General features: G+C 36.6%; 1 long non-coding RNA gene across 3 annotated transcripts; it reads left to right on the top strand.

The window, feature by feature from the left end:
- The first annotated feature begins 24733 nt into the window (after nt 1–24733).
- On the top strand, nt 24734–59544 carry LOC123550098 (uncharacterized). 3 transcript variants are annotated; one of them, XR_008369297.1, is made up of 10 exons: nt 24734–24860; nt 25154–25275; nt 31541–31673; nt 34451–34554; nt 36294–36476; nt 41791–41969; nt 44941–45096; nt 47704–49329; nt 55010–58177; nt 58432–59544. It is a non-coding gene; the product is annotated as an uncharacterized LOC123550098 (long non-coding RNA). The 3 variants fall into 3 exon arrangements; XR_008369299.1 differs by lacking the exon at nt 47704–49329; XR_008369298.1 differs by lacking the exon at nt 25154–25275 and having other exon boundaries at nt 24769–24860.
- The last annotated feature ends 9131 nt before the right edge of the window (nt 59545–68675 follow it).

Below are 68675 nucleotides of genomic sequence, written 5' to 3'. Positions count from 1 at the left end.
CAAATCCATTTAGTAATAACTATAATATAGTGAAAATGCATCAAAATTACCTTAATTCAAAGTAAAAGGGGACACAATTCATTAACAAGAGCTGTTGGAGGACAGCAATGCTCCACTATTCAACAGCCTTGTCAATTGAATGAATACAAAAGTCAACAAGAGCTATCTATAACACAGCGCGCTTGACTTTTCTCAGTGCTTGACTCTGAATTAGAGCTTTGCCAGTAAAAACAAGAGCTGTCACTAATGGTGACAAATGCCTCCGCAGCGCCTTGACCTTTGACCTGGTGACCATAAAGTCAGTAGGGGCCGTGTACTCAATACATACTATCAGCATGTGAAGTTTGAAGGTCCTGGGTGCAGTGGTTCATGAGTAAAGTGCCTTCATGCAAAAAGTTAACGTTGTGACGAATGAAGGAACGAACTAACGGACGGACAGTTGAAAACTAATATGCCTCCCTTCGGGGGCATAAAAATCCTAGTCAACAAGAGCTGTCCATAAGACATCGCGCTCGACTTTTCTCAGTGCTTGACTCTAAATTAGAGCTTTGCCAGTAAAAAAAAAATATCCAAGTTAAAAAGGGACATAACTCTGTCAAAATTCAAATCAGAGTTACGGGATTTGTGTGTCCTGGTGTAGACTTTAATAGTAAATTAATATTCTGAGTTTCAAGTAAAAAGCTTTAATAGTAACAGAGATATTTGACTTTATCAAAGATTTTAACAATAAAATATAAGTTAAAAAGGGAAATAATTCTGTAAAAATCAAAAACAGAGTTATGGGGATTGTTTCTCCTGATGTAGACTTTGATGGTAAATAAGTATTTTAAGTTTCAAGTCAATAGCTTTGACAGTAACAGAGATATTTGACTTTATCACAAACTTTAACCAAAATATTAAGTTAAAAAGGGGCATAATTCTGTCAAAATTCAAATCAGAGTTATAGGGATTGTTTCTCCTGGTGTAGATTTTGGTAGTAAATAACTATTTTGAGTTTCAAGTCAAAAGCTTTAATAGTAACAGAGATATTTGACTTTATAAAAAACTTTAACCAAAAATTCTAAGTTAAAAAGGGGCATAATTCTGTCAAAATTCAAATCAGAGTTATGGGGATTGTTTTTCCTGGTGTAGACTTTAATAGTAAATAACTGTTTTAAGTTTCAAGTCAATAGCTTTGATAGTAACAGAGATATTTGACTTTATCAAAAACTTTAACCAACGGCGACCAGACGTTGGGGCGAGTACAATAGCTCTACTTTTTCCTCGAAAAGTCGAGCTAAAAAGGGACATAATTCTGTCAAAATTCAAATCAAAGTAATGGGGACTGGTGTAGACTTTGATAGTAAATAATATTTTAAGTTTCAAGTCAAAAGCTTTAATAGTAACAGAGATATTTGACTTTAGCAAAAATTTAAACAAGAATTCTAAGTTAAAAAGGGGCATACTTCTGTCAAAATTCTATCAGAGTTATGGGGATTGTTTCTCCTGGTGTAGACTTTGATGGTTAATAAGTATTCTAAGTTTCAAGTCAATACCAAGCTTTGATAGTAACAGATATTTGACTTTATCAAAAACTTTAACCAACGGCAATGGTGATGCCAACGCCGACACAGACGCCAGGGCAAGTGCAATAGGTCTATTTTTTTCTTCGACAAAAAGTTGAGCTTAAAAAGGGGCATATTGTTGTAAAAATGCAAAACAGGGTTATGTAACCTGCACAGTACTTATCAGCTCATGACAGCAGACAAGTGTGTAAAGTTATATTCCATTTCCTTTAGTGGGTACTAAGATACCGTCTTACATCTAAAAATCTAACTAAACAAGAGGGCCAGATGGCCCTAGCTAAGGTCTTGTGTTACACACCATAACAGTATAAACATGTTTTACCTAGTGATTACACGGAGACAAATATTTTGACCAATTTTCGGCAAGATTGGACCAAAAAAATGTGGCCTCTTAGAGTATAAACAAGCATTTTCTTTGATTTGACCTACACACCTATGTGACTTAGATAAGATCTTGCCAAAGACTTCATGATAACAAATACTCTGACCAAAATTTATGAAGACAAAATAAACAAGAGATATTACTTATGGTGACAAATGACCCCGCAGCGCCTTGACCTTTGACCTGGTGACCCCAAAGTCAATAGGGGTCGTGTACTCAATAAGTACTATCAGCATGTGAAATTTGAAGGTCCTGGGTACAGTGGTTCACGAGTAAAGTGCCTTTATGCAAAAAGTTAATGTTGTGACGAACTAACGGACGGACAGTTGAATACTAATATGCCTCCCTTCGGGGATAAAAATGTGCCCCCTAGGCCACAGAGCCCATGATGGGATCTGGCCAGTTTTCATAAGGAACTGAGATATCATGCCAATACGTTTTGTACAAGTTTGATCAAAATTGCTTACAAAATATGGTCTCTATCATGTTCACAAGATATTGTGAATAGACGGATGGATGACGGGCGATCACAAAAGTTCACCCTGTATGTGACAGGTGAGCTAAAAAACAGCACAATTTTGTAAAAATGCAAAGTAGAGTTATTGAACCTTTGCACTGCATGTCATATCATGGCAGTGAACAAGCAAATTCGATGAATTGGTATCCCCTGCCGAAAGGGTTTGTGATGAGGAATGGCAAAAATATATCCGTCAAAAAGTTAAGGAAATTACCAAGAAGCAAATAATTTCATTAGTCAAAATCAACTCAACAGAAAATGAATGCTATTTTTTGGTTGGGGTGGGGAGTAGGGTACAAAATATCACATGTTGATTATAAATAATGAAGGAAAATTAAAAATGAAAAAAAAAATTGGGTAGTGGGGTTGGGGGGTGGGGGTGATGCATGATTGGGGTGCTGGGCATGACTGGGTGGAGGATTAAGGTGGGGGAATGGTGAAACTTTGCATGTTAATAAATATTCATGGAAGGTTTGAAAAAGAATACTAAAAAAGAATATTATTTTTGTTTTTTGCAGGGGGGGGGAGGGGGAGGGGGAGGGGGAGGGGGTGTGACCAAGGCAAGGTGGTTACCAGGTGTGGGTACATAACTTCATATGTTTCTAATAAATGTTCATAGAAAAGAATGTAAATAGTTTAATGAAATTCTACCAACTGGTTGGTTTGTTATGTACAAATCTGCAGATTTTTAAACATATAAAGGGCAATAACTCTAAGGAAAACTGACCAATTAAAAAAAATGGCAGGCATCATCAAAGTATGTTGGTTCACATTTATTTCAAGTTTCATGAAATTCTACCATCTTGTTACTGAGAAATGGTTGCAGACGTGGATTTTCCATTAAATCAAGGGCAATAACTCTAAGAGAAATTGACCAACTGAAAAAATCATTTCAGTATGTTGGTGCATGTTTATTTCAAGTTTTATGAAATTCTACGCAATAGTTACTGAGAAATGGCTGCGGATGGACATTTTGGGGCATGTTTCATTAAATCCAGGGCAATAACTCTTAAGAAAAGTTGACCAATAAAAAAAACTTGACGGGCGTCATTGCAGTATGCTGGTTCATGTTTATTTCAAGTTTCATAAAATTCTACCTGCTAGTTACTGAGAAATGGCTGCAGACGGACGGACAATGCCATTTCAATACCCCCCTCCCGATTTCATCGGCAGGGGATAACAAGTGTGTGAAGTTTCAATCCATTCCCATTAGTGGATACTGAGATACCAGCTAACATACAAAAACTCAACCAAAAAGTACCAAGTGGAAAAGGGGGCATAATTTTGAAAACAAACAAAGTAGAGTTACCGGACCTGCTTAGTGCATGTCAGATCATGACAGTGAACAAGTGTGTGATGTTTCAATCCATTCCCATTAGTGAGTACTGAGATATCAGCTTACATACAATACCTTAACAAAACATTTCTAAGTCGAAAAAGGGGCATAATTTTGTAAAAAAGCAAAATAGCATTATGGAACCTGTGCAGTGTAAGTCAGTTTATCACAGTAAATACGTGTGAAGTTTCAATCCATTCCCAGAAGCGGTTACTGAGATACCAGCTTACATACAAAAACTTGACCAAATTGGGATGCGGACGCCGCACACCGGTGAGTCCAATAGCTCTACTATTCTTTGAATAGTTGAGCTAAAAATTGGTGCAGGAGTTATGCACTTTGTGTCATATGATGTGGGTGATAAGGTGGAACAACTGTTTTAAGATTGAATCAAATCAATTTAATAATAACTGAGCTAGAGTGAAAGTGCATCTAAACTTTAATCTGAAACTCTAAGTCAAAAGGGGGAATAATTCATGAAAAATTGGTGCAGAAGTTATGGCCCTTGTGCCATATGATGTGGGTGATGATGTTGAACAAATGTTTCAAGTTTGAATCAAATACATTGAATGATTCAGTAATAAAGATAGAGTGAAAGTGCACCAAAACTTTCACCTGAAATTCTATGAAGAAAGGGGCATAATTCATGAAAAATTTGTACCAAAGTTAAGAACCTTGAGTCATATGATGTGGGTGATGATGTGGAAGAAACATTTCAAGTCTGAATCAAATCTATTCAGTCATAACTGAGATAGAGTGAAAGTGCACCAAAACTTTTAACCCAAAATTTCATTTAAAAAGGGGGCATAATTCATGAAAAACTGGTGCCAGAGTTTTGTACCTTGTGTCATATGACGTGGATGATGATGTGGAACAACTATTTTAAATTTGAATCAAATCTGTAGAGTGACAACTCGGAGAGAGTGAAAGTGCACCAAAACTTTAACCTGAAATTCTAAGTAAAAAGGGGGAATAAATCATTAAATATTGGTGTGAGTGTTATGGCCCTTATGCCAGATGATGTGGGTGAGGGTAAGGAATAACTATTTTAAATTTAAAGCAAATCCATCCAGTAATTAGAGAGATAAGGTGAAAAAAATAGAAAGTGTAAAAAACTTTAACCAAGGTGGAAAGATGCCGACGCCAACACCGGGTGAGTAGGATAGCTCTCCTTATACTCCGTATAGTTGAGCTATAAAATAAGGATTCTCCGTCCGCCATTCTCCAACCAGCCTGAAACTGCTGCTTGATTACCTATTTAGTACTATTGTACAAATACAGGAGCTGTCATTTTTGTAGATTCTTAGCTCATTTTTTAAATATCAAATAGCAGAAAAACAAATATATCTAGGAAATTTGTGCATTTTGATTGTTTAAACTTAGCATCATTTTAGACTGAAAAAAAAATTTGTAAAGACATTCATTCGACTTTTTTACAAACCATCTCTAGAAAAACACAGATTATGTCCAAACTTATCTACATGTACTCACTTGAACAATGAAAATGTCTTGGCTTTCACTGAGGTAATTGTTCTGGTTCCCATTCTGACAGCTGTTACAAAGTTCACCACTGTGAGAGTCAACCGGAATGATGGCACACATCAGAACAAACTTGGGTTACGAAGAAGGTGTAGATCACCAGTCATAGACTCATCAGCCTAAAACAAATTGTTTATTGTTCTTGACATGTATTGCTTAGATATAGTACTAGCGATTAATCAATGACACAAATAAGCCTACCTTGCATTTATGTATACACCTATAGAGGAAGAATGAAAAACCTTTACAGTTAAAAAGTTAGTGTTTAGTCATTTCATTCTATTGTCCATTTTCACAGTAAATACTTTTTTTCTTGTTTTTTTTCTTGGTTTTTTCTTGTTTTTTTTCTTGGTTTTATATACAATGTGCGATATGGTACAAATAACGTTATATATGTATCTAAATTTCAGCTTAAAAAGAGAATCTGAATTTATTTTATTACACTCAAAACATTTTCTTATGTCATACAATATGCATGTATTTGACAACTATTTTGCATTGACATATTATGTGCTTCCAGTATTAAGCAAGTTATAATTGGGAATTAAATGCAGCACCAAGCAATCTGACTAAAGTGCATCTCCTATTACGCTACGCATAGGATCTGAGAACGACCTATTGATAGCCTCGTTCTGACGACCCTTTCGCTAGCCAATCAGAGCTTAACTTACATTTTGCAAATCTACATTTAGCCTTGATTTTTGATATTTACAATGTGACATAATTGACATAATGTGTCAGATAGCCGGTTAGCTCAATCAGTAGGCCACTTGCTCTGTAAGAGAGGGGTCCCGGGTTCGAGCCCTAGAATGACTGCACATTTTTCTTACTCTTTGACATACTAACAAGTCGTCCGATTGGTTCAAATAAAAATAGCAATACTGGAAATCCAAAATATACAGAAGACGTATGTGAATGGGTCCTTCTCAGATCTTCGTTTTGAAGATCAAGTACTAAAGTCAGATTGCAGCACCAAGTACATGGAACTTAAGGATAACATGGTGTAATAGCCATATTTCATATCTTGTAACTGGATGGTAATATTTAAATGAAATTTGGTCACTTTAAAGACATTCAAAATTAAAAACGTTTCACCAAAAGGTTTTGAATTTTATCATTTTTTGGGGAGATAATCGATATTAAAGTTAACATTGATGTCTATGGGAAATAAATAATTTCTTTGATTATGAGAATCTGAGTTTCAGTTTCGAGAAAATTTTGCGGTAGAAAGCTGCAATATATGATTCTGATACATATATCAAAAAGAAATCTAAAATTCCCCGTAGGGAAAAGGAGAAAATTATTTTTTTCTAGTTTTCAGGGAAGAGAAGTCATGAAAAACCAAAATTTTCTGGGGGTAACCCAAAGGAAATTTTTGAGAACTTCTGTCACTATATAACTTGTCAATATGCACCTTATTTCTATCGGTTTACATTTTTAAAGCTTACATTATCAAGTTGCATGTACGCTTTTGGTGAAATTAAGGCCTATTATGGGTAGTCATCCTTAAGAAAATCTTAAACAAGAGCACATGTACGCAAGACAGCCAATGCTCCACTATTCGATTGTAGTCCCAGAAGCAGGAATATTACCCTTAAAAGTTGAGATATCTGGACTTTTAAACCAATATCTGAATTATAGTTTTGGAGATGGTAAGTTGCATTTAAAACTTTAAATAGGATTTTATAACCACAAAAGTGGGCATAATTTGGCCAAAATGCAAGTCAAACTTACAGGACTTGATGCTATCACCTAGTTTTATAACCTAAAGACACATGTGAAATTTCAATTCAATGTCTGCATCAGTTTTGGAGACAGTTAAATTTGCAGGACTTTCTATGTCCAAAAGTGGACAAAATTTGCCCAAAATACAAACAATTCAGAGGTATGTGACTTGACCCAGTATGGTTGGAAATTGACCTAGAAAAAGTAAAAAAAAAAGTTTCAAAGCTTTATATGCTATTATTGTTAATAGCTAGATATACTTGCACGCAAAACTTTAACCAGGAGTTTTAAAGGGGGCATAATTTGGTCAAAATGCAGGTCAGAGTTATGGGACTTGATGCTATCACCTAGTTTTATAACCCATAAGACACATGTGAGGTTTCCATTAGTTTTGGAGATAGTAACTTGCATGTAGAACTTTTACCAGGATTTTTCAAGTCCAAAAGGGAACATAATTTGGCCAAATAACATGTCAGTTTTATGAGACCAGGACCTTATATACGGAGGTTGGTAATTGACATAGAAAAGAAAAAATAAGTAAAAAAAAGTACAAAACTATGCCTTTAAATGATAGCCATATGTACTTGCATGCAGTTAACCAAGGTAAGACACTGATGCCAATACCAGGGTGAGTAGAATAACTAAGACTCTTCTTTGAACAGTTAAGCTAACAAGAGCTTCCAAAAGCGTCAGCGCGCTCAACTTTTCTCAGTGCTTGACTCAAAATTAGAGCTTTGCCAGTAAAAACTTTAAACAAAATTCTAAGTTAAAAAGTGGCATAACTCTGACAACTTTCAAACAAAGTTATGGGGATTGTTTCTCCAAGTGTACACTGTTGATAGTTAATAACTATTTTAAGTTTCAAGTCAATAGCTTTAACAAAAAATATCTAAGTCAAAAAGGGGCATAACTCCATCAAAATTCAAATCAGAGTTATGGGGATTGTTTCACCTGGTGTAGACTTTGAATTAGTAGTTAACTTTTTCTTTTTTCTTTTTGGATTTAACATTGCAACATCGCACTGATTCATGATAGGTCATATGGCGACTTTCCAGCTTTAATGGTAGGAAGACCCAAGGTGCCCCTCCGTGCATTATTTCATCACGAGCGGGCACTTGAGTTACTAAGAACCACCGACCTTCAGTAAGCCAGCTCGAACCCACATCAATGTGGGGCAAGTAATTTGAAGTCAGCGACCTTAACCACTCGGCCACGGAGGCCTCTAGTTAACTATTTCAAATCAATAGCTTTGATAGTAACAGAGATATTTGACTTTATCAAAAACTTTTAACAGAAAATTCTAAGTTAAAAAGGGGCATAACCACGTCAAAATTCATATCAGAGTTGTGGCGAATGTTTCTCCTGGTGTACACTTTGATAGTAGGTAACTATTCTAAGTTTCAAGTCAATAGCTTTGATAACAGATATTTGAACTTATCAAAAACTTTAACCGAAAATTCTAAGTTAAAAGGGGCATAACTCTGTCAAAATTCAAATCAGAGTTATGGGGATTGTTTCTCCTGGTGCAGACTTTGATAGTAAATAACTATTTCAAGTTTCAAGTCAATAACTCTGATAGTAACAGAGATATTGTCTTAATCAAAAACTTTAATAAAAAATTCTAAGTTAAAAAGGGGAATAACTCGTCAAAATTCAAATCAGAGTTTTGGGTATTGTTTCTCCTGGTGCAGATTTTGATAGTAAATTTCAAGTCAATATCTTTGACAGTAACAGAGATATCTGACTTTATCAAAAACTTTAACCAATGGCGACGCCCATGCCAACACCGGGGTGAGTGCAATAGCTCTACTTTTTCTTTGAAAAGTCAAGCTAGAAATTCTCTACACTGTAAAAGTTACAGCCCTGACAATATCTTACATTACTTTTGAATCCTAAATGTAACCTTGACTTTCAGTAAGTATTTATGCAAAATAATGCATGTCAATATTCCTTTTGGTCCCCAAAATATGACCATATCCTTCGAATTAGGAGCCTGGAGCTTGTGCTCTCTGCCAAATTAAATAGCTTTTATAAAATAATTAGGATAGCTTTGGTCGTTTTTTCCATTATTAGTATTAGTTTAAAATCCACATCTAAACAAATTTCCCAATATTTTTTATATTACTATAAAACTAATAATGGAAAAAATGACCAAAGCTATCCTGTACACCCTAAATCAGGTGCATATGTAAACAATGGCATGGAGAGTAAAAACATATGAATTTCTATTAAAAGCTGAATGTTTTGAAAAGTATAGCGGTTTTCTGTCCGATATACAGAAAAAAAACTATTAAGTTTCATTTCTTTGAACTGGAATACAGGAAAAATTAGTTAGCTATCCGCTATACGAAGCACTGTACTGAGACACTAGTCAAATGTTTTACCACTTGCTAACTGAAGAGTTACACAGGATGCACACATATGCTAGCATATAAATATTAGGTGCAGCTAGTTCGGTTCAGGAGTACCAAATGCACAGAAAATAAGCAGAATAAGGAAAATGGACTAGTATCTGCAAGCTGGAGGGCAATATTGTCCTTGGCCATACAAAAAAACACACACACACAAAAGTGCTCCAAATGAGCTGACAGTCAGTTACAAAATTCAGGCCTGTATTTCTCAAAATCTGAGATTTATACAAATCAAACACTGTAAATAATCATGATTACAGGCAACCTTCACCTCACGAAACTGGTTCAAGCCTAACACATCATCAGAAAAAAATCTTCCCGCCATTGGCGCCAAATCACTCTCGAGAAAATCTAGAAAAGTGATGCATATTAAAAAAAACACACAATCTGAATATCAAATAAAAGTCTAACAAGTGAAACTGTAATTAAACATTTCTTTTTTAATATATTTACCTTTCTTTACTGCCTTGTGTCCCTCGCTGCTTCGCTTTGCGTCCTTCCTCGTGCTTTACTGCCTACTGAATGAACACGAGTTCACTCCCAACATATGTCACGTGATTCGCACTTTGGTTAGCTTTAGAATAAACTACACTTTCACTAGCCGTTACCTGCTACACTAGGATAACAATTCGACCGAACGTGCGGTGTTATACAGTGATACGTGCATGTCATATGGAATACGATTTATTTTCTTGAACGCTGTTAATTTTTTTCTGCACCACAACTCAGATTTTTGCTATGACTAGTTTTGAAAGAGTATTACTACATTACCCGATATGGAATTCCATGGCTAAAAATCAAACTTCACTAGGTTAGTCCTTGGCCCTCTTTCTTAAAGAAATTGAACAAAAATTCTCAACTGGTATTAAGAAGCGCGACATAGCTTACAACTGGATTTTAAATTCTTATATGTACGGACTTCACCCAGTTACTGACCATTTTTCGACCGCGGGTCTTGGCATAAACTACATTATTGCAGTCGCGAAGAGCTACAACAAACAGAACTTTTCTGCTCGTCAAAAGAACGCTCTCATATACATATTGGTGAAATGATGGAACTCATGCGGCAGATATAATGATGGAACAAACGATTATGATTAAGAAACAAACGGGACATGAATTATTGAACAAACTGGTTATGATGAAGGAACAGGTGTGGAAGACGTATTGTTCTGTTCTGATATCATTTATCAACATAATAGAACTCACGACCCCACGGTCCATTTTATTAGCTGGGTCGTGAGTTCGATTCATGGGTGAGGAGTTTGTACACTGTGATGATTTGATAAAAGACAATTGTTTCTAAAACCATTCGTCCTCTACGTCTGACTCATGTAGAAAAGTTGACAGTTACTTGTGGAGAACAGGTTGATACTGGTATAGAATCCAGGAACACTGATGGGATACGTTCGATCAAAAGATATACATGTATAATGATAAAAAAGACAGGTGTAACGAAAGAAACAGACGGGTTTCATATATTATATATTTTATTACACCAGATTTATACGGCTTCCTTTTCATGCATGATAAACAAAGACAGCTACTCGGGTGCCGAATTCATGCTCTACTAGTACAAACACAGAACGATCTGACCAGAGGGGCAGAATGAGACAAAGCCCACAGAATCGAAAGAGAGAGACAATTCCTTTTAGATACAGGCCTGTCCGACTGGTTCTTTAACGTGCCCGGTGTGAAGCACTAATACACGCAACGTCGTCCTTCCTGGAAGAACCAGTACTGGCCACTTAGTTAGGTGGGAGACACAGAAGAGCATCTCGGAAATTTCCCGTTTCTGTACCGGGATTCGAACCCCGGACCTTTCGAATCCCGGACCGCTGAATTGACAGTCAAGCGTGTTACCATTTCACCATCGGGCGATAATGACTGAACAGACGGGAGAGAGATAGGGTAATTTGGATTTCTAATTTTGTATTTACATTGAGTGTAGACACACGGATCATACTGTAACTCACGTAGCAGATAATAGTATGTGGGTGATTTTAAGGTGATAATCTACACATGTAGATCAGGTGTGTTGAACGCAATAGCCGCTAATCCTTCTATTGTAGAAGCACACCACGGAGTGAATTGTTTGGAATACCTTTAAAAAGAACTACATGTAGATCTATATTCTTGTCAATCACATAATAAAATTACAATAAAGTCATTTTTTTTTTACCACAGTGATCTTTTCTAAGTACATTGAAGACCATTTATTAGGAAATAGACTCCGGAACTCCCTACCAACTTATGTTAAATCTAGCCCCAGTCTCAGTATCTTTAGAGAGAGGCTGGCGGTGGTCAGATGTAATTCTATTGCCTCTGTCCATTTTAACTGTAGCATACTGTCTTTTTTAGCTTTAATTCTTTTAACATTGTAACATATCATTTCTTTAACAACTGTTTCTCTGACAACGCCGCCCAGTGATAGTCGGAAATCAACGGTTGGGTGAAAGATGTAGATGTAGATGTAGATGAATAGTGGAATAGATATTTCATTTTTACAAGAATACGGTAACTCACTAATTTGGTGTAAGATTCTTACGTATATGCATGGTTCGTTGTATTTCATAGTTTCCAAATAATGAAATTCGATTTTACAGAAAGTTCACACAGTGAAACTTCGATTTCCATGAGTTCTTAAAGAATGTACAATTTTCGCATTAAAAGACATGTACAAATTTCAAATTTAAGTGTCAGGTAATGTATTATCCTGTGCGGATCATCAAAAGTCCTTCACAAAGGAAAAACATGGGGGCCCATGGCCGAGTGGTTAAGGTCACTGACTTCGAGTCACTTTCCACTCACAAATGTGGGTTTGAGCCTCACTAAGGATGTTGAATTCTCCACGTGAGGATGCCATCCAGCTGGCTTACGGAACCAATGTGCCCGCCCGTGATGAAATAATGCACGGAGGGGCACCTGGAGTCTTCCTCCACCATCAAAGCTGGAAAGTCGCCTTATGAATACACGACGTTAAACCCAATGAAACAAAACAAGCAAAGGAAAAACATGGTGCGGCTTCCTGTGTCAAGGGGAATTTGTCCGGATCCCGCCAAGACAACGTGACCACTGGAGTCTGTCAATCTTTGATTATTTTTTTCAGACAATGTAAGCATTTACAACTTATTATTTACTTTTTTAAGAAACACAAATACGAAGAAAAATGAAACATGTGAATCTGGTCATTTAATTATATATGATGGAAAATACATCTGAATATGAAAAATACAGTGAACAATTAAACAGTATTCTAACAATATAAATGACCGAAAGTGAGAAGAAAACGCGCACCTCATTTTTAGCATCAAAAGTATCATCATATTGCAATATTTAATAAAATTTTATTAAATTGCTTGCGATAACAATTACCTTAAAACATTAAATCATTTAGTCGAATAAAACATTTAAGTAACTAAGATCACAATGGCCATAGCTTTCGCAGAAGCGGTGGTTCCAAAAACGTGGATTAACTTTTGGCCAAGTGAGTGTATTTCCGCGGTCATCGGTTAGTTTTCTGAAGGGTTTATCTTATTTTTGTCACTTTTGGCTGGAAACAACAAGTGACTCACTGAGACAGGAGCCCACTTATGTACTCTTCCAGCCACAAACACTTGTTTAGTGCTATTCCTTGCCAATAATGTAAACACTTCTGTACAATTTGATGAGGGACTTCTGATTTTAGAATTTTGATAAAAATGGTAACATTTTTGTGTAAAAAGGCCCCTGATTACGTTTGCATCATAGCGTAAGTGTGATTACGTTTGCATCATAGCGTAAGTGTGATTACGTTTGCACATAATTATACAAAATAAAAGGGAGAAAATGATGAAATGATGGCTTAAGAATCAAATATTGAACATGGATTTTTTTGCACTTAGATCTAACATTCTGTTTTTAGCATTTTTATTATTAAGTAAAATGTGTGCATGCCCTTCTTATTGTACCAATTAAGTGTACATGGAAGGATATCTTCTACTTACATTGTTAACTGAGTTTGACAAGGCCTCCTTTTTCGGAAACCATGCTGCAATTCATAGAACATATCGTTCCTTGTGAAGTGTTTTATTATGCTAGAGGATACAATGTGTTCCAGGGTTTGACACAAGATACTGGTAAGAGAGATCGGGCGATAATTGGCTGGGTCTGACCTAGAGCCTTTCTTAAAGATGGAAGCAATATTTGCCATTTTCCATATATCTGGCAGAGTACTGGACTGCAGGGATTTTTGGGAGAGTTTTGTAAGGATGGGGGAGATCTCTCGGCTAATATTCTTAAATACGACCGGTCTCATTTGGTCGCGCCCTGCAGCTTTATAGGGATTAAGGTTGTTGAGAAGTTCGTCGATACCTTGTGTTGAAATTTCAATATCAGGCCCAGCATAGGTTTGTGTGGGCTGTAGGCCCAGCATAAGTTTGTGTGGGCTGTAGGCCCAGCATAGGTTTGTGTGGGCTGTAGGCCCAGCATGCATAGGTTTCTGTGGGCTATGTATCAATAAGACCCTAGAAGCTAGTCTGCCTTTACAAAAATACCCCCTATATATATAAAATAATATTATGGTTAAAAGTTGTCAATCAAAAGCATATTATATGCCCTGATGTAAAACTATTTCTATCTATTATCGGTTATTGGCAGAGTATGGCGTTTTGACAGCGCACAGTTACTGCCCTTTAACCAAATGCGCCATTTGCACAGAAGGTCGCAATTCGTCGTATGAGCAGTCAAACAACACATAACTTATAAGCACATGACTTTAAAGTTATTAAAGGACTTTAAATGATGTCTGCGACATTCTGCTAATTTAGTGTCAGGATATACAGTACTGTGCTGGTTTGGACCAGTAGCCGGACAGATTTTCATACAGTACAGTCAACTCGCCAGTAGAGAATCACCAGGCTGGTAACACTGCCCGATCGGGCTTACGACATAAAAAGTAATATTTCTTGACAAATAATGAAGATATTTCTTTCAAACTTGGTCCATTTATTAAGCATTACATATAATGCTTATCAAGATAGAAATAACTTTGTTGCCTTCAGTTTAGTTAGAATTACTTCCCTTTTTCAGATTTTTATGATGCATAATTTTTGAAGTCCAAAAAAATTATGTTTCAATGCAATGTTTAAAACAGAAAAGGTTCAATGGCTTTCTATTGCTCCAAACTTGTGCGCCAATACCTTTATTCTATATATTTAGGGTAAATACTTTGTTTCTAGTGCAGATGTTTGAGCACTTTTTTTAGAACTAACATTTCTCTATAATGTTGTAAGTGAAAGCAGAGTAAAATGTATACATTCATGTACTAGCGCAATAATCTAGAGCATTAGAAAGCCATTTAACCCTTTTTTTGTTTTAAACTTAGCATTAAAACATTTTTTTTGGACTTCAAAGATTATGCGTCATAAAAATCTGAAAAGGGGAAATAATTCTACCAAAACTGAAGGCAACCAAGTCATTTTTATTCTAATTTGTATCACTCGTTGTGCTTAATAAATGGACCAAGTTTGAAAGAAATATCTTCATTATTTTTCAAGAAATATTAGTTTTTATGTCATAAGCCCGATCGGGCAATGTTACCAGCCTGATCACTGCCAATAGCGGGTCACTTGAAAATAAAATGTGAATCTCTCTTATACATATTAGAGTATACAATGTTTAAGTATCCAGTAATATAAACTTATCACTTAGCAATTATTACACAAAAGAAGATGGATCTAATCTAATGAGTTTGAGTTCCATGAATAGATAACTCTTGCAACCAGTTTCCCGACTTGGATTTTAGGATTTACAGTCAACTCATCCCCTAGTCAACTCGTCCCCGATTTGGTCATTTCGTCCCCCTCGGCGATTTCAAATTGGTCATTTCGTCCTCCCTTTTCGGCCCCCTTTTTAAAACGTATTTTTGAAAAAAAAATCAAAGTATGATAAATTAAATTGTTTTTTCTTTCAAATAAGTATATTTTATGCTAAAAATATATAAGTTTTCGTTCGTTTTAAGAACTTTTTGCTTTAAAAATGATCGATTTAACAAGGAGGATTTTCTGGGTTTTTTTTTCTTTGTTTTTGTAAGTCTGCTATGTTGGACAACATGATTACTGTTTAAATGTCCGTATTTGATGCTGCTTATTTTCAAACTCTTGAATAAGATTAAACTTTTTATTAAACTTTTTTATAACAAATAATTTCCTCACTTCAATCAACTATTAACACATTTAATTCAACTAGGGGGAAATTTTGATACATTTCATTCGGTCAATCAACAACTTCTCATGCAATTAAATACCATTAACACCTTCCAATCAGCCCAATCAACGCCTTTTAATGTGATTAATAACCTTTAACACCTTTCGTATGCAGGGACATGCTCATTCTACTTTTTTTAGAAACCACTGTCTCCCTACTTTTGAAGTATTTTTCTTATTATTTTAATGACAAAAATGAATATAAAGCATGTTGGTTATTTTTATAAAACATATGTGACAGATATTAGTTGTTGATTTATTCTTTATTGAATTTCTAATTAAAACTTTCTTTTATTATGACCAGGGGTAAGGATTTATTGCTCTCTCTTTTAAAAAGTTAGATTTTCTATTATATTATATTTTTAATACTAAGGGCATTGTATTCATTTTTATTTTATTTTATTTCAGTTAAATGTCTTATATTTTCAGTATATATCTTTTATTATTTTATCAAACCTAATTATTTAAAGGTCCATTACTAAGGGAAAGTGAGTTGGCAATTTTTTTCATAGCCAGTGCATAGACTTCTGCAAGACACTTAATAATGAAGATTGGCAGGTCAAAATTTACAGAAGGTCTTTGGAACTCAAAGAAATGTATGTGTATTATGTTGAAATTTCAATGAATCGACAGAATGACCCCCCAGGTCTTTTTAACTTTCTTCATACTTCATAGAAAAATAATTGTACATATACTGCGATTTATTTCGAATTTCTACATACCAACTTTCATTTTCCAATAAAATGAAATAGTTTCTGTGCTTTTTAAAAGAAATTAAAATGTTCACTTTCCTTAGTATTGGACCTTTAAAGTTAACTATTTCCAATATAACTCCTTCAAAACTCACGATGATTTTAAATACAAGTTTTCAAAGTCAAAAATATCATAAAAACAAAAATGCCTAAAATATTAATGGGGACAAAATTACCAAAAGGGGGACGAATTGACCTAAAGGGGGACGAGTTGACCAAAATGGGGACGAGTTGACCAAATTTTATCACGATGGGGACGAAATGACCAATTTGGGGGGACGAAATGACCAAATCGGGGACGAGTTGACTGGGGGACGAGTTGACTAGGGGACGAGTTGACTTGATACCGATTTTAGCACTCTTGAATTCTTCGAAGTAGAATATTTTTGAGCATACCTTACAGTTTCTTAGATAAAACCACACAAATTCGGTACCATTTTGAAGAGTGAAACACACACTTTCATAGGAATAATATGATTATGAATTTTAGATTGACTTTGATTAAAAAAAGTGCCATCAAGCAGAGGCGGCCATTTAGCCAATAAAGGGTCACCCATATCAGGGATAATCAAAAGATTGTTTATTCTGCTTAAAAATACAAATCAATGGTTGATTTGATGTAATAATGGTTTGAACTGGCATATTTAGAAAAATGAATAAGGTTCTGTGCATCAATACTTTTTGTTTGTTTTAGATATAGTTGGTGCTAATTATGCTTAGAAATACAACTGTGAAAACTAGCGCTATATTCCTTTTACCTAGTATCTCCTGTTTGAAATGTAAACATACTGATTCTCATTATATTCTGCCTTGAAATGTTTATTTCCAATACCACAGTCATGTTTTGTCAGAAAAAAGTCTGTTTTAAATGGATAGGAAATATGATAAACTAGGTGACCCTCTATTGGCAAAAGTGACCCCCTGTTGGTGAATCGGACAGGTTTAAATAGTTCATCATAACTTCAGACATAAAAGATAGATTCAAATAAATCAAACATTTAAATGAATGTGAGCAATAGTTTTAAGTGTTAGTAAGTTTAGACATTATGAAAGTCTAAACATTCATCACCACATGCTAAAAGTGTTGATAGTGACCCGCTATTGGCGAGTTGTCTGTAATCATATTTCGGCGCCAATATTTCAACAAAAACTTCATTGAAAAGTTACCAATTAATATATACCTCTTTACTTTTTTATGCAATATCGACGTCACTTTTTCATGGCCTGTGCGCGGTCTATTACTCATAGACCCTGCCTGATCATGTCTCCTAACGAATGTGTCACTTTATGTACCAGACACTTTATGTACCAGCACTTTATGTACCACTTTGGACACCATATCAGGCTGGTAACATTGCCCGATTGGGCTTTCGACAATAAAACTAATTAATATTTCTTGAAAAATAATGAAGATATTCCTTTCAAACTTGGTCCATTTATTAAGCATTACATATGATACAAATTAAAATAAAAATAACTTGGTTGCCTTCAGTTTTGGTAGAATTATTTCCCCTTTTCAGATTTTTACGACGCATAATTTTTGAAGTCCAAAAACATATGTTCTAATGTTATGTTTAAAACAAAAAAGGGTTCAATGGCTTTCTCATGCTCTAAATTATTGCGCTTGTACATGAATGTATACATTTTACTGTGCTTTCACTTACAACACTGTAAAAAAATGTAAGTTGTAAAAAAAGTGTTCATACATCTGCACTAGAAACAAATTATTCACCCTAAATATATATCTACATCTACATCTACATAATACTTCCAACAATCATTAACGATTATGACTGGAAGGCGCTTGTCTGGGCAGTGTTAAAAATGAGAAAACTCATTAGGTGCAAAGAATAAAAATTACTACAGGTGCTAAGTTAAAAACATAGTGAAGGAAGTTACTGCAGATGTACAGTGGCCAGCCGCTCAGCAAATATGTTGAGGCTGGGGCTGGACTGTACATATTGGGGAAGGCCATTCCATAGTCTGATTGTACGGGGGAAGAAGGAATTCATGTGGTATTGAGTACGGGACTGTGGAATTAGGTAGTTAAGGTTTCTGGTCGGAGTTAGATAGTTATGGTCGACGCATACATGATTTGTTCGGATTTTGTAAAAATAGATGAGAGAAGATTGTATGCGCCGTTGTTCTAAGGTTTGCCAGTTTAGGGTGTTAATCATCTGGGTTACACTGCTTGTATAGTTATAGTCGTTAAAGATAAACCGTGCAGCTGATCTTTGCACTTTTTCGACTTTGTATGAGAGGGACTTTTGCCAGGGGTGCCAGATGGATGAGCAATACTCGAGTTGTGGACGGACATAGGTGTTATAGGCTTTCTCTTTGACCTTTTTGTTTGTTGTCTGAACATTTCTTTTGATGAATTTAAGAGAGTTGTTTGCTTTAGAGGAAATAGTATTAATATGTTCAGACCAGTTTAAGTCTTTAGTTAGTGTAACACCTAAGTATTTAGCTGTATCGGTAGATTTCAGTTCCTTGTCATGCAGGGTGTAAGGAAACATGACAGGGTTTCGTTTGCGAGTAATTCTCAGCACCTCACACTTGTCTGGATTGAATTCCATTGACCAGTCCCGTTCCCACTTTTCAAGGGCATACAAATCTTTTTGTAGTGTTTGGGCATCAGATGAGGACTTGACTGTAAGGTATACTATGGTATCATCTGCAAACAGTCTTGCCTTACTTCTAATAGAATCTGGTAGGTCATTGATGTAAGCCAGAAAGAGACAGGGCCCTAGGACGGATCCCTGAGGGACACCGGACAGGACAGGCAGGGTGTCAGAAGTGCAGCCGTCTACAACTACTCTTTGGGTTCGACCCTTCAGAAATGACATTATCCACTGTGATACCAGAGGGTGGACACCCAGCTCATTAAGTTTAAATATCAATTTATTGTGATCAACCTTGTCGAATGCTTTACTAAAATCCATTACTATTACATCTGTTTGTTGACCTTGCTCAAGGTTGTCGTAAACTTCTTGTGTAAAGCTGATCAGTTGTGATTCACAGCTATGCTTAGATCTGAAGCCATATAGAATAAAGGTATTGGCGCACAAGTTTGGAGCAATAGAAAGCCATTGAACCCTTTTCCGTTTAAACATTGCATAAAAAACTAATTTTTGGGGGGCTTCAAAAATTATGCATCATAACAGTCTGAAAAAGGGAAGTAATTCTAACAGAACTGAAGGCAACACAGTTATTTCTATCTTAACATGCATCATATGTTATGCTTAATAAATGGACCAAGTTTGAAAGAATTATCTGCATTATTTTTCAAGAAATATTAGTTTTTATGTTGAAAGCCCAATCGGGCAATGTTACCAGCCTGCTTATGTACCACATATATGATGTATAGTAGATGATCATTTTTGTTTTGATTTGATGAAAATGTTTTATTTTATGTTACTTGAAATGTTTTTTTTACTAAATTTAAATGTTAATTGTCATAATTAATAAGGTAATTTATATGCACATAGGAATGTTAACAACATTCTATGGACTTAAGCTGATTAAATCAAAGTTGTTTTCACAGGTAATTATCACATATTGACAGTGCTACACAATGAGATACAGTCACTATATAATATATAGGTGGTACACTAAGTGTCAAAGAGGTACATAAAGTGTCTGGTACATAAAGTGACTGGTACGTAAGGTGTCGCACCCTCTCCAAACCCATTTCATGACTGTTGGGTGAGAACGTACAGCAGCAGCAGCACATACGACATGCAGTTTCACGACATAAAAGTTCAGCGTCAACCATGCCAATGGCCTGATGGCGTTGATGGTGGCTTAAACGTGGCATTCTTAGCAAGGATATTCTGTTGTTTTTTTAGCTCACCTGTCACGAAGTGACAAGGTGAGCTTTTGTGATCGCACAGCGTCTGTCGTCCGTGCGTCCGTCTGTGCAGGCCTAAACTTTTCCTTGTGACATCTCTAGAGGTCACAGTTTTCATGGGATCTTTATGAAAATGGGTCAGAATGTAAAGCTTGGTAAATTCTAGGGCAAGTTCGAAACTGGGTCAAGTGCCTTCGAAAACTAGGTCAGTAGGTCTAAAAATAGAAAAACCTTGTGACCTCTCAAGAGGCCATAATTTTCAATGGATCTTCATGAAAATTGGTCACAATGTTCAACTTGATGATATCTAAGTCAAGTTTGAAAGTGGGTCATGTGCCTTCAAAAACTAGGTCAGTAGGTCTAAAAATAGAAAAACCTTGTGACCTCTCTAGAGGCCATATATTTCACAAGATCTTCATGAAAGTTGGTCAGAACGTTCACCTTGATGATATCTAGGTCAGTTCGAAACTGGGTCACGTGCCGTCAAAAACTAGGTCAGTAGGTCAAATAATAGAAAAACCTTGTGACCTCTCTAAAGGCCATATTTTTCATCAGATCTGTATGAAAGTTGGTCTGAATGTTCATCTTGATGATATCTAAGTCAAGTTCAAAACTGGGTCACATGCGGTCAAAAACTAGGTCAGTAGATCTAAAAATAGAAAAATGTTGTGACCTTTCTAGAGGCCATATATTTCATGAGATCTTCATGAAAATTGGTCAGAACTTTCACCTTGATGATATCTAGGTCAGGTTCGAAACTGGGTCACGTGCCATCAAAAACTAGGTCAGTAGGTCAAATAATAGAAAAACCTTGTGACCTCTCTAAAGGCCATATTTTTCATGGGATCTGTATGAAAGTTGGTCTGAATGTTCATCTTGATGATATCTAGGTCAGTTTCGAAACTGGGTCACGTGCCATTAAAAAGTAGGTCAGTAGGTCTAAAAATAGAAAAACCTTGTGACCTCTCTAGAGGCCATATATATTTCATGAAATCTTCATGAAAATTGGTCAGAATGTTCACCTTGATGATATCTAAGTCCAGTTCGAAACTGGGTCACGTGCCATCAAAAACTAGGTCAGTAGGTCAAATAATGGAAAAACCTTGTGACCTCTCTAGAGGCCATATTTTCCATGGGATCTGTATGAAATTTGGACTGAATGTTCATCTTGATGATATCTAGGTCAAGTTTGAAAGTGGGTCACGTGCCATCAAAAACTAGGTCAGTAGGTCAAATAATAGAAAAACCTTATGACCTCTCTAAAGGCCATATTTTTCAATGGATCTTCATGAAAGTTGGTCTGAGTGTTCATCTTGATGATATCTAGATCAAGTTCGAAACAGGGTCATGTGCGGTCAAAAACTAGGTCAGTAGATCTAAAAATAGAAAAACCTTGTGACCTCTCTAGAGGCCATACTTGTGAATGGATCTCCATAAATTTTGGTCAGAATGTTCATCTTGATGATATCTAGGTCAAGTTCGAAAGTGGGTCACGTGCCGTCAAAAAGTAGGTCAGTAGGTCAAATAATGAAAAAACGTTGTGACCTCTCTAGAGGCCATATTTTTCATGGGATCTGTATGAAAGTTTGTCTGAATGTTTATCTTGATGATATCTAGGTCAAGCTTGAAACTGGGTCAACTGCGATTTCAACAAGGTCTCAAGGCCATACCCTTGAATGGATCTTCATGAAAATTGGTCAGAATGTTCACCTTGATGATATCTAGGTCAAGTTTGAAACTGGGTCACATGCCTTAAAAAACTAGGTCAACAGGTCAAATAATAGAAAAACCTTGTGACCACTCTAGAGACAGTATTTTTCAATGGATCTTCATGAAAATTGGTCAGAATTTTTATCTTGATAATATCTAGGTCAAGTTCAAAACTGGGTCACATGAGCTCAAAAACTAGGTCACTATGTCAAATAATAGAAAAAACGACGTCATACTCAAAACTGGATCATGTGGGAAGAGGTGAGCGATTCAGGACCATCATGGTCCTTTTGTTTAAGGTGTTCCTTCTAGTCTGTCGACTAACTTTCAAGTGCAATGACTGATTTGCAATAGAATTTTCGTACATGTCGACATTGCTTGAAAAAGTCATTTTGCAAGTGCACTCCTTGCTTCAAATGGAGTTGACAAATCTTTACACCAGTGACATCTCACTTGTGTCAAAAATGTACTCCTGTTATGCTTTTAACAAAGTCCTATGCGATTTTTAAAATATAAGGGCCATTAGGGTGGTAACTTTTCAGTGACGCTGAGTATATTTGACAAAAATGAAGCCCAAACTGTACAAACTTCGACTCCTTCTGCATCCAGTGTTGAAATAAGTATCCCGCTGTTACATAAAATATAGGTTCCATGGGGCCTCAAATTGGGTACTTAAAAAGAAGTTATTTTCCCCATGAGGTAAACCAGTAGCCAGATGAAATTTTGCTGTTATTTTGATATCTAGTCCAACAAATTTGACGCGATCCTAGGAAATGTCATGGTACAGACTTGGTCACATAAGGTTAGAATATGTGTCAGGCAGCCAGTTAGCTCAGTCGGTAGAGCACTCGTCCTGTAAGCGAGGGGTCCCAGGTTCAAGCCCCGGACTGACTTCACATTTTTCTCACCCTTTGACATTTGGCGCCAAACATGGGACCGTGGCTTGCTTGTTTGGTCAGTCTTACGACGCTTGCAATATTATGTACCTCCGGAATTCAAGGACGAATTTCCAGTTTGTGGGGGTGTATGTCACTGTATGGATAGAATGTGTCAGGCAGCAGGTTAGCTCAGTCGGTAGAGCACTTGTCCTGTAAGCGATGGGTCCCTGGTTTGAGCCCCGGACTGACTGCACATTTTTCTCACCCTGTGACAGATATATTGAGATATTTTTTCATATGGGCAATATCCCCACTCGCGTCAAACACTCGAAAGACCAAAATAGTTGAAGCAACTTCTGATGAAATTTTCATCGTTGCTGACGCTTTACATGCTATAGGTTTGAATGCCGATTATTTCACAAATTGGCCATAAATTAAAATTAAACTTACAGGTATCAAAAGTGGATTCAATTCCTAATTAATCCATGTACAAATTATCAAATAATATCCAAAATTACGATTTTTCTGATTTAAACTTTCGTATGTACTATACACGATCAATGTTTACCGTGTGTTTACACGCCATATAAAACTAATAACTTAACATGACTGTGTACGGTGATTTAACTTCCATTATTTTGGTCCTTCAAAGTTTTGACGTTTAGATTGCCTGTCACAAATATAAGACATTCTGAACATCGAATTATTTTGACTGTTTGATATCAAAATAAGTAATTGAACTATTTTTACACATTTCTTTATCCTTAATCTCTTCAAAAATGCACATGAAAGATATCCCGACTTTCAATAGCAGCTACGAAAGCAACGAGAGGCTAACTACAGAAACTTAAATTTCATTTAATTCAAATTCTTGATAGTTCATATAGATCTAGAATAAAATTAGTACAATATTCGACAGCCCTGTATTTTATGTAACTATTACCATGAAGTTAAAAGTAGCGCATTTTATCAGCAGACAATTAATATGTAGTTCCACTTGATACCTCGACAAGTGTAAACTACTGCGCATGTGCAATTCTATCTTCATGCCCTATTAAGACGGAAAGTAGTTTTGTAAACACAGGTGAGGTATCATCATAAAACCTAACATTATACAGCCTTGTAAAACAGTGGTTAATTGTAGACATGAAGAATAAACATCCAAATGATCCAGATGGAACAGCTGCGTTAATAATGCCAAAATAAAGTGGTTATTTCATGTGTCCGGAAACTGGTCCTGTGCGGATAGTGGTTTCAAACCAGTACAATGTTGTGTACCAGTAAGCTGTACTTGCTCTTTTAATTGAACAGTAAAGAAGGCAAAGTGTTACAGACACATGGATAGTTCTGGCTAATATAACTTAACTGGCTATGTTTTTATTTTCTGATGGTCGCGTCCAGATTTTAAATTTTGAGTCCTTCAAGTACATGTGGTTATTTAATAACATTGTCTTGGGGCCAATACAACTGCCCTAAGACAAGTAAGACGGCTATTATCAAATCACTTATTTATTAAATATAATACTAGTATGAGCTGCTTCATGAGAAAACCAACTTAGTACATTTGCAGATGCGTAGGCTGGTCTGGATCCATGCTGTTCGCTTTCAAACTCTATTGCAATAAGAAAAAACATTTGTAAACAGCATGGATCTGCGTGGATGGGCAGGCTGGTCTGGATCCATGCTGGTCGCAAATGCACTATGTTGGTTTTCTCATGGTGCGGCTGATGTAAATTTGCATGAAAAATTGCAGTAACATGTATTGTATTAATATACTAAATGTATTTATTAACTAACATTATGTACCTTATTAATATTAGATCTATGTTATATAGGGAAAAATTTCTTTTGTATGGCAGATCATGCTGCAGTGAGAAACCAAGAAATTCCTATTGTTGTGTGCCATTGAGTGTCATGGAAAAAGGATATGGATTCAGGGATAAGGATGTGGTATGTACTCGTTGATAAAATTGCAAGAATCAACATTATTTAGTTGTTTTACTTTGTGCACTATTGTAGCAGCTTTGAGTTGTGAAAATCATTTACAATATTTATTTAAATAGAAGGCATATTTTAGTTAAGTCATTTTCCAGTGTGAGGTCTAAACCTAGAGATTATATTTCATAAATAGGGACTGACTTTATTAAATTGAAAATGATTTAAGGGAGGTAACTCAATTTAAGATTCATTATGGTATTTTGTGTACCTGTTTTGATTATTTTGAAAAATGTGTCTTTTTATAGTGAAGCTGCAGGAAAGCAAGCTGGGAGCTATATAACCAGAATTCCAGGAGAATCGGGCTGTAGGTCTGTGAAGGGTATTGTTATGAGATGTAGGGAGTTGCTCAACAGATTGAATTGTTAATGTAAGAGAATAAGTATTAAAAAAAATGCTGATCTAAATTCAAAATAATTTCACAGCAGTGTTCCTTAGGTGATCTACCAAGTTCAATCCACTAAAATAATGGCAGATGGGCCAAGCTAGTTTTCTCTTTAATGGCTATTTTGAAAACTCAGAAAATACCACAGACTCGATTTCAAAATAATTTCTACTTTCCTTCAAATCATTCCGTTTTATTTAAAATGGTAGGGCAAGTTTTCCCTTTTCTGAAAAAATATCTTTTCTTCTACAACTGCTGGTTTGATTGTACAATAAATTTACACAGATGCTTTTATGCCCCAGGTGGGCATATCAACATTGTACTGTCTATAGATGTAAATTCTTGCCTAGGCTGTAACTCTATTATCCGTTAAGGGATTTTGAAATAACTTGGCATAAATGTTCACCATAATGACACAACATGTCATGCGCTAGACTCAGACCCCAACCTCCAAGGTCAAGGTCACACTTAGAGCTCTGCCATCCATTTACCTTTTTACCATAATGAGATGACGTGTCATGAGCAAGACCCAGACTCCAAGGTCAAGGTCATACCTAGACGTCAAAGGTTAACAGGGTTCATTTTGTGTCCGGTCCATAACTGCGCCATCCATGAAGGGATTTTGAAATAACTTGGCATCAGTTTTTACCTTTTTATACGCCCGTTTGAAAAATGGGACGTATTATGGGAACGCCCCTGGCGGGCGGGTGGGCAGGATGGCGGGCGGGCGGGTGGGTGGGCGGCGTCCACAGACTTTGTCCGGAGCATATCTTCTACATGCATGAAGGGATTTTGATGAAACTTGGCACAGTTGTTCACCATCATGAGACCGAGTGTCATCCGCAAAAACCAGGTCCCTAGGTCTAAGGTCAAGCTCACACTTAGAGGTCAAAGGACAAATTCAAGAATGACTTTGTCCGGAGCATATCTTCTTCATGCATAGAGGGATTTTGATGAAAGTTGGCACAATTGTTCATCATCATGAGACGGAGTGTCATGCGCAAGAACCAGGTCCCTAGGTCTAAGGTTAAGGTCACACTTAGAGGTCAAAGGATACAAGAATGAAAACTTTGTCCGGAGCATATCTTCTTCATGCATAGAGGGATTTTGATATAACTTGACACAAATGTTCACCACCATGAGGCGGAGTGTCATGCACAAGAACCAGATCCCTAGGTCTAAGGTCAAGGTCACACTTAGAGGTCAAAGGATACAAGAATGAAAACCTTGTCCGGAGCATTTCTTCTTCATGAATAGAGGGATTTTGATATAACTTTGCACAAATGTTCACCACCACGAGGCGGAGTGTCATGCGCAAGAACCAGGTCCCTAGGTCAAAGGTTAAGGTCACACTTAGAGGCCAAAGGTCAGATACAAGAATGACTTTGTCAGAAGCATTTCTTCTTCATGCATGGAGGGATTTTGATGTAACTTGGCACAATTATACACCATCATGAGACGAAGTGTCATGTGCTGTTCCCTTCTTTAGAATTACTTCCCCTTGTTGTTACTATAAATAGCTTATATTGTAACTTTTTCATTACTAGTCGTAGAGAAAAATCGAGACCACTTTTCTGTAGTACAACATGCATGCTACATCCAATTATGAGGTTTATTTTGACCAATCTCTACCTGGTAAAGATTTTTGTGTGGACTTACAATTTTTTTTTTGGATTTTTTTTTTTTTTTTTTTTGGATTTTTTTTTTTTTTTTTAAGATTATCTTCCCTTAGTTGTTACTATAAATAACTTATATTGTAACTTTTTTATAATTGACCGTAGGGAAAAAACAAGACCACTTTTTTGTGGTACAACATAGATGTTACTTTCAAATTTTAGATGTATTTTAAGGTATCTCTACCTGGTAAGGAGTTTTTTTTGTGGACTTAGAAAAACAAATGACTTACAATGATTACTAAACAACCACAAAATTAAAATTCCATTTGCAAGTACAGGTGCTAGAGTAAAGAAATTTGCTGTGACGGGGGTATATTGTGACATTCTGGCACTCTTGTTACCATAATGAGATGACGTGTCATGTGCAAGACCCAGACTCCAAGGCAGGGTTTTTTTTTATTCTATAGCAGAGGCCGAATATCGGCCTCGTCCCCCAGCCGAGGATTTCCCCCACAGCCAAGGATTTCCCCTACCGCAGTCGAAATTCCCCTACGTCCGAAATTCCCCCCTCCAAAATCGTAAACAAAGCAATGGAGATTACTCCCAGCGATTTTCCCGACCGAATATCGGACCCGTTCACAATTGCAGACGGTCTTTCACAATTTTCAAAGGGTGTGAAAACCTTTAGAAATAGTATAAAAATGTTAGAAGAGCTTTTAGGACCCGAGGTTCCGGTTTTGACCAGCGAAAATCGATAAAAACTCGTATCTGACCCGCACATAATATGCCGTGGGCGTCTGCTTGTCTCGCGGTAATACTCTTTGATGCGTAACGAGTTCGAAAGCTCTGCCCCTTGTCAATCAAAATCCCAGTGAACTTCATACTGTTTGTCGACACCAGCGTAAGTATGACAGTAGGCGGAGCGTCGTATGTTAATTAGCTACTGACAGATGTCAATCACGCCACACGCCGACTGACACGTGGTTATCATCAGTATGTAATATAGATGATTGATAAACAATGCAGCGTCAGATTATCGTGTTTGTACCTCTTGTTAATTAGCGGTAACAGCTTATGCTGTATTGTGTAATATGTGTTGTTAATTTAAAGTAAATATTTTATGTGCTTGATTCGATTAAATAAGCCGGTCGGCCGTTACGCAAATTTATTATCTTTGCCGAGGTATTTTGCTAGAGCAAAATAAAATATATAAATGTTTTAAGTAATCAGATGTTATAAGTATGGAATAGTTCTGGTGAAAAGATAAAATTTAAAACGGGTATTTTATCAAGAATTTTTAATGTTTGCTTTCGTTTTTTCATATTTGTCACACATTTTCGCGATCGTGATTTTCGGACTTTTTTATCCTTTCTTACAAGATTTTCTAGTACAATTGAAATACGAAGCCAACAAAAGTATGCATTTAATAATAATATGATGACTCTTGCAAAAGCAACTCTTATTTTAAAGCATTTTTTTGTGAATAAAAGCATGTGACCTTTAAATATTCAATGATTTGAGCATTTCAACTCTCCCCACCCACCTTGTTACAATGATAAGTGAACATTAGTGCAAGTCCATCTATTGCTAAGTGACAGTGTGTATAGTTGCTAAAAGTTGCAAGAATATGATTGTAATAAAAACATAGTTTAAAGTGTTTATTATGCATAATTGTAAATTCCCCCCTGAGTGAAAAAATCCCCCAAAACTGATCGTCGCGCGCGTTTTTCTTCCCCCAATGACAGGCTGGGGCCTCTTCCCCCAGTCGTAAAAAAAAACCCTGCAAGGTCAAGGTTATACTTAGATGTCAACGGTAAGGTTAACAGGGTCTGTTTTGTGTCCGGTCAATAACTCTGCCATCCATGAAGGGATTTTGAAATAACTTGGCATAAATTTTCACCTTTTTACCATAATGAGACGATGTGTCATGTGCGAGACCCAGACTCCAAAGTCAAGTTCATACTTAGATGTCAAAGGTTAATAGGGTATGTTTTGTGTCTGGTCCATAACTCTGCTACTGATGAAGGGATTTTAAAATTACTTGGTATAAATGTTCCCTATATTAAAATGACATGTCATGTGCATGACTCAGATCCCTAGCTCCAAGCTCCTAGGTCAAAGTCACACTTAGAAGCCAAAGGTGTTTTTTGTCTGGTCAATAACTCTGCCATTTATTAAGGGATTTGAAAATAATTTGACACAAATGTTAACCATTTTGAGAAGGTATGTCACACTTATGACCTGGGTCTACTTGGTCAAGGTCAAGGTTACGAAATGATGTGTGTTTTTTGTGCAGACAACTGTAGCATTCTTGGGCATGCTTCAGAGGCATTTGCCACCAATATTGACAGCTCTTGTTAGGTGACTATTTACAAAATTTCTTCAAGCTCTCACCCAAATTATCCCCACCCAGTCCTAGCACTCAGCATCGATGGTGAGCTTTTAGGATTATTGAATGACTTGATCATCTGTCCTGTTATCAATAATTTCTTTAAAAAACATCACCTAAAACACCAAGCCAATTTCATCCAAACTTCCAAGGAATGTTCCTTTGATGTTCACATTTCAGATTCCTTCAAATAATCTTAAAGAATTTTTGTGCCCTTGCAACAAAAAGGAAAGGGTAAAAATCTCTTTCCCAAAAACTGCAGGCTTAATTATTATGAAATATTTCCTCAGAAATGTTCATTGGGGGGGGGGGGGGGCTAGAGGGGGGGGGGGGGGGGGGGGGGGTAGGGGCGCTGGAGCTTAAAATAGAAATATCATTAAATGACTTCTTTTCACGGCTTGATGGTTCTTCACGAAAACTTGGTCTGTAGCATCTTTATAAGGTCCTGTCCTAAGTTTGTTAAATAAGGGTGTTTTAGGATTGCTAGATCTAAAAATAGAAAAGTATGTTTTAAATGACTTTTTCTCCTGAACTGCTAAGTGGGTCTTCATGAAGCTTAGTCTATAACATCATTGTAAGATACTCTCCAAAATTTATCCAGGGGCCACTAGTTTATTGTCGAGCCCGCTTGCCGAAGTGAAGACATAGTTGTCCAAATGGCTGTTCGGTGTATGTGCGTTGCATCTGTGTGTGCATCCGTCCGGATTTGTTTGTCTGGACCATAACTTCGACATGCATGGAGCAATCGCGTTTATATTTGGCATGAATGTTAACCTCAATGAGACGGAGTGTCATGTGCAAACTGCAGGTTCCTATATCAAAGGTCAAGGTCACACTTGGAGGTCAAAGGTTAAATTCAATAATGACTTTGGACCTACAAGTTATGTTACTATTTATGTATAGTGAAGTTGACGATCGTTATGAGCTCAGCTATCTCTGTAAACTGTAGTGTATTTGCAGATTGATTTCCATTACTTGATTAAAGTTATTATAATAAATGCAAGCATTTCATAAGATTTTGAATCATTAAATGTCATCTCTTTGCTGATATATCTACTGAAACGTGTCAGAAATGCTGTTTTCTCTTTTGTAAAGTGTACAGTCCAACATTTTCAACAAATTAAATCCCAACCAGTATCATGTATCATTTTTAAAAGATATTTCTTGTTTTGTGTAAGCTGGAATGTCAGTAACCACAAATGATATTGGATTGAAAGTATCAGATATGCAATTCTACAGTTACACAAATCTGTTTTGCTTTTTCCCTAAGTTGTTCACCATTTGTTGAAATTGTTTTGAAAAGTGTTCATTATCTGAAATTATTTAGTGACATGGCTTTTAACCCTAACCCTGCTAAATTTCTATAATAAACTTGTCCATCTTTGAATTTGGACAGTATAATTAGCTTTTAGAAGGGATGCTTACTAAAAAAGATACACACTGAATAGCAAACATGCCCAAACCCTAGGTTCCTATCTCAAAGGTCAAGGTCACAGTTGCAGGTCAAAGGTCAGATCTTGTCCGGCCCATAACTTTGACATGCATTGAGGAATCTTGATTATATCTGGCATGAATGTTTAACTCAATGAGAAAGGCTTTATCTTAAAGGTCAAGGTCAAGGTCAGGGGTGAAAGGGCGAGCGTGTTGTCTGTGGGCATCTAGTTTCTTCTGGTGACCAAATTTGCAATGTATGGAATTTCAAATAGCTGAAATACTTCTAGGTTGCATGGAAGGTCAAGTGACATGTTAAGCCGAAGACTTGTTTAGTTAGTTTGTTTTGGGTTGAACGCCATTTTTCAACAGTATTTCAGTCATGTAATGGCGGGCAGTTAACCTAACCAGTTTTCCTGGATTCTGTACCAGTACAAACCTGTTCTCCGCAAGTAACTGCCAATTTCCCCACATGAATCAAAGGTGGAGGACTAATGATTTCAGACACAATGTTGTTTATCAAATAGTCATGGAGAACATATGCCCCACCCGAGAATTTAACTCGTGACACCACGATCTGTAGACCAGCGCTCTTACCTACTTAGCTAAGCGGGCAGGCTTTGTTTAGTTTGATCATTTTTGTTTTGCATGACTGGCTGTTTAATAACCTTGCATAAAATTTCTTCTCTAATTTTAAGATACAGGTCATGAATGTTGGGTTGTTATTATTAAATTGCTCAATAACTTCTTTTAGTAACATCTAGTAGTCTATATATTTTCTGAACAGTTAGAAAAAATGTTTCTTCTTTTGTAGTGTGAAATAGCAGTGAGGCAGAATGGCTACAAAACATAGACTTCAGAAGAGAAGGCCTGTATTCTACATGCTGTATTAAGGGAACAATATTGGATTTTCAGATTTCATGCAAATGATAGAAAACATTTAACAAGTAAATAGATCATTTGTATTTAGAAAAGTTATAGTTGACATTTAATCTCCAGCATTGAGTGTACGCACACCTTAAACATACACTATCAAACTTACTATAAACCTAGTCCTAACCTTTAGTCAGTATATAGTACACTCTGTATGAATTTCAGGTTGAAGTTTTGGTGCAGTTATTTCTAAATGGATTCAAACTTAAAACAGTTGTTCCAAATTCTCCCACATCATATGACACAAGGTACATATCTCTGGCACCAACTTTTCATGATTTATGCCCCCTTTTACATAGAATTAAAAGTTGATTTTGATGCATTTTCACTCTATCTCTGTTACTGCAGAAAGGATTTGATTTACACTTAAAATTATTGTTCAGCATCATCACTCATTAATATAACACAAGCGCCATAACTCTTGCACAGTATTTCATAAATTTTCCCATTTTAGCTCATCTGATTTTTTTGGGGGAAAAATGATGAGTTATTGTCATGACTTGATCAGCGTCGGCATCGGCTTCAGCGTTGCCTGGATTAGTTTTATGTTTAGGTCAGCTTTTCTCCGAACCTGTCAAAGGTATTGCTTTGAAACTTGCAACACTTGTTCACCATCAGTAGCTGACCCTGTCAGCAAGAAACATAACTCCATCCTGCTTTTTGCAAGAATTATGGCCCCTTTTGGACTTAGGAAATATCAGATTCTTGGTTAAGTTTTATCTTTAGGTAAACATTTCTCCTAAACTATCAAAGCTATTGCTTTGAAACTTGCAGCATTTGTTCACCATTATAAACTGACCCTGAACAGCAAGAAATATAACTCCAGCCTGCTTTTTGCAAGAATTATGGCCCGTTTTGGACTTAGAAAATCAGATTTCTTGGTGAAGTTTTGTGTTTAGGCCAGTTTTTCTCCTAAACTATCAAAGCTATTGCATTGAAACTTGCAACACTTATTTACCATCAAAAGCTGACCTTGTACATCAATCAACATAACTCCAGCCTGCTTTTTGCAAGAATTATGGCCATTTTTGGACTTAAAAAATATCAGATTTATTGGTTAAGTTTTATGTTTAGGTAAACTTTTCTCCTAAACTATCAAAGCTATTACTTTGAAACTTGCAAGAGTTGTTCACCATCATAAGCTGACTCTGTACAGTAAAAAACATAACTCAATCCTACTTTTTGCAAGAATTGTGGCCCTTTTTGGACTTAGAAAATCATGAGTTGGACGATATTTCTATTATACAGAGATTAAACTTAAAGTAGTCGTTCCACATCACTTGACACAAGGGCAGTCACTCTTGCCTCAATGTTTTGTGAATTATGCCCCCTTTTTGCTAAGAATTTAGTTTAGTTTTGATGTACAGTACAACCGCGATCCTACGAAAAGCCAAGGGACCGGCCATCTTTTTCGTAATATCGCATTTTCGTTCGAGCGCAGCATAGGAAATTTCGCTATACAGCATCTTAATATTTACACATTGTAACCCGTGATATTTAAATATGTGATTTTCGTATCAGAGTACATGTATACCAATTTTATATGTACTTCTGGATTTTCTACAGATCTTATTCGAATTTGAGCTCAGATGGTATCTGGATTGTAAAGCGTGTTGTTTTTTTCTTCAGTTTTTATTCACTGTACATAAAATATATACACGGTATGTTATTGCACGAGAAAAAACTCAAAAATACATATACCGATTCAGCTACCCTTCACTGAATTTTTCGGAATAATAAAACGACAGTTTACAGACGATCAGGACTTAAATATGTTTTTCTCTTCTTTATGCAGTGACTGTTTGAGGCGTATAGATATCAAAGCAAGTGTGACTGGTATGCCATCCGATCTGATAGTTATAGGAGAAAAAAAACTACTAACTTGTGTCATAGTGTACAGCATTTGTTTTGAATTTAATAGTTTTCTCACTTTAATAACTGTTTACACCCAGCTAATTGATAGTGACATTTTCCACTCTAAAGTGTTTTTCACGCCATTATGGAAGGTGTGAAAACTTAGACGATAGAGGTATTCATAAAATCGCAACTAAAACAAGTTGAAAACAGGCTTAAAGGACATAACAATACATTCGTAGTAGCGCTTTTTTGTAAAATTGCATTTTCGTAAAACCGCGACTTTTTAACAAATAATTAAGTAGGAAAGCAGCCGGGACCACAACACCTTTTCGTAGTATACCGGTATTTCGTTAAATTGCGATTCGCAGCACCGCGAATGCACTGTATTTTCACCACGTCCCTTTTATACTTATTTAATGTTTTGATACACTTTATCTTTATCTCTCTTATTACTTAATACTTTTAACACAGACTCAAACTATTGTCCATTATCTTCATTCACATTGGAGTCTGGCAGCTCTGGCTTCTTCAGATATGCCCAGTTTCACTATCTAGCATCTAAGTAGTTGAGCATCCTGTCTCCTGTCACAGCTCTTGTTTAGCAAGCAGCAATGCCATGTGTCTTAGCTTACCTTACATATAATAACATATGCTTGAGTCTGATTTTGGACCTCTGTGGCTAAGTGGTTAATGTAGGTGACTTAGATTACTTGCACTGGACCTCTGTAAGCTCTAGCTCAGCTGCAGTCATTATACGAGAAAGTCATGCTGCTTACTTGCATAAGGTCTGGTTCTATTCAGATTCCTGCTCATGTCAGAAATAATCATCACAAAAGCAGCTTGGGTCTCCTTCCACAAAGCTGGAATGTGGCCGTATCACCTGAATTGTGTCCGTGTGACTTTATACCAAACAATCTTTCATTATTTTTGAAAGGTTTATACTGGGCACTGAACAATATGGCATACAGAAGTTTGGATTCTTTTGGCTGGATAGTTTGTACAGTATGGTGAAACTAGAGGATGAAAGCTCACATACAAGTATGTATATAATTGTAATCAGTAATTTGTAATCTGCAGTGGCTTACTTACTGGCATGAAATAATGCCCAGAGGTTTCATTAGGTTGTCCACCACTTTTAATGCTGAAGTTGGAAAAAAAATCACCAGATGACAATGTTACAATGAATTGAAAAAGCAAAAACATTGAAAACCCAAGAGAAAATCTAGTTTAATTATAAATAAATTTTAGGTTACATACCCTAACAAGGATGGTTTATAACATTTCAGTAACTTGAAGATACATGTACATTACTAGAGCTGGTTTAGTAATTAAGTTGAATTTCCACATCAGTTCCATTATTGTATCAGACACAAACCATTGAAGTAACTGGTTACATTTTGTAAACAAACCGATTTCAGTATTGACAGTTCATAGCCTAAGCACATTAATGTAATTGAAATTACGTCACTAATCCTTGTTCATTTTCAGCTCACCTGAGCACGAAGTGATCAAAGGTGAGCTTATATGATCGCCCTGTGTCCGTCGTCTGTCCGTCAGTCGTCAGTTGTCCGCTGTCAACAATTTGACTGTTAACACTCTAGAGGTCACAATTTTGGCCCAATCTTAATGAAACTTGGTCAGAATGTTACCCTCAATAAAATCTTGGATGAGTTCGATATTGGGTCATCTGGGGTCAAAAAGTAGGTCACCAGGTCAAATCAAAGGAAAAGCTTGTTTACACTCTAGAGATCACATTTTTGGCCCAATCTTGATGAAACTTGGTCAGAATGTTACCCTCAATAAGATCTTGGCTGAGTTTGATATTGGCTCATCTGGGGTCAAAAACTAGGTCACCAGGTCAAATCAAAGGAAAAGCTTGTTAACACTCTAGAGGTCATAATTTGTGCCCAATCTTAATGAAACTTGGTCAGAATGTTACTCTCAATAAAGTCTTGGACGAGTTTGATATTGGATCATCCGGGGTCAAAAACTAGGTCACCAGGTCAAATCAAAGGAAAAGCTTGTTAACACTGTAGAGGCCACATTTATGACTGTATCTTCATGAAACTTGGTCAGAATGTTAACCTTGATGATCTTTAGGTCAGTTCAGAATCTGGGTGATGTGGGTTCAAAAACTATGTCAACGGGTCAAATCAAAGGAAAAGCTAGTTTACACTGTAGAGGCTGCATATATGACCACATCTTATTGAAACTTGGTCAGAATGTTAATCTTGGTGATCTATAACTCAGGTTCAAATCTGGGTCAGGTTGGGTCAAAAACTAGGTCACTAGGTTAAATCATAGGAAAAGCTTGTTAACACTGTAGAGGCCACATTTATGACTGTATCTTCATGAAACTTAGTCAGAATGTTAATCTTGATGATCTTTAGGTCAGGTTCGAATCTGGGTCATGTGGGGTCAAAAACTAGGTCACCGGGTCAAATCAAAGGAAAAGCTATTTAACACTTTAGAGGCCACATTTATGACCATATCTTAATGAAACTTGGTCAGAATGTTAATCTTGATGATCTTTAGGTCAGTAGGTCATGTGAGCGATACAGGGCCTTCATGGCCCTCTTGTTTCTATGTTTGTAGTAACATATCCTAACTGGTCCAAAACTAAAGCATGTTTATTTGAAGTTACAGGAATAAAAGCAGATTTTGAAATTATATGAACAACAGCAGGTTAAATTATAACTTCAAAATACTGTTTAAAAATATCATACAATAATCCCAGTAATTTGAATAGAACAAGAAAATCACCTAATCTATTCCAGGTAGCAAGTCCTCAGTTTCTAGTTAGGATGAGTTGACAGTGTTTGTACAAGAGAATGCCTTGTCAAGGTTTGTGTTTGGTCAGTGTCATCTGAACGTGTCTAGCACCACAGTCCATAGAGTACAGAAACTTCTCACTGCTGCATACAACTCTGACTGTGAGCCTTACTCAAAACCCCATAATGGTAATGTATTTTCATTTAATTTGATGGCCATTAAATTTTGTGGTTTGAGTCAAAATATCTTGTCAGTTCAAAAAACTTCACTCTTATGTATGTAATGTTTTGTTTCCTCAGAGAAAACAGTATTGCAGTGGGTATTAATCCCTTCAGTGATAGCTCTAGCTAACTCAGATATACGCTACTGTGAAATCATTAAATTTCATGGGCATGAAATTTCGTGGTTTTGGTCAAAACGGCAATTTCGTGGGGATATGAATTCGTGGATTTAATCTTTTGAACATAAAATGAAAGGGAATTTTACTTGTTCGTTGGGATTAAATTTCGTGGATTGACTCAACCACGAAATCCACGAAAATTAGTCCCCAACGAATATTAATGATTTCACAGTATTTCAGTATTGAGATACTAAGTAGAGTGTCCTGTTTATTCCGACCGCTGTTGCTTCAAACTTTAGTAACACATGTACAGCAAAAAGTTAATGTAAACACAGAAATTCTGCTGTTCTTCATTTTATAGTCAAGGCTGATACAATTGTTTTGAACTAAGGAGTCAGAAATTTTTATATTGAAAATCAAATCAAACACTATTGTAGAGAATCTGATTTTAATGTAGCATTTTGGTTGCCTTGTGTAAATTTCTATATCTGTTTATAGCAAGATTTAAATTACAGCCTGTCAATATGTTGTTATTGAAAAGTCAGTAATTCCCAAAAGCCAGTAATTTAGAAATTTCACTGTAGCATTTTGGTTGCCATGCAGGGCCTCAGCTGGGCCTCAGAAAGTTGTAGCCACTTTCTGAGAGAAACTGCCAAATTGAAGCTAAATTGCTGAAATTTGGCCACATTTTAATAAAATCTGTAGCCATTTAGCTCACCCCCAGGCACAAAGTGCTCAGGCATGAGCTAGTGTGATCCCTCACACTTTGGCTTCTTTCTGTTCTGCATCACATTGTCCAGCCACACTTTTCTTGAGATAACATCTCCTTTGGTGAAAGTTGATGAAACTTTGTCTTGATGCTTCCAGGGTGGTGTTCTTCTAAACTTGTTCAAACTGTTGTGTTCCACATTGCCAGCGCTAAAAGTAGAAAAATCTTCAAACAACAGCTCCTCATAAACCGCTGGTCTGATTTTGAAAATAATTTTAGAAGTTCATGTTGCATTTGTCTTAAAACTTACTTATCCAGCATGTGAAGTTGTTCACCAAGGTTCTTAATTGGGATTTCTGTCTGTCAGACCCAAGTTTTGGCCTTTAATTAAGTCAAAAATGAGCATGAATGGCATACAAGTTTGTGTCACATGACTTTGTATCTCAAAAAGTATTCATAAAGGTATAGTGGATTGTTATACAGTGTGTGAAGGTGTGCACCTGGTGTTCTGTCTGTGATTTCACTCAGCCATACTAGAGGTATGGTCCATTATGAAAAGTGAAAAGTACACATTGAATGCTTAAAAGTTTGTGTTGCACTAGAATCTTGAAACCATCTAGAAATATTGCTCAGCTTGTGAATTTGTGCACTTAGTTTTTTTTTTAGATGGCCCTTGATTAAGTCCGAAATATGCATAAAAGGTATAAAAGCCTGTGCTCCTTGTTTCTCAGAATGTTTTTGACTTAGAGACATAAAGCATTTTAATAGGGGATTGTTATATAGCATGTGAAGTTGTGCATCTGGTTTTCATTTTCAGATTTCACTCAGCTAGACTGAATACTGGTTCTTGACTTAGTGAAAAATACACATAAAAATGTTTATAAGTTTGTGTTGAATATAATTTTAAAAAATATTACACCTAGAGTCGTGGACAGGGCGTAGGGGCACAAATGTAGTTTTTAGCTCACATGTCACAAAGTGACAGTGTGAGCTTTTGTGATCGCGCAGCGTCCGTCGTCCGTGTGTCCATGCGTAAACTTTTGCTTGTGACCTCTCTAGAGGTCACATTTTTCATGGGATCTTTATGAAAGTTGGTCAGAATGTTCATCTTGATGATATCTAGGCCAAGTTCGAAACTGGATCACGTGCGGTCAAAAACTAGGTCAGTAGGTCTAAAAATAGAAAAACCTTGTGACTTCTCTAGAGGCCATATTTTTCACAAGATCTTCATGAAAATTGGTCAGAATGTTCACCTTGATGATATCTAGGTCAAGTTCGAAACTGGGTCACGTGCCTTCAAAAACTAGGTCAGTAGTTCAGATAATAGAAAAACCTTGTTACCTCTCTAGAGGCCATATTTTTCATGGGATCTGTATGAAAATTGGTCTGATTGTTCATCTTGATGATATCTAGATCAAGTTCGAAACTGGGTCAGCTGCGGTCAAAAACTAGGTCATTAGGTCTAAAAATAGAAAAACCTTGTGACCTCTCTAGAGGTCATACTTTTGAATAGATCTTCGTGAAAATTGGTCAGAATGTTTACCTTGATGATATCTAGGTCAAGTTCGAAACTGGGTCACGTGCCATCAATAACTAGGTCGGTAGGTCAAATAATAAAAAACCTTTTGACCTCCCTAGAGGCCATATTTTTCATGGGATCTGTATGAAGGTTGGTCTGAATGTTCATCTTGATGATATCTAGGCCAAGTTCGAAACTGGGTCAACTGTGGTTAAAAACTAGGTCATTAGGTCTAAAAATAGAAAAACCTTGTGACCTCTCTAGAGGCCATATTTTTCACAAGATCTTCATGAAAATTGGTCAAAATGTTCACCTTGATGATATCTAGGTCAAGTTTGAAACTGGGTCATGTGCCTTCAAAAACTAGGTCAGTAGGTCAAATAATAGAAAAATCTTGTGACCTTTCTAGAGGCCATATCTTTCATGGGATCTGTATGAAAATTGGTCTGAATGTTCATCTTGATGATATCTAGGTCAGTTTCGAAACTGGGTCAGCTGCGGTCAAAAACTAGGTCATTAGGTCTAAAAATAGAAAAACCTTGTGACCTCTCTAGAGGCCATACTTTTGAATGGATCTTCATGAAATTTGGTCAGAATGTTCACCTTGATGATATCTAGGTCAAGTTTGAAACTGGGTCACGTGCCATCAATAACTAGGTCAGTAGGTCAAATAATGAAAAACCTTTTTACCTCTCTAGAGGCCATATTTTTCATGGGATCTGTATGAAGGTTGGTCTGAATGTTCATCTTGATGATATCTAGGTCAGGTTCAAAACTGGGTCACATGAGCTCAAAAACTAGGTCACTATGTCAAATAATAGAAAAAAAACGACGTCATACTCAGTTCAAAACTGGGTCATGTTGGAACAGGTGAGCGATTCAGGACCATCATGGTCCTCTTGTTCCTTATGTTCCAGAAAAGAATTTTTCCGGATTATAATTCACATTTATGTCCTTTGTTTATCATTGTATAAATCCTACATAATATTTTATTATCTCCCGAAGAAGTCAGAGGGATATAGTTTTGGCATTGTCCGTCTTTCCGTCCGTCCGGAGCCATATCTAGGAAGTGGTTGGGAATATTTAAGTAAAACTTCATATACATGTTTACCACTATGAAGTTAGGCGGCCCGTTAAGTTTCAGTCAGAATGCCCAAGTAACACCAGAGTAATGGCCCTTAGAAGTTTCTAGTGTTAACCATATGGTCACTATAAATGTGGCAATTTCTTCTTCATAACTTGTGATATATTTGACTTAAAACTATGAAACTTAAATTGAATTTAGATCACCATAATGTGGTTGTGTACACACAATTTCATCCGGATTTCTTTTTATAAATTCAAGAGTTATTGACCTTTAATTGTTCGGTACCATTTCATAAACAGGTACCCCGTTGGTACCGTAATAGGACCCGGTACTCCGTTAGTACCATAATTAAACCAGGTACCCCATTGGTACCATAATAACACCAGGTACCCCACCGGTACCAATATAGAACCACTGGCGCAACGTTGTGTAATTCCTAGTATACCTACTACGAAATATTCCTACAAAAACGGGGGAGTTACTATAAGAACGGCAAGCCCTTTTCACTCTGGCCAGTTCTTAAACCAAAACCAAGTCCCAAAAATCTATAATGTTTTAGCCACATGAGGCCAATGCCTTTAAAGTTAACAGCTCTGATAGGCTTGGAGACTCATGTGTATGCAAAAAAAGATTTTGAATATTATATTTAATGCCCCTGTTCCAATCTGATACCCTCAATTGCCTCCAAACACAAGAATTTTCTGCAGACATAACAGAGAAAGGGAAAGAAGATGGAATGAGCAGTTGAATATGAATGACAAAGTGATGATTAAATCAAATGACATACATCAGTAATATCAATAGACATGTATTGAGCATGAATCAACAAATATGATCTTTTACAGTATTATCATATATAGTACATATGAAGCTACACATAAATTTCTAGAGTTAATGTTTGTCATATTTAAACCCTAAATCTATTTCAGTTTTCTCAGATATAAGAAAGAATTTCACAACATATATTCCAATATTGCCAAAGTTCCCATGGCGTGTAAAATTAATATTTCACTTGAAACAGTAGAAAACTTGTACGCATACATCTACAAGACCGGCTTTCAAACCACACTGAACTGTAATTGTAATGTTTATCCAGACAAGTTATATTCACTAAGTAAATCCAATCGTTGTGAGCTATCCAGTTCCGTATTGTTCCGTATTTGATTAACCATAATATGTAGCAGTTCAGCTGTATATGTAATTGGTGTGGTAGCTTGCATGTCTCATAATCATGTGTGCTTCATGTCCGTAAAACAATGAACTGAATTATATATAAAAACTGGGCTACAGAATATGCCATAATCGTTATTAAAACAGGAAAAACAGAGCTCGGGTTTAAACCAAATTAATATCAACTCTCAAGGGTGTGGTTTGGGTTTATGTTACTTCAGCTAATAATATATCGGTTGTGCGTGACAATACGGCGGTCACATGACCTTTTATACTGGTTTCTGTCCCGTGAAATATCGCAAGATATCCATGGAAACGATCTAAGCGTCACTTGAATTATATATTTCTTCTGTATATGTGTTACCACCTTTCCAGAAAGAAATTGTAACCAGAATAAACTAGATTAATCAAGAATATTAATCCTTATTATTTGCTTCTTAGTAACATCCTTGTCGTATATATATTATTTTGCCATTCCTCACCACAAACCCTTTCGGCGGGAGATACTAATTCATCAAATTTGCTTGTTTTATCCTGCTGTCATCATCCTTCAACTTAATTACAGAATAGCTGAAATAATGGTAAAACCTGCTTTTTGTGGAATTTCCGTATCTCTTATGTGATTCTTGCAACTATGATCAGTATAACAAATAATTAGTACATACTTCAATTTACAGAACAAATCTCAACAAGCTACAGTATTACATCCGTGTTTGGTCTGCAGGTAACAAGTCAGCAGTTTGACCTCCAGATCACATCAACAGTGTACTCTCGTAAATTGGTACAGCTTGTGAGCAAGATAACAGGTCCTTCTAGCAGCCTACTGCATCACTGCCACTTACACACTCAGATGAAGGTAGTTATTAAGATTAATTAGATGTTGTTTAATTTGTTGCATTTGAAGATACAGTTTTAGTTTTACTTTTTGTCAGAGGCTTAGCTCAATAGGGAGAGCACAGATCTACATATCATGGGGTTGTGAGTTTGATCCCAAGTGTATGTTTCCATGATTTGATAAAAGACAATATGTCAGAAGTCATTCCCCCTCCACCTCTTATTCTTGTAGGGGAAGTTGGCAGTTACCTGCTGAGAACAGGTTTGTACTGCTACAGAATCCAGGAACAGTGGCTAGGTTAACTGCCTGTTGTTGCATAACTGAAATACTGTTGAAAGATGGCACTAAACCTAAACAAGCAAATTGTGATAATCTTGGGTGTCTGTGGTTGTTTGGTTAATTATGCCCCCCTTCGAAGAAGGAGGGGTATATTGTTTTGCAGATGTCGGTCGGTCGGAATGTAGACCAATCCGTTTCCGGATGAGAACTCAAGAACGCTTAGGCCTAGGATCATAAAATTTTCAGGGGGGTGGGGGGAGCCCTCTGACCCCCCTAAAATGTCTAGGATACCTCTTCCCAAACCTAGAAATTAAGACCTAAAGATGCACCAGAGCCCACCATTTCATACCTGTATTTCAAAATTTTCTAGGGGGACAGCTGCCTGACCCCCTGAAACGACTGGGATACCTCTTCCCTTACCTCAAAATTCAGACCAAAAAATGCACCAGAGGCCTCCATTTCATACCGGTGTTTCAAAAATTTCCGGGGGGAGAACACACTGGCCCCCCGAAAAATAGGAAAGTACCCCTCCCAGTTCCTCAAAATTAAGACCAAAAAATGCACCAGAACCCACAATTTCATACTTGTATTTCAAAATTTTCCGGGGGAAGAGCACCCTGGACCCCCTTAAAATGACTGGCATACCTCCTTCCATACCTCAAAATTTAGACCAAAAGAATGCACCAGAGCCCACCATTTTGTACCTGTATTTCAAAATTTTCAGAAAGGGGTGGGGAGCCCTCTGACTCTCCTAAAATGACTGGGATACCTCCTCCCATACCTCAAATTTAGACCCAAAAATACACCCAGAACCCACCATTTCATACCTGTGTTTCAGAATTTTCCAGGGTGACAGCCCCCTGACCCCCCTAATGTGACTTGGAAACCTCTTCCCATACCTAAAAATTTAGACCAAAAAATGCACAGAGCCCACCATTTCATACCTGTATTTCAAAATTTTCCAAAATTTGTTCAAATCATGACCCTCCGAGGTCAAATTGACCCCACCCCATGGGGTTACTTGATTGTACATAGAAAAATCTTCCAAATTTTCTAAAAATAAATCAGAAGGCCTAGAGCTTAAATATTTGACATGTAGCATTGCCTAATGGACCTCTACAAAATTTGTTCAAATGACCCCCGGGGTCAAAATTGACTCCAACCAAGGGGTCACTTGATTTTACATAGGAAAATCTTCAAAATTTTTCTAAAAATAAACCAGAAGGCCTAGAGCTTAGATATTTCACATGTAGGATTGCCTAGTGGACCTCTACAAAATTTGTTCAAGTCATGACCCCCGGGGTCAAAATTGTTCCCGCCCCAGGGGTCACTTGATTTTACATAGGAAAATCTTCAAAAAATTTCTAAAAATAAACCAGAAGGCCTAGATCTTAGATATTTGACATGCAGCATTGCCTAGTAGACCTCTACAAAAAATTTTCAAATCATGACCCCAGGGGTCAAATTGACCCTGCCCCATGTGGTTACTTGACTGTACATAGAAAAATCTTCAAATTTTTCTAAAAATAAACCAGAAGGCCTAAAGCTTAGATATTTCACATGTAGCATTGCCTAGAGGACCTCTACAAAATTTGTTCAAATCTTGACCCCCCAGGTCAAATTGTCCCAGCCCCAGGGGTTACTTGATTGTACATAGGGAAATCTTCATAAATTTACTAAAAATAAACCAGAAGGCCTAGATCTTAGATATTTGATATGTAACATTGCCTAGTAGACTTCTACAATCTGTGTTCAAATCATGACGCCCCAGGGGTTACTTGATTGTACAACGGAAAATCTTCAAAAAAAATTCTAAAAATCATCAGTTAGACATTTGAAACATGTAGCTCATATTACTCAGGTGAGAGATACAGGGTCATCATGACCCTCTTGTTATAAATTTATTCATAGTTTAATTCAAAGAAGAAAGGACAGACCGTTTCGTTTATTGATTTATCAAAGATGATTAAGAACTGGAGGCGAAGAATTATATGGCCATGTTGACATTTCGATAAAGGTAAAAGTAAGTTTTATTTACCGCCACTTGGTGAAACAATTAACATAAGCTCTATAGAGCTTTTCTGCGACCCTATATTAAGAACAGTTAAAACCAATTATACCTCACCCCTAGCAAATTGCTGGTACCCATTTACAACTTGGTGGACTGAGGCAATTGTGATAAAGTGCCTTGTCCAAGAACACCGCAATAGGAGTAGCCAGGATTTGAACCAGGGGCCTTCACCTTCGTAGGAAAGCATCTTAGCCCTCTCGACCAATGCGTCCACTATCTGCTGTCAAATACTTAATATCTTTTCTGTATATTTGTCAGTTTTCATTGTGGCAGAATATACTTGTTGCCAAGGCAGTCAGGCATCTACTACATTAAGTACATTCTGTAGGAAGTTTTCTGTCTAGAAATTATAAATGAACAGGAATATTGTAAGATATTTTACATTTTTTTAACTGTCACAGATGTGAATAATTACATGGTCATTACATACAGTAGAATCTATGACAATTGAAAAAGAATAGTACAGTAACACAGGATAAGTGATGTTTTAAATTGTCACTTTTTGTTGTAAAAGCAACTAAAATAGACCTCCTGAAATTTACATGCAATTTGCAATAAAAATTACTTTATTTTTCATTCTCACTACTGCCAGTACTGGTAGACTACTAAATAAATGAAAAATTCTTTGTATATATTTTTCAGGATAACCTCCAGCAGTAAAAGATATAAAGGTTCACTGCAGTTTTGACAATGTCCAACAAGTATTGTGCCCATACTATGCTCAGCATGTAGGGTCCTTGTATTTTAAGCCAACACATAAATGCAGATTCTTTGGAGTTGCTGTGAATCCTCATGCAGGTATAAGATTTTAAAGTTAGTGTTTACATTCATATTAGTGTTAGTATCCTCAAATGCATTTTTTTTTCAATATCAGTTTTAACTTTGAAATTCCATATATCACTAAATTAAATTTCGCAGTCTTCAAACAAATCATGACTCTATGGATAAAAGTTACAGGCTTACAGTGCACATTTTACATTGGAATTAACAGTGACACCTTTACAATTTCTATGGTGTTTTGTCGAGCCCGCTTGTGGAAGCGAAGACATAGTTGTCCAAATGGCTGTTCGGTGTATGTTCGTGCGTGCATTCGGATTTGTTTGTCCAGACCATAACTTTGACATGCATGGAGCAATCTTGTTTAAATTTGCCATGAATGTTAAGCTCAGTGAGACGGAGTGTCATGCGCAAACCTCAGGTTCCTGACTCAAAGGTCAAGGTCACACTTACAGGTCAAAGGTCAAATTCAGTAACGACTTTGTCCAGAGTATTGCTTCTTCATGCATGGAGGGATTTTCATGTAACTTGGCACCATTGTTAATGAGACGGAGTGTCCCTAGGTCCCTAGGTCTAAGGTCAAGGTCACACTTAGAGGTCAAAGGATACAAGAATGACTATTTTGTCTGGAGCATTTCTTCTTCATGCATAGAGGGATTTTGATGTAACTTAGCACAAATGTTCACCACCATGAGACGGAGTGTCATGCGCAAGAACCAGGCTCTTAGGTCTAAGGTCAAGGTCACAGAGGTCAAATTTCAGATACAAGAATGACTTTGTCCAGAGCATTTCTTTTTCATGCATAGAGGGATTTTGATGTAACTTGGCACAATTGTTCACCATCATGAGATGGAGTGTCATGCCTAAGAACCTAGAATTACTTCCCTTTGTTATTACTATAAATAGCTTATGTTGTACTTTTTTTTATTACTGGTCGTAGGGAAAAATCAAGACCACTTTTCTGTAGTACAACATGCATGTTACATCCAGTTTTAAGGTGTATTTTTACCTCTTTCTACTGTTAAGGATTTTTGTGTGGACTTGGATTTTTTTTTAAAGATTTACTTCCCTTTGTTTTTAATACAAATAACTGACATTGTAACTTTTTGCAATCTTTTTTTTATTTGGCATAAATGTTTGCCTCAATTGTCGTGTGCAACTCCCAGTCCTTTTGACAGCTGACGGGCTTGACATGTTGCCCGTGGGCATCTAGTTTTCACTGAACTTTTTGTAAATCCCTGAAATGGGATTGAAAATACTGCATTGCTTTATGATAAAAATGTATGCTATATCAGTGTGCCCAATCACATGATTGCATTACGTCATTTTGCTCCCGTTACAATCTCAAAAATGAAAGTGGAAAAGTAAACAAAAATTATAAATCTGGGCGTAAGTTTTTTATTCAATATATTGGTTAAATATCATGCACATGGTTCAAAACCTGTTTTAAAGTGCTACCCCGGTACTACAATTTCCCCACCAAACCCTGCTCGTTTAAGCGCTATTCCTGTTCAACCACTTCCGACATGTGCACTCTGAGGAGTTCTCACTGCAAGTCAGTTGCGAAAATTTGCAAAAAGGCATGATCTTGTGGATAAAATTCATAGCATAGGTCATTACTATAAACCATTGATTACTTTAACACCATAATTAACTTGGATTCTTACTCGTAGTTGCATATTGGATAGAAAATGCGAAGAATCTATATCAAATACTTTTTGAGCTAGGCGTGTCACAAGGTGAAAATGTGCATTTTTGACTATTTCAGAGGCCATTACTCTTAAAATAGGGGGCGGAGCCAGACGAAAAATAGGAGGTGTGCAAGTTCATATCATGATAAAGACTCGTGCAAGGTTTAATCAGTTTATATGAAATCCTTTTTGAGCTAGGTGCATCACAAGGTGAAAATGTGCATTTTTGACTAGGCATGTCACAAGGTGAAAATGTGCATTTTTGACTTTTTCAGGGGCCATAACTCTGAAAATAGAGGGCGGAGCCAGACGAAAAATTGAAGGTGTGCAAGTTTATATCATGATAAAGACTCATGCAAGGTTAAATCAATTTATATGAAATACTTTTTGAGCTAGGCACGTCACAAGGTGAAAATGTGTATTTTTTACTATTTCAGGGACCATAACTCTGAAAATAGGGGGCAGACCCAAATGAAAAATAGGAGGTGCGCAAGTTCATATCATGATTAAGACTCATACAAGGTTTAATCAATTTATATGAAATACTTTTTGAGCTAGGCACGTCACAAGGTGAAAATGTGCATTTTTTACTATTTCAGAGACCATAACTCTGCAAATAGGGGGCAGACCCAAATGAAAAATAGGAGGTGCGCAAGTTCATATCATGATTAAGACTCATGCAAGGTTTCATGAATCTATATCGAATACTTTTTAAGCTAGGCATGTCACAAGGTGAAAATATGCGTTTTTGTATACATGTTTGCCATTTTTTCAGCTGGAGTTGGGGTCACACTGTATATAATAAGCATTGATTGTGAATTGGAATTTAATTTGATAAATGCAAGCTGTTGTGAAACATTATCAATAAGAAAATATGAACACTCCATTTGTGATGAGAAATTGAATACATTTCTTATAAACTGTTTTTGTTTTTAAGGCTCTCAGATTTTCTACCTAGTGTATGAAAAGTACAGTACTGCTGTTGGAAGGGGAGCAAACACTGTGGTATATGGTCCACCATCACTTCAAGCATCATGGCTATGGAGAAAAGAATTTTTAATTACATATAGACATAATAAGTTAAAGAAGAAATATTTATTAAGTACACAGAATTTGATGTTGAAATATTTAATTTCACAGTGTGATCATACACTTCAGTTTGGAAAGTCACTGCTTTCCATTTTATATATATAATGTGCATACTTTTATGTAAATGAAAAATCATATCTCCACTGACAAACATTGATTTACAATTTGAATATTGCATACTTACACAACATTCTTTATTAAGATTTAGCTGTATATGTTAGAAATTCAACTGTGTAGCTAGCATTTAATGGTTTTAATAAAGTGATGCTATGTTATATTCTAAGGACTACAGTATTGCTACTTTCAAATAATTCATTGTTTAAATATACCTTTATTGTACCCCCCGACATCAAAGTTGTAAGGGGGGGTATACTGGTTTCAGGTTGTCTGTCTGTCTGTCCGTAGACGCAATCTTGTGCGCACAATCTCTCCTTATCCCCTTGACAGAATTTAATGAAACTTCACACAAGTGATCAGTACCAACAGTAGTTGTGCATGGGGCATGTTAGGTTCTTTTAGAAAAAAAATTTGCAGAGTTATGGGACTTTGTTTTTTTGTTACTATACTATATACATAGACACAATCTTGTGCGCACCATCTCTCCTCATCCCCTTGACACAATTTAATGAAACTTCACACAAGTGATCAGTAACAACAGTAGTTGTGGATGGGGCATGTTAGGTTCTTTTAGAAAAAAAATTTGCAGAGTTATGGGACTTTGTTTTTTTGTTACTATACTATATACATAGACACAATCTTGTGCGCACCATCTCTCCTCATCCCCTTGACACAATTTAATGAAACTTCACACAAGTGATCAATAACAAAAATTGTTTTGCATGGGGCATGTTAGGTTCTTTCAGAAAAAAAATTTGCAGAGTTATGGGACTTTGTTTTTTTGTTACTATACTATATACATAGACACAATCTTGTGCGCACCATCTCTCCTCATCCCCTTGACACAATTTAATGAAACTTCACACAAGTTATCAGTAACAACAGTAGTTGTGCATGGGGCATGTTAGGTTCTTTCAGCGACAAAAATTGCAGAGTTATGGGACTTTGTTTCTTGTTAAAATACTATGTACATACAGTCTGCATATGCAATCTTGTGCGTGCCTAATCTACCAAACCCTTGCACACAATTTAATGAAACTTCACACAAGTGATCAGTACAAACCCTAGTTGTGCATGGTGCATGTTACATTCTTTTAGATAAATATTCTGCACAGTTATGGGACTTTGTTTTTTGTTACTATACTGTATACATACAGTCTATATAATTATGCAATCTTGTGTGCGTCAAATTGCAATGTACTGTGTCAGTGCATGCGGGGGGTCCATTCATCACCTTTAGTGATAGCTCTAGTTTTAGTTATGGAATGTGGCTTGTTATAATGATGGGTCTACATGATGACTTGTGTACAACCTGATGGAGGCCGGGCATACAGATTTCAGTCCTGAACATGTTTAGGTATATTTGGCTTGAGCCTCTTTAAGCAGTTATGTTTTTAGCTCATCTGTCACGTAGTGACAGGGTGAGCTTTTGTGATCGCCCGTCGTCCGTCTGTCCACAATTTCCTTGTGAACACGATAGAGACCACATTTTATATTTGATTTTAATCAAACTTGCACACAACTTGTATGGGCATAATATCTCGGTTCCTTTCGAAAACTGGCCAGATCCCATCATGGGTTCAAGAGTTATGGCCCCTTAAACATCCAAAATTTGCCATTTTTGGCTTGTGAACACGATAGAGACCACATTTTGCAATCAACTTTTATCAAACTTGCACACAACTTGTATTGGCATAATATCTCGGTTCCTGTCGAAAACTGGCCAGATCCCATCATGGGTTCCAGAGTTATGGTCCCTTAAAGAGCAAAAATTTGCTATTTTTGGCTTGTGAACATGATAGAGACAACATTTTGCAATCAACTTTAATCAAACTTGCACACAACTTGTATTGTCATAATATCTCGGTTCCTTTCGAAAACTGGCCAGATCCCATCATGGGTTCCAGAGTTATGGCCCCTTAAAAGGCCAAAATTTGCTATTTCGGCTTTTGCAGCCATATAGAGATTTCATTTATGGTTTGATTTGATACAAACTTGCATAATAACTCTAACCCTAACCTGTCAGATCCATTCATAGGTTCTGGCCCCTGAATGAACATTGAAAGTGCCAAAATATGTTAATTTTTACCATGTGAACATGATAAATGCCGCATTTTACATTCAACTTTAGAAATCATGCACACAGTTAAATCACAATAAGATATCAGTTCCCATTGCTGGGTCACACATTGAGGTCAAGGTCAGTACTTTTCCATAAAATGGTTATATCTCTGCAACTATTGATGATATTGGTTTTGAAACTTAATGTATGTCATCAGTTTGACCTAGACATCTGATTACCTCCCCTGATTTTAATAAAAATCGATTTATATCAGTAAGTACTGATAGGACTCAGTTGAAATTTCATTATTGTCATTAGTTGGACTGAGACAATCAAGGTAGATAACTATGGACTGATTTTATGGCAAATTACCTCCCTTTATTTCAAATCAAAATGGGTATATCTCCATAACTAATGAAGATACTGAGCTGAAATTTCATTTATGCCATCAGATGGACTTGGACAATCAGTGTAGATACATATTGACTGAATTTATGACAAATTACCTCCCTTTATTTTTTTATGTAAATGAATATACCTTAGCAGCTTCTAATGAGATTGATTGAAACATTATTTATGTCTTCCATGGTCAGAAATAGTCATGTTAGATAACTCTTGATTGAACGCTTATCGATATGAATACTTTCTAATATATCTATAAGGCTTGTACTCTGTATCTTCTACATGCATATACCAATACATGATTACCTTCCCTGATTTTAATGAAAAAATCGATTTATCTCTGTAAGCATTTGAAATTTCATTTTTGTCATTAGTTGGACTGAGACAATCAGGGTAGATAACTATGGACTGATTTTATGTCAAATTACCTCCCTTTGTTAATCCCCTGCCGTGGCGGAGGGATTATAGGAATGGTCTGCGTCCGTCCGTCCTTCCGTCCGTCCTTCCGTCCTTCCGTCCGTAACAAAATCGTGTCCGGTCCATATCTCCTAAACCCCTCGAAGGATTTTCATGAAACTTGGGTCAAATGATCACCTCATCAAGACAATGTGCAGAACCCATAAGTCAGCCTTGTCGGTTCAAGGTCAAGGTCACAACTTGAGGTCAAAGGTTTGAGCCTGCCATTTTGTGTCCGCTCTATATCTCCTAAACCCCTTGAAGGAATTTTATAAAACTTGGGTCAAATGATCACCTCATCAAGACGATGTGCAGAACCCATGAGTCAGCCATGCTGGCTCAAGGTCAAGGTCACAACTCAAGGTCAAAGGTTTGAGCCTTCCATTTTGTGTCTGCTCTCTATCTCTTAAACCCCTTGAAGGAATTTTATAAAACTTGGGTCAAATGATAACCTCATCAAGACGATGTGCAGAACCCATGAGTCAGTCATGCCGGCTCAAGGTCAAGGTCACAACTTGGGGTCAAAGGTTTGAACCTTCCATTTTGTGTCCGCTCTATATCTCCAAAACCCCGTGAAGGATTTTCATCAAACTTGGGTCAAACTATCACCTCATCAAGGCGATGTGCAGACCTTATGAGTCAGCCATGTTGGCTCAAGGTCAAGGTCACAACTGAAGGTCAAAGGTTTGAGCCTTCCATTTCGTGTCTGCTCTATATCTCCTAAACCCCTTGAAGGAATTTTATAAAACTTGGGTCAAATGATTACCTCATCAGAACGATGTGCAGAAATTATGAGTCAGCCATGCTAGCTCAAGGTCAAGGTCACAACTAAGGGTTGAAGGTTTGAGCCTTCCATTTGGTGTCCACTCTATATCTCCTTAACCCCTTGAAGGATTTTCATCAAACTTGGGTCAAATGATCACCTCATCAACAACTCATGAGTCAGCCATGTCAACTCAAGGTCAAGGTCACAACTGAAGGTCAAAGGTTTCAGCTCTGTATCTCCTAAACCCCTTGAAGGATTTTCATGAAACTTTGGTCAAATGATCACCTCATCAAGACGTTGTGCAGAATACATGAGTCAGCCATGTCAGTTCAAGGTCAAGGTCACAGCTAAAATCAAAGGTTTTACCCTTTAACTATCCATAGCAGTGGCGGGGGATTTAGCTCTCTTTCAGACTGCCTTGTTTCAAATTAAAATGGGTGTATCTCAGTAATCAATGAAGATACTGATTTGAAATTTCATTTATGCCATCAGATGGACTCGGACAATCAGGGTAGATAACTTTTGACTGAATTTATGACAAATTACCTCCCTTTATTTTGTGTAAATGAATATATCTCAGCAGCATCTAATGTGATTGGTTTTACATGTTATTTATGTCTTCCAGGGTAAGGAATAGTCATGCTAGTACAAAAATGCAGCATTTGAGCCTAGCACCCTCAAACTTGGTTTGACCCATAGGTCAAAAGGGACTGTTACAAGAAACTATTTAACCTGATGATATTTAATGTGTATGCCTATGTAATCTATGTCAAAACTTAATCTTATCATTAAGAGCAATGGTACTCAGGTGAGCGATATAGGGCCATCATGGCCCTCTTGTTTTAGTAATAATCAAGTTTTGATAAAACTTGTTGCAGAGATCATGTCTGTAAAGAGGCCACTTACATTAAGATACCACCTTTTATGTTTCTTTTCGTGTTGTAATACAGTAACTGTTCTGTTTTTTTCTTAACCAGGTTAAAGAATTATTTGTTAAAATGAGATAAAAGTCATGGCCCTAAATACTTGATGTAGAATATGTGGTTGAAATTTTTCATAAAAAGATGTCATTACTGTAATAAAATTCTTATATGTAATTTAATGTAATAATCAAGTGGGCTGTCTTATGGATAGCTGTTGATTAGGATTGAAAAAAGGTTATTAGTCCCCTACTGGTTGAAAACCAGTTTCGGGGACTATAGGAATGCACTTGTCCGTCCGTCCGTCCATCTGTGCCTCTAAACTGGGATAACGGGCCATTTTAGTAGCCCAGAGGTGACTAGGGGGCCGTTTATAAGCAAGGGGCCATAGCCCTTTGTTTTTTGCTGTAAATGAGTCGCAGGGCCTCAGGGGAGGTAAAAATTGTGTTTTGAAGAAATGGCCCATTACACAATGTGCCCGAAACTAGTGGGGGGAGACCCTTAAGGGGCCATTTTGGTTGATCAGCAGATTATTGGGGGCCACTGTTGACACTTGTTGGCCCCTTAAAAATAGCTCTTTGGGTGTTGGCCCACTAACTGAAAGTACTGGACTGTCCGTCCTCAATTTCGTGTCCGGTCCATAACTCTGTCATCCTTGAAGGGATTTTAATATAACTGGCACAAATGTTCCCCATGATGAGACGACGTGTCATGCGCAAAACCTGGACCCCTAGCTCTAAGGTCACAATTGGAAGTCAAAAGTCAACAGGACTTTTTTCCTGTCCGGTCCATAACTCTCCCATCCATTAAGGGATTTTAATATTACCTGGAACAAATGTTCCCCATGATGAGATGACATGTCTTGCGCAAAACCCAGACACCTAGCTCAAAGATCAAGGTCACAATTGGAGGTCAAAGGTCAACAGGGCTTTTTTCTTGTCCGGTCCATAACTCTCCCATCCATGAAGGGATTTTAATATTACTTGGCACAAATGTACCTCATAATAAGACAATGTGTCATGTACAACTTTCAGACCCCTAGCTCAAGGGTCAAGGTCACACTTAGTAGTCAAATGTTAACACAGCATGAACAGGGTCTGTTTCGTGTCCAGTCCATAACTCTGACATTCATGAAGGGATTTTAATATCACTTGGCACAGGTGTTCCCCATGATGAGACGACATGACATGTGCAAATCCCGGACCCCTAGCTCAAAGTCAAGGTCACAATTAGGGGTCAAAGGTCCTGTCCCGTCCATAACTCTGCCATCCATGAAGGAATTTAAATATTACTTGGCACAAATGTTCCCCATGATGAGACAACATGTCATGTGCAAAACCGGACCCTTAGCTCAAAGGTCAAGGTCACAGTTTGAGGTCAAAGGTCAATAAGGTTTTTCTCCTGTCCGATCTAGAACTCTGTCATTCATCAAGGGATTACAATATAACTTTGCATAAATGTTCCCTATGATGAGACGACATGTCATGCACAACACCCATACCCTAGCTTAAAGGTCAAGGTCACACTTTAAGATCAAAGGTCAATAGGACTTTTTTCCTGTCCGGTCTATAACTTTGTCATGCAAAACAGGATTTAGATAACAGTTGGCACAAATATTCGCCTAGATGAGACATGTCATGCGCAGAATTCAGGCACAAGGTCTAATGTCAAGGTCACACTTAGAGACAGACACAAGAATGACTTTGTCCGGAACATTTCTTCTTCATGCATGGAGGGATTTTGATGCAACTTGGCACAAATGTTCGCCAACATAAGACAGAGAACCAGGTCCCTAGGTCTAAGGTCAAGGTCATATTTAGAGGTCAAAGGTCAAATTCAAGAATGACTTTGTCCAGAGCATTTCTTCTTCATGCATGGAGGGATTTTGATGTTACTTGGACAAAATGTTCACCACCATGAGGCACCCTTGTTTTTTAGAATTACGTCCCTTTGTTTTTACTATAAATAGATTTTATTGTAACTTTTTTATTACTGGCCATAGAGAAAAATCGAGACCACTTTTCTGTGGTACAACATGCATGTTACATCCAATTTTTAGGTGTATTTTGACCTATCTTTACCTGGTAAAGAGTTTCTTGTGGACTTATATAGATTTTTTTTTAATGAATTATTTCCCTTTGTTGTTACTATAGATAACTTATATGATAACTTTTTTATAATCGGCCAAAACAATTCAATATGAAAACAACTGTGGCTTTTTATGTATGCACATTTTAATCCAAGTGTGTTGTTATAACATATTCTTTATGTTGTACAATATTGTTTATACATCATTGACAGATATCAGTTCATTATGTTATACTGCAGTAGAGAAAATTAGGTGCCTTCCAGTAGGGGACTTTGTATTGCATGGCAGTACTTCATTCACTTGTTTCTTTGTGTTAAATATTTGATACATTTATCATTACAGAATGTCTTCTGCATGACCTGGTATGGTATTCTTGAAGGATTGTAACTTCAACAGAGAGACGGAGATTAATATTTTCAGGCAGGGGGTCGGTATGACGAGTAAATTCCCCAGCTGTATTACCATTCCTGAGCTGGATGCCAGTCGACAGTGGTGCCTGTATAATGAAATAGCGCCTCTTTGCAGCAATAGCAATGTATGCTCAAAACCAGCAGTGCCAAAGCCATTAAAATTGAGAACTTAGTCATTTAAATTGAAGAATTAATGGAAAAAAATGTTTAACATTTTAAGTAATACAGAGAAAGAGCTTGGCTTATTTTGTATTTTCTGAAATTTTAATTAATGTGAAAATGTTTTTGAATTTTTAACGATGTACTATACCCAAATTTCATATATTTGAATATGAACAAGTGCTACATGTACTTTATGTATACATTGAATTAACAAGTTTATGGTGTCAACAGTACTATGCATTGGTTAAATATAGAACACACTGTATGTATGTAAGGCTATACACAGTATAAATGTGAAATTCCTCTAAAACACTGGAAGATTTTCCAGCAAATTTACTGTTTAGTACTGTAGCTCTACATACACAGTTGATTTATACATTAATCAAAGTTAAATATATCTAATGATGATTTTCTACATTTGAAGTAATTACCTAAATATTAAATATTTTAGTGAACATATATTTTATGCAACTATAGAAGTTGAAAAAAAAGCTTCCCTCCAGGAAGATAGAAGTTGAAAAAAAACTTCCCTCCAGGAAGAATATTTTTGAATTGATACTTTTACTTGAAAATTTATGTAAAATGAAGGAAATAGATGTCAAAATGAATTCTTTATTTAAGAAATTTTGTTGCCATGGAAACAGAACTTGAATATTGAGTATGTCTGCTTTCATACCAGAGTAATATGACTTTTAATTATAATTATGTAAACAGTTTAATGTTACATGTATATAATCATCACTAAAACTTTTAAATTTCAGTTGACACCGTCATTGAGCAATGCATCTTACATTTGAAATTGAATGACACATTACAGATATTAGATGTTTATGGAATCGCTTTAGATATTTTTGAGATGAATATAAATCAGAAAAAAAGCATGAATTTTTGTTCTTCTAGAGAACTCACGTATATAATTATATTTTAATTTAGGTTGTTCTTTTTTTTGCATCAAATGTAGGCTGAAATGTCTGTTGAATTGACATTTAAAGCAGTTGTTGTATTTTGTTGCTATGGAAACATGAATTATGACAATTTTTATACGCCCGTTTGAAAAACGGGACGTATTATGGGAACGCCCCTGGCGGGCGGATGGGCAGGCGGGCGGCGTCCACAGACCTTGTCCGGAGCATATCTTCTACATGCATGGAGGGATTTTGATGAAACTTGGCACAGTTGTTCACCATCATGAGACGGAGTGTCATGCGCAAGAACCAGGTCCCTAGGTCTAAGGTCAAGGTCACACTTAGAGGTTAAAGGTCAAATTCAAGAATGACTTTGTCCGGAGCATATCTTCTTCATGCATGGAGGAATTTTGATGAAAGTTGGCACAATTGTTTATCATCATGAGACGGAGTGTTATGCGCAAAAACCAGGTCCCTAGGTCTAAGGTCAAGGTCACACTTAGAGGTCAAAGGATACAAGAATGAAAAATTCAAGAATGACTTTGTCCGGAGCATATCTTCTTCATGCATGGAAGGATTTTGATGTAGCTTGGCACATTTGTTCACCATAATGAGAGGGAGTGTCATGCGCAAGAACCAGGTCCCTAGGTCTAAGGTCAAGGTCACACTTAGAGGTCAAAGGATGCAAGAATGAAAACTTTGTCCGGAGCATATCTTCTTCATGCATTGAGGGATTTTGATACAACTAAGCACAAATGTTCACAAGCATGAGACGGAGTGTCATGCTCAAGAACCAGGTCCCTAGGTCTAAGGTCAAGGTCACACTTAGAGGCCAAAGGTCAGATACAAGAATGACCTTGTCCGGAGCATTTCTTCTTCATGCATGGAGGGATTTTGATGTAACTTGGCACAATTGTACACCATCATGAGACGGAGTGTCATGCACTGGTCTCTTCTTTTGAATTACTTTCCTTTGCTGTTACTATAAATAGCTTATATTGTAACTTTTTCATTACAAGCCGTAGGGAAAAATCGAGACCACTTTTCTGTAGTACAACATGCATGTTACATCCAATTCTGAGGTGTATTTTGAGCTATCTCTACCTGGTTAGGATTTTTATATGGACTTGTAATTTTTTTTTTTTAATTTTTTTTTTTTTTTTCTTCTCTCTCTCTCTTTAAAGATTAACTTCCCTTAGTTGTTACTATAAATAACTGACATTGTAACTTTTTTATAATTGACGCTAGGGAAAAACCAAGACCACTTTTCTGTGGTACAACATTGATGTTACTTTCAAATTTTGGGTGTATTTTAAGGTATCTCTACCTGGTAAGGATTTTTTTTGTGGACTTAGAAAAATAAAAGAATTACAATAATTTCTAAAAAAAAAAAAACATTGTAAACAACTAGAAAATTAAAATTCCATTTGCAAATACAGGTGCTAGTGTAAAGAAATTTACTGTGACGGGCGTATATTGTGACATTCTGGCACTCTTGTTTGAATATGAAATAGCATATTTATACTCAATTTATAGCAAGTAGGCATTATCAACTGTGCTAATCATGTTAAATACTTTTGATATTGATGACAAAATATGAAATTAAAATATATATGATGAAAGTACATGATTTTAGTATTTGTCATTATTATTAAACAAAAAGTGCAAGTTTGCGATTGGGAAGTATTGTAAAAAAATGCTGTAATTTTGTTATTTTTAAACATGCAGGTCTAAAATTTTGAATTTATGTTAAGGACACATCTACAGTTCAGAATATGTGAAAAACTCAGTTTCTATGAAAATGTCATTTGGGACCATTTTGTCATGGCTTGTTACATTTTTTCAGTCCTATATTTCTCACTTCAACATAAATGGATGACTGTTGTTTGAATACATGTTATGGTATATTTAAGTGATGTGCAGATCATCTATGATAGTTACTATGGTTACCAAGTTCCCATTTAAAGATGCTACCCTTCAGTCACTGAGCTTCCTGAAACCAGACCGAAGGGATACTGTCACACCTGAAGAAGGTCAGTATATAATTTAAGCTTTCCAGTTTATTTTAACTAGCAAAATATATTAAACAGTCTGTCAACAGTTTCCAGGAGAGGTATTTCATTAAAAACTGCAGCTACTTTGATAAAGCAGCTACTTTTGATAAGCAGCAACATTTTGTCATTTCCTGGAAGGGGATGCAGTAGGGATGGAACAAACATTATTTTACTTTATTATTCAATTTCTTTAGTTGAAACATAATTGCTAAATATCCTTCTTTCTGTTGCAGTTGCCATCTGTTTGTCTGGTTTGTTAGTGTTTCCCAGGTTGATGAGTATGAAGGTCAACTTACTGAACTGACCAAACCAGATCAACTAGAGACATACTGGGCATCTATCGGGGAAGTGAAGGTCCACACTGGAAAGGAGAGGTGTCTTGAACTGAGTAAAATGGCTTTACTTCTCTTATCACTACCGCACAGCAGTGCTGATCCAGAGCCGTCCTTCAGCATACTGAGGAAGATACAGGCTGACAGCAGGAACAACACAGCTCTGGAAACCATTCAGAACTTGATGTCTGTGAAAATGAACTATCACTCTATATGTTCAACATTCTCTTCATCTCATGAACTTATTAGATAGGAAAAGTCAGTGTGTAATGTATACATTCGTAAGTGAAGACAGCATAAACAATGTGTTACTTCTTGAAATACTAAATTGTGCTTTTAGTATTTTTAGTGTCTATAGTTTATTGGAGAGAACTCTAGTGATTTGTATTCATTGTGATATCTGGATAAGATAGAACGAAAGATAATATAAAATTTTGATTTTGTCTCTAAAATTGTGTTTTTTGCTTGACATTATGAAGTATATGGAGAGCTATCCTACTCACCCCAGCGTCAGCGTCCTTCCGCATCCCTACATTATATTGCACAAGGGCCATAACTCTCACACCAATATTTTTTAATTATCTCCCTTCGAAGGAGTTTCCGGACGATGACTTGAAAATGTTTGGGCCTAGGATAATGAAACTTGATTGGGAGGTTGATCATGATCAGGAGATGACCCCTATTCATGTTGAGGTCAGTAGGTCTAAGGTCAAGGTCACAGTGACCTAGAACAGTTAAATGGTTTCTGGATGATAAATCAAGAACGCTTAAGCCTAGGATCATGAAAAATGACAGGAAGGTTGGTCATGACCAGCAGTTGACCCTTATTGATTCTGAGTTCAATAGGTCAAAGGTCAAGGTCACATTGACCCAGAACAGTAGAACTTTTGTATCCAATGACCAAATAATTTCTGTTCCTTGTGCAATTATTGAATTCATCAAGGGGACATTTCGTATTCTACGAGCTCTTGTTTACTTAGAATTTCAGGTTAATGTTTTGATGCACTTTCACTCTATCTCATTTATTCCTAAATGGATCATATAGTACAAGGCCCATAACTCTGGTACCAATATTTTATGAATTACCCCCCCCCCCCCCCCCCTTTTACATAGATTTTTTACTGAAGTTTACCCCTTTAAAGTTTTGATACACTTTCACTCTATCTCAGTTATTACTAAATGGACTTGATTCAAACTTGAAGTAGTTGTTCCACATTGTCACCCACATCATGTGACACAAGGTGCATAACTCTGGTACCAATTTTTTATGAATTATGTCCCCTTTTACTTAGAATTTAAGGTTAATTTTGATGCATTTTCACTTTATCTCAGTTATTATGAAATGGATATGATTCAAACTTGAAGTAGTTGTTCCGCATTGTCACCCACATCTTATAACACAAGGTGCATAACTCTTGCACCAATATTTATGCCCCACTTCGAAGAAGGAGGGGTATATTGTTTTGCAGATGTCGGTCGGTCGGAATGTACACCAATCTGTTTCCGGATGATAACTCAAGAACACTTGGGTCTAGGATCATAAAAGTTGATAGGGAGGTTGGTCATCACCAGCAGATGAACCCTATTGATTTTGAGGTCAGTAAGTCAAAGTTCAATGTCACAGTGACCCAGAACTGTTAAACGGTTTCTGGATGATAACTCAAGAACAGTTGGGTCTAGGATCAGGAACATTGATGAAAACTCAAGATTGCTTGGGCCTAGGATCGTGAAAGTTAATGAGGAGGTTGGTCATCACCAGCAGATGACCCCTATTGATTTTGAGATGAGTAGGTCAAAGGTCAAGGTCACAGTGACCAGGAACAGTAAAACAGTTTCTGGATGATAACTCAAGAATGGTTTGGTCTAGGATTAGGAAAATTGATGGGGAGGTTGATCATGACCGGCAGATGACCCCTATTGAATTTGAAGTCATTGAGTCAAAGTTCAAGGTCACATTGGTCAGGAACAATTAAACGGTTTCCAGACGATAACTGAAGACTGTTTGGGCCAAGGATCATGGAAGTTGATAGAGAGGTAAATCATGACCAGCAGATGACCCCTATTGATTTTTAGGTCAGTATGTCAGAGGTCAAGGTTACAGTGACCCGGAACAGATAAACCATTTCCAGACAATAACTTTAGAACGCTTGGGCCTAGGATCATGAAACTTGATAGGGAGGTTTGTCATGACCAGAAGATGACCCCTATAGATTTTGAGATCAGTAGGCCAAAGGTCAAGGTCACATTGACCCGGAACAGTTAAACCCTCTCTGGACGATAACTTGAGAGCGCTTGGGCCTAGGATCACCAAACCTAATAGGGAGGTTGATTATGACCAGCAGATGACCCCTATTGACTTTGAGGTCAAAGGTCAAGGTCACATTGAACCAGAACAGTAGAACATTTGTTAACAGTGAGCAAATAATTTCTGTTTCTTGTGCAATTATACTGGATGTATCAAGGTGGGGGGAGGGGGGGGGTGGCATTTCGTGTTGTACGAGCTCTTGTTTATGAATTATGCCCCTGTTTTGCTTAGAATTATACTTATATAGTGTTTTGTTACACTTTATCTTTACCTAGCCTGCCAGTTTAGCTCAGTAGGGAGCACTGTCTGAAATCATTTGTCCTCCACCTCTGATAATTCATGTGGGGAAGTTGGCAGTTACTTGCGGAGAATAGGTTTGTACTGATACAGAATCCAGGAACATAGCCCGCCGTTACATGACTGCAATACTGTTGAAAAACAGCGTTAAACCCAAACCAAACAAAGAAATTATCTTTACCTTTCTTATTACTTAATATTTTTGACACACAAGCTGTTGTGCAATATCTTCATCCACCATTGGAGTCATTAAATACTCGAGTGACAACTCCAGTTTCTTCAGATGTGCCCTGTTTCACTATCCAGCATCATAATAGTCTTCTGTGACATCTCTTGTTTAAAATCACTTTTATTTGTATGTTTGTTACTCAGTGGTTTTCATTACGATATTATATGGTTACAAACAATTTAGTCATCTTGCTTTATAAGCATGGCAGAGGATAGCTCAGGATGAGTTTTGTCCATGCTTTTAGCTATTGTCTGTGTATCTGTATCTGTCTGTAATCTTTTATCTTTAGGGCTGCAAGTTTCAGTTTGCTTTAATGTTCATGATATTTAGCAGCATTGTGTATAACCAGAAAATCTTGTCATCATTTTAACCAGCCATTTTAGACTGGATATGTAAGCATTTTGGCTGTAGAATTTTAATGATTGATTTTAGCAATGAGTGTAGGCTAGTACGTGTTTATATACTTTCATTTTACTTTTTATATGCCCGAAGGGACGTATTATGTTATGACGATGGTATCCGTCTGTCCGTTAGCAATTTCACATCTGCTCTGTAACTTTTGAACCCCTTGAAGGATTTCAAGGAAACTTGACACAAATGTTCACCACACAGAGACGACGTGCAGAGCGCATGTTTTGGATGTCCCTCTTCAAGGTCAAGGTCACACTTAGAAGTCAAATGTCATCTCAGTTTATTTCGTGTCAGCTATGTAACTCTTGAACCCCTTGAAGGATTTCGAAGAAACTTGACACAAATATTCACCACACCAAGACGACATGCAAATAATTTTTTTTTAATTACTTCCCTTTTATGTTACTATAAATAGCTAATTTGAAACTTTTATTGTTGGCCGTAGGGAAAAACCGAGACCACTTTTCTGTGTTACAACATGGGTGGTACCTCCAATTTTTAGGTGTATTTTTACATACCTGTACCTAATAAAGATTTTTTTGGTGGACTTTGAATAATTTTATTGTGGACTTAGATTTTGTTTTTTAGCTCACCTGTCACATAGTGACAAGGTGAGCTTTTGTGATCACCCTTCGTCTGTCGTGTGTGCGTCTGGGCGTCCGTCCGTCCGTCCGTCAACAATTTCTTGTCTGCACGATAGTGGTTTCATTTATGATTTTATTTTAACCAAACTTACACACAACTTGTATCACCATAAGATCTCGGTTCCTTTCCTGAACTGGCCAGATCCCATTATGGGTTCCAGAGTTATGGCCCCTGAAAGGGCCAAAATCAGCTATTTTGACCTTGTCTGCACAATAGCAGCTTTATTTATGATTTGATTTTTACCAAACTGGCACACAACTTGTATCACCATAAGATCTTGGTTCCTTTGTTGAACTGGCCAGATTCCATTATGGGTTCCAGAGTTATGGCCCCTGAAAGGACCAGAATTAGCTATTTTGCCCTTGTCTGCACAATAGCAGCTTCATTTATGATTTGAATTTTATCAAACTTGCTCAAAACTTGTGTTGCCATAAGATCTCAGTTCCTTTGTTGAACTGGCCAGATCCCCTAATGAGTTTCAGAGTTATGGCCCCTGAAAGGGCCAAAATTAGCTATTTTGACCTTGTCTGCACAATAGCAACTTCATTTATGATTTTATTTTAACCAAACTTGCACACAACTTGTATCACCACAAGGTCTTGGTTCCTTTTTTAAACTGGACAGATTCCATCTTGGGTTCCAGAGTTATGGCCCCTTAAATGTCCAAAATTGGCTATTTTGGCTTTTGCAGCCATATAGAGACTTCATTTATGGTTTTATTTGATACAAACTTCCAAAATATCTTCAACAACAATAAATCTTGGATTCCATGACAAATCAGATCCATTCGTAGTTTCCAGAGTTATTTTATATCTGATTACCTCCCCTGATTGTAGTCAAAATGGATTTATATCAGTAAGTACTTACAGGACTTATTTGAAATTTCATTATTGTCATTAGTTGGACCGAGGCAATCAGGGTATATAACTATGGACTGATTTGATGTCAAATTACCTCCCTTTATTTTTGAAATTAAAATTGGTATATCTCCGTAACTAATGAAGATACTGATCTGAAATTTCATTTATGTTAACAGATTTATTTGACAGATCCTTCTTTTGTTATCTTACAATAATTTTCTTTTGAATTACTTCCCTTTTACATTACTATAAATAGCCTATTTTTAGTAACTTCTTTATTATTGGCCATAGGGAAAAACTGAGAACACTTTTCTGTGGTACAACATGGATGGTACCTCCAATTTTTAGGTGTATTTTGACATATCTGTACCTTGTAAGAATTTTGTTTTTCTTTTTGGTTAAATTTCTTTCCTTTGTTGTTCCTGTCCAAGTTCTTTAAATTTTGCTCCCATCCTATGATGTAACCCTTCTGGCATATATTGCCCCGCTTGGCGGAGCTCTTGTTATCAATTGTTGAGACTGCATTAAATTGTATGCAGCGAGCTTTGCAGTATGAGTGCAAGAAAGACATGCAAGAAGATTTACATGTAGTAGTGTTATTGCCCTTGAAATAATATAAGAATCTTTGTTAGGCTTGATTGCAGGACAGAGATATAGCACATTCTGTTCCATGCACATTGATTCACTCTTGCAAGGGGTTTTGTTAAGAATTTCCCAATGTTCTAACTTGTAAATGTTTTGTTTTAGTAAAAGCAGGTTTTATGCTCCCAGTGTTGAAGACCCTGGAGGCATATAGTGTTTGGAGTCTATCCATAAATTACACTTTCTTGTGTACTCAATTGCTCCTGCACTTTCTGTCCAGTTGAAATGGAACTTGGTATATATAATCAGCATGAAGTAAACATGAGCATTTTCTATGTCCAATGATTTTTGGGGAGAAACAGCCCTGCTTCGAAAGACTACAACATTATCAGAACATTCTGTACTTAACTCCTCCTAGTTTCCATCCAGTTGACTATAACTTTTTGTTATGGATTTTATTATTAGCTCACCTGAGCCATAGGCTCAGGGTAGGCTATTGTGATTGCTTGGTGTCAGTCCCTCCCTCCACACTTTCCTTTAAACAACATCTCTTAAACCACCTGGCCAATTTTAATAAAACGTCAGAGGGATGTTCCTTGGATAGTCTTATTTAAAGATTTTTCAAAGAATTGAATTCCATGTAGAACTCTGGTTGCCATGGCAACCAAAAGGAAAAACTTTAAAAATATTCTTGTCCAAAACCATAGGTCATAGGGCTTTTATATTTGGTATGTAGCATCATCCTATGGTCCTTTACTAAGACTGTTCAAATTATTCATCTAGGATCAAATATGGCCCCACCCTAGTGGTCACATGTTTTATATAGACTTGTATAGGGAAAACTTTGAAAATCTTCTTGTCTAAAACCACAAGGCATAGAGCCTCAGTATTTTGCATGTGACATCATCTAATGGTCCTCTATAAAGACTAATTATGCCCCTGAGGTGAAAAGAGGCCTTGCCCCCGGGGTCCCAAGTTTTACATAGACTTATACAGGAAAAACTATAAAAATCTTCTTGTCTGAAAACTGCAAGGCCTAGGCTTTTGATTTTGGTATGTAGTATTGACTAGTGGTCCTTTACCAAGATTGTTCAAATTATGCCTCTGGGGTAAAAAGAGGCCCTGCCCTGGGGTCCCAAGTTTAACATAGACTTGCATAGGAAAAGGCTTTTAAAAATCTTTTTCATTGAAAGTTTAGGTGCTAGGCTTTTGATATTCAGCGTTGCCTCGTGGCTCCCTAACAAGATTGTTCAAATTATGCCCCTGGATTGAAATAAGGCCCTACTGACCTACTTCCTTGTTTTCCAAGATACAACTTTGAAATTTTGATTCCATACCTCATGTTTTTATTTGGATGTAAATGAGATGTGAAACCAAAATTTGTAGTCCTGTTTGGCGCCATATGACCTATACTGTGTTGGTGTGCAATAAAACCCAAGTAAATAAATAAATAAATTGAAATTTGGAAGACAGTTACAGTGTTGCACACCGATCTTAAAACTGCTTTTCAGTGACCTTGAATGTGACCTACTGACCTTCTTTCTTGTTTTTTTTTTAAGATACAGCTTTGAAATTTGGATGGCATGTTTAGTTTTGCATGCCGATCTTTAAACAAACTTTCACTGACCATCAATGTGACCTACTGACCTACTTTATTGTTTTCTAAGCTACAGCAAAAGGATATGGACCACCTGTAATATTTTTTTACAGATTTCAATAGTAATCTTGCATAATCTTTACCTTGACCCACTCCCCTAATTTTCTTATTTTTAAAGCTTTAGCTAAGAAATTTGTTCAAGCAAACAACTCTACTCAGGTGAGTGATATAGAGCCATCATGGCCCTCTTGTTATGTAAAGCATATCAAGGAGCATTTGTCATATCATGTAGACATTTTTCTTGGTATTAAGAAAAACAGAACTGTTGCTTTATCTATAGTTCGGATTAAACACTGTAGTGCTGTTAATTTCTATACATTTCCATAGTAACTGTCTCTGATTAGAATTGTTAAAATTTATCCAGCAGAATATGTTTTTTGTTCTTCAACATAATTTTTGTTATTCATCCATTGTCATTCATTGTTTTTTGTGTGATATGTCATGATAGTTAATAAGAATATTAGAACTTGTTCTGGAGACAATAGGCCGGCTGGTAAACAGTTTGGTAAAGATTAAGGTAGTTCTGCATATTTGGATCAATTTTTTCCACATGGTAGAGTTGAATGAAATCATGATTTTCAAAAATCCAAAATAGACCAAAAAAAGTTCACCCAATAACTTACAGTGGTGTGATGTCATTATTTATCTCCTGAAAAATTAAGTTTTGATGAAACTTATGATAGATGTAAATTTACATATTTATCCTATGGTAACTACGTGTGTTTAGTTAGATTTTTGCCCATAGAATAGTTTCACAAATATTATTTTGAAACTTCATCGTATAATTGTATGACCATAAGTCAAATTCATATACCAAGTCTGAGAAATCTGACTTGCATATTTACATTATTATTGCCCTTTTTAACTTAAAAAAAAATATTGTTTCATATTCCTTTAATATATCTGGAACACACATAATTATATCATTTTGAAACTTAAACTGTTTTAAGGGTCATCATACAAGTTCATTATACCAAGCTCTATAGCTTTGACTTTTACAAAATTACAGTCAAACTTTGTTAATGTGAACTCAGTGGGACCTGCAAAATTTGTTCCAGTGATCGGTTGTTGTTCAAGTCACAGTATAGATTTGGTCTTGTCTGTGTGTCCGTTCGTCCGAAGATCGTGACGCGCCAAGCTCAAAAAGTATTTGATATAAATTGATGAAACCCTGCATGAGTCTTTATCATGATATGAACTTGTGCACCTCCTATCTTTCATCTGGTTCCATCCCCTATATCCAGATTTATGGCCCCTGAAATAGTCAAAAATGCACATTTTCACCTTGTGACGCATTTACTCACAAAGTATTAAATATAAATTTATTAAACCTTGCATGAGTATTTATTATGATATGAATTTGCACACCTCCTATTTTTTGTCTGCCTCCGCCCCCTATTTTCAGAGTTATGGTCTCTGAAATAGTAAAAAAAGCACATTTTTACCTTGTGAAGCGCCTAACTCAAAAAGTGTTACATATAAATTGATTAAACCTTGCATGAGTCTTTATTATGATATGAACTTGCACACCTCCTATTTTTTGTTTGCCTCCGCCCCCTATTTTCAGAGTTATGGCCCCTGAAATAGTCTAAAATGCACCTTTTCACCTTGTGACGTGCCTAGCTCAAAAAGTATATGATATAAATGGATGATAACTTACACGAGTCTTTATCATGATATAAACTTGCATCTTTATCATAATGTGACCTTGCACACTTGGCATTCTTCTTGGGAATCTTAGCGCTTATTACAGAGTTATGGCCCTTGAAATAGCCAAAATAGTGGATTTTTTGTTTGTGATGCTCATAGTTCAAAAAGTATATGGCCTAGAATAATGAATCCTTTTCATAAAATGTTTGTTGAGACTATACCCCATTAAGACTGCAAACATTTGAATTGCAGGAGTGTATTTCCCCTTATTTGTGACAAATGTACCAGTGGGGGGCACTACCTGTGTCCTACAGACACATTCTAGTTGGTTTCGAAAATACACCAGAATTGTTTTTCTCAGAATATCTGTGAAACCAGTGAAGGAGTTATATTGTGACTTTATATCAGCTTTTGAGGATTGTTGGAAAGTTCAAATACATGATACCATGTAAGAACATCATTTCCATTTTTGCACTTACAAATGGTCACAAAATAAACATTTTTACCAAATTTTGCACATAGACTGGAATGAGATTTTATGCTTAACTTTAGGATCATTATACAAATTAAGAATTAAGATTCAATAATTTTGCTTTAAATTGTAACAAAAAAGTTTCAGTGTTTGTTTTTTTCTCCAAATTTTCTCCTTTCAAACTTAGAAAATCTCCAAAAAGTGTTGTTAATGTGTCTGAAACCAACACAGGTATTGGATTATGACTTAACAAGCATTTTCTTTCCAATGACTAATTTTGATAAAATTTCTATCCCTTTTGTGACAAAACTTTTTTTTTAGTTTCCCTTGTATTACTCTTGACTGACAAATAATATATGTTCCGACAAATAGCAGCTGTTGAGGGGTATGAGTCAAATTTAGTGATAGCTCTAGTTATTCTGCCATAAGGAGGGAGCTTTAAGTCGCAACCTGGTCTTTCCAACTGTCACACTTTTTGTCAGGAGGATAACTCAAAAAGTATAGAAGGTCAGTTGTAACAAGTAAACATAATTGTAGGCGGTCTCATTTTTTTAATTATCTCCCTTTTTTGAAAACCTTGTCCAGGGCATAACTTGAATACTATGTAAAGTATTGACTTCATTCATTACATATTGTTAGAGGTCAGTGAGAGGGAGTGCAGTAACAAGGAACTATAACTCGGGTGTTCCCATTTTTAGCCCACCATCATCAGATGGTGGGCTATTCAAATCACTCTGCGTCCGTCGTCCGTCCGTCCTTCCGTTAACAATTTCTTGTTATCGCATCTCCTCAGAAACTACCAAAGGGATTTTGACAAAACTTTGTCAGAATGATGTATTGGTACTCTAGTTGTGTCCCCCTGAAAATCAGACTGGTTCAACAATTTTTGAATGAGTTATGGCCCTTTGTTTATTTCTATGATTTACATAGATTTATAAAGGGAAAGACTTTGAAAATCTTCTTGTCCAAAACCACAAAGCCTAGGGCTTTGATATTTGGTATGAAGCATCATCTAGTGGTCCTCTACCAAGATGATT

Source organism: Mercenaria mercenaria, unplaced genomic scaffold (assembly GCF_021730395.1).
Source record: "Mercenaria mercenaria strain notata unplaced genomic scaffold, MADL_Memer_1 contig_3629, whole genome shotgun sequence".
In the NCBI taxonomy this organism is placed as follows: Eukaryota; Metazoa; Mollusca; class Bivalvia; order Venerida; family Veneridae; genus Mercenaria; species Mercenaria mercenaria.
The sequence above is the reverse complement of the archived record's forward strand: the minus strand, read 5'-3'. Positions and strand labels throughout refer to the sequence as shown.